General features: G+C 39.6%; 1 protein-coding gene across 1 annotated transcript; it reads right to left on the reverse strand.

The window, feature by feature from the left end:
• Nucleotides 1–13,708: 13,708 nt before the first annotated feature.
• On the reverse strand, nucleotides 13,709–36,471 carry BPNT2 (3'(2'), 5'-bisphosphate nucleotidase 2). The gene is made up of 5 exons (XM_063169058.1): nucleotides 36,070–36,471; nucleotides 23,710–23,869; nucleotides 22,666–22,761; nucleotides 20,672–20,833; nucleotides 13,709–19,535 (listed from the first exon to the last, which is right to left on the reverse strand). Exons 1-5 carry the CDS (start codon nucleotides 36,454–36,456, stop codon nucleotides 19,264–19,266), a joined length of 1,077 nt encoding a protein of 358 aa, XP_063025128.1. The 5' UTR covers nucleotides 36,457–36,471; the 3' UTR covers nucleotides 13,709–19,263.
• Nucleotides 36,472–72,089: the final 35,618 nt, after the last annotated feature.

Genomic DNA, 72,089 nt, shown 5'->3' on the forward strand with positions numbered 1-72,089 from the left:
ACAGATACAGATAAAATAGAATTATTTTTTCCTGCCCCAGAGCTATTCTCTTGCTTTCTAACAATGGTGCAGTCACCTTTCTAGTGTCTCTAACTCGAAGAGAGGTAATTTATGGCAGGTAGATTAGATGTCAAGGATGTTTTCCAACAAAGATCCCACAGTCTGGCATGCCTCACAGAATGGCCTTTTCTGTTTCAAGGCACCCTTGTCACCCCTGACTATGAACAAATCCATTTGACATCTGGAAATTTTGTCACCTGCTCTGCTAAAAATGGGTGTCGAGCAAGAGTAACAAAAACTCAGCAACTGACACACAGGAATGAAAGTTTTCTCTACTTTGAATTAGAATCATAATGAAGCTAAGAAGATTCAAAATAAATACTGTCACCTGTATTTTAACACTTTTATAATATACTTAATGAACATGGATATATGTTATCTTTTGGAATCACAGTTATTTGAAACTCTTGCCTTTGTAGTAATTTTACTTTAGGAAGTGCACAAAATTTCCAATACTGTAAAGAGAGTTGATTTTATATTCTATTTTTGCACCAATGTTCTTCTATCAGCTTGCCTGCATTAAGAAAAAATAAAGAAAATTTACTGAACTAGTGAAGTTAAAGAATTTAGTGCCACTGAATAAAAGCCCTCCTTTTTAAACAAAGATCACTGCCATGCAAAAAAACCCCCCACAAAATAAAAACTTTGCCATGCTATAACTGAATTATTCCATTAAATAATTTATTCCATTAAAAATAATCTTCACTCTTTTCTGAAAAAAATGAACTCCAAATTTCTATTCATGAAGACTTGGGGGATTTTGTAATCCTTTTTCAAATTCTTGCTAAGTTCTGCATTAGAGTTTGGGCAAGCAGCAATCAATGAAAGCAGTAGAGGGAGCTAAAGAGAACTAAAAAGGTTAACTTAATATCCCTGAGGCCTACAGGTCAGCAACCTAGATGGTTTTCACTGAATGCTACAGTGGCAATTCACTCTTCAGATCCTCTGGGCATTGCAGGGGCAGACTCTAATTCTTGCCTCTGAAATGAAGAACCTCAGTCCCGACTGGATCTGGGCACTCAGATCTGCCACCAGCCCCTGTCCTGTGTCCCTCCTGGGAAAAAGATGCAGCTCAAATCAAGCACCTGGGTTCTGCAGGTGGCAGACTCAAGGCTTGGAGTGCAGTGCATCTCCTGTCTCACCATTGCAGGTGCTGTGCTCTAACTCCTGCCTTTCTGCTAGTATAAGTACCTTTCTGTTAGGATGAGTATCTTTCTCCTTGGACTCTCAAAGCACTCCACAATTTGGTATCAGACAGGAAGAAGAAACAAAGGAATCAGTGCCTTACCCAGATTAACATTTGGGTTTTTCTCCTTAACCTTCACCAGACTGCATATTATGAAAAAGACGTTTCAGAGCATGCTTTTCAGGCTTATTAGCACCTGCCTCAGCAGCCTGTCTGCATCAGAGGATGTGTCCTGCCATGTTAACATTTTTGCAAAACCAATCCTTTCCATTCTCTTCAGAGGGGACAGTTTTACACACGAGATTTTCTTTGGGCTGTAGCACTGATTTTGTCGTACTTATCTGAGAGCATACAATGCTTCCTAAAAATGCAACAGGGCTATGATTAGTTTTCCTTGTCAATTCACATGCAATTCTAAAAGAAAAATAACATTAATCTGATGACGTCAGTAAATCTGGTGGCATTAGTAGGACCTAATTTCCAAATTCAGCTTCCTCCTAGCAGATATCACCTAAAATAACTTACACAGTTTTTGTCTTTTCTATTAATTCCTCTTACCATGTATGTATTTTTAGTCTCCTCTTCTTTGGAAAAGACAAATTAACTCCCTGACCTCACTTTGTAACTTTCCAGGCTGTTGACATCCCTGATGGTTTTCAATGTTTCTGAAACATGCACACTCAAATATTAGGAAAAGCAACAAGCTCTCACATACCTAGGACACAATAGTGTTAGAACCCTTTTACTCATCACCCAAAGTAAAGGAATTTTTAGGTTCATCTACTACCTCAAAGATTTATTTAAAAGAAGGTCTGCATGGAGATAGCTTGGTCTAGGTCATGTTCACATCTGTAGATGACAGATGTTCTAGCAAGCACTCACCCAAAGGTCTGACCATAAAAAACACCATCCAGTAATCCAGTCACACATTTCAGCCTGTTTGTGACATTAAACCCACTTCTATTCCACTGACATTAAACTTCTGTGTTCCTCATCAGCCATTTCAGAAAGGAAACCTGTTTAACAGTTAATCAGTACCTTCTAAAAGAACTGTTTTCATTTTAAGCAACAATCCTGACATCCTAGCACAAGGCTAAGGAAGTTTTTCCTGCAGCCAAACAATACATTACAGTCCAAAAGGGGAGCCAACCTGTGAGCATCCTGTTTCCAGGTACTTTGTCGTCATTCATAATGAATACTAATGAGAGGGAAACGCTGCAAAAAAGTTGGTGCAGGAAAAAGTTTGAAGTTCTGTCTTTTACTGACACAGCTTTTACTCCATCAGAAAGCTGGAGCTGCTGCTTACACGAACATGAATTTACAATGATACTCTGCCTCCACGCTGTGGCAGAGTTTGGTAGCTCACCAGTTGTGCAGCAACATAAATGGAATGGAGGAGGTTTGTACTTATTGAAGAACTTGAATTAGAAAGAATAAGAAAAAGGAAATTAGGAATGATTATCAGAAACAGTTTCAATGGCGTTCATCCTTTCACTACAGTAATTAATTTTTAACTTTTCATTTTTTAAATTTCATTATTTTCATTATCTTTTCATTCATTTTTATAATTTAATTTTCATTTTTATTCATTTCCATCTTCCACCTGTTTCAAGACTACTTTTGTCACCATAGATGGCAATGCAAGGTATTCTTCTTGAGACCTCCCTGTTACTGTACTTACCTCCAGACCTGAGGCTGGCAGCTGTGTGCCAGGGGAAAGGTGAGGCGGAGGGTTTGCACTGAGGATGGGGGAGTTCAGCATCCCCACCCTGCCCCAGGCACGTGTGGGGCTGAAGGGACAGCCACGGTGTGGGACAGCTCCGTGCCCTGGTGCAGCCTCTGCCAAAGCCATGAGCAGACCAAAAGGAGGCAGCCCCGAGGGTGCTTTCAGTGTCTGTGCTGAAGTGTTTAACAGAGGGTCCATCCAGGTGTGCAGTGCCCTTTTTGCACAAGGAAACCCAGCCCCAGGAATATGAGTCAATGTGTTCCAGGGGTACAGGTAAGTCTTTCACACAACCAGCTCTTCTTTGTAAGGAAATCCCCAGCAACCCACAGGCAGAAGGCAGAGTAAAACCTGATGAAAAAAAAATTCTGTGATTGAGTAGGACTCCAAACAAACACATAGGCAACAACTGTCTGCTTATTTTATGTTGTTTCTGGAAGGCAGTGTTATTACTTTAGGTAAATAAATGATGCATTTGTGTAATCTCTACTTACTTTTAAATGTGGAAAATGGTATTTTAATTTCTTTGCTGTCTTCTAGCTCTGACTCTTCAAATTTGGGGGGGGGGGGGGCATGTTGTCTATAATTTATTAAATCAAATTTCTCTTATTAATCTGAAAGCATTCCATGTCTCTAGACAATTCATATGACCATATCTTAAAAGCTAATTGTTACACTATCTCAAAAAAGATAATATATTGGTGTTTTTAATAATGCAAGTACAGAATTAAAAATTAGGCTTTCAAACTGTTGACCAGTGAATCTCTGAAATTTTATTTTCATTATTACAGTGATTGATAGAATGGTTTTGGTTACTCTACAGACTATTTCTTGATTTCCTAATCTTCTGCATTGGCCATTTAGGCTATTTATTGTCCATTTTCACCTTTTCCTACTTCTTTTTTTTTTTTTTTTTTTTAGTCTTATCAGCACTAGACTCAATATTTACAAAATAAGATGTGTTGTTTCATCTGTTATTTCTCACAACTTTCATTTCTTGCTTAAATCCCAGTGTGGACACGCATCTGAACAGGTGGAATGATAACCTGAGAACCTGAGAACCCAGAATAGACCAGTCAGGCCATGGATCAGTCAGACCAGAGGGGACCACATTTGCATTGCCATTGCAGCAGGAGAGGCAGCTGTCATCCTTGGCTAAAGAAATCACTAACTGATGTGAAAGGAGAGGAGAGGCTGTTTTTCTATCACTATGTGCTGGGAAATGAGACTGAGAAGGCACAGTGGACATGTTTGTACAGCTTAGGCAGAAATTAGCAATTCTGGGACACCAGAAATACTCTGGTTTAATGAGTATATTAGTATTAGTCTCTTAACTAAAAAGTGATCTTTTCGGAGATTCCTGGCCACTCTCCTGTGACGCAGTTCCTGTTTGGACAGACCTGAGTCCAAGGAGTTGGTAAGGTTGGTATTCTGCACAGTCGGTATACGGATGGATTTAAAACTAGCACTCAATATTGGCTGTCACAGGGCAGAGGAGTAAAGATCTGAACTCATCAGCAATAGTAAAATGTAGAAAATATTCTGACTAAACTGGGCACCCTCAATGTTGCAGAGTTGGGAGAGGTGAACAGGAAACTATTACTGGTTGTATTGGGTAGCAAACTTGCACAAAATCACAAAGTGAATTTGAATCTCTATAATTGCAACTCACCACATTCATGTTTTGATATCTCTATGAAAATCAGAATTTTGGTCAGTACCCAGGATCATATCAGTTCGACTGTTGAAGCTGAGAGAGGTGGGACAGTCCAAGCTTCTTTCTCTGATCCTTCTGACACCGATGCAACCGGATCACAAAATTTGGAACAGAACACGTTCAAGCAGCAGACAGCCAGCCTGGGATTTTTCCAAAGCACCACTGTGTGCAGGTTGCAGAAGCCTCCTCACACAAACATCTTCCATAAGTCTTTTCATGAGACCGGTTATGAAGCTATAAAAATGATCTATGGTCCTTTCCTAATTTTAGTGTATTGGACTCTGCTGTCAGGACAAATGAAGGTGAAATATTTTCCAAGACTGACACAACATAAGTGACAGAATATACACTGCTTCTTCACTTCACTAGAAATAGAAAAACAATACAATTTTGTACAGTTGCATTTCAAGAGCACAAGATGACAGTGGGTCAGTGTCATGAAGGCAGTTTTGTGTCAAGCAAGTGCAATTCAGCTGCTGCCTCCTTCATTCTCCTCCTGAGTGGCCACCTAGCTCAGATCTGAAATGTTTTCCTTTTATTTTTTTTTTTTTTTTTTTTTTGCCAGGTGAGTTGCTGTGTTGCCTTGGAGAGATTAAAGGAGCTCTGCACAGGGTCAGGAGAGTGCTTGAGGCAGCAAGAAGCCAGGGGGGGAAGCAGCAGCAAATGGGTTTGTTCTGCTGTGACAATAACAGTGGAATCCACGGCAGGGCAATGCCTGATACCAAGATTAGAGTGAGGAATGTAGGGGAGGGGAGGTAACAAGTGAGAAATAAAAGAGGGGGTCTTCTGAAACCAACTTTTCCTCCATGTGGCTAGAAGCTGACCTGAAGCATTTGGAGATATGTCTGAAGACACTTTCCTGAAGGTTCTCTCTGTTACCTCTGCCTGATAGAAATGGAATAAGAAAAAACGGAGCAAATATTCCCATGAATGTCAGACTTGCAGTCTCTCAGCTGCAGGGAGGTTTTCCTTCTTAAGCCTGTGCCTGAACAACTGGAGCTATTCTGCCCAGGACATGTTTTCTACACAACCCAAAAAAGTCTGCTGAGTGTTATTCTTTACCATGAAGAAACAGCTGAATTTGGAAATAGTCCCAGTTTTGCCTGTTCTCCTTTCTCACTGATATTTTTGCCCTGCTTGACTTGGCTTAGTTATCGTTTATGGAAGTAACTCAGTGCTGCAGAGATTCTCACCAGAGGGTTTACCTCTGAAAGAGGCTGAAGTCCATGTACACTGATCCTAGTTTTTATGAACAGCTTAAATAACAGATGAGAAATTTGCGATAAAAAATGTCAGCAAACATGGCAAATAATAACCCAATAAAAAAATCACTAACAAATCCTGGAAGACAGTTTTGTTTCAGAACGCTTTCTGACTTGCATTAAATGAGAGCTACCAACTTCCACAGCCATCGTCTGATGATCTGACCAGGATTTGCAGAAATGCCGAGTGCTCACACCTTGAGGAGCTTAAAGGGGGCAATGAAACCCATGTGTTAACCACGTAAAACTTTCTGCAATCCTAGGGGACCCAAAAGCCCTGCCAGAGGGCTTTCCCCATAACTATTCAGAACAAAATTAACCTAATCTCACATGCTCAAGAAATGTTGAGAGGAAGGGATTTCTAAAGGTCGGTAGTCCAAGCATCCCAGAGGTTGCTCAAACACAATTGTCACCAGACTTAGATCTGGCTGTTTAAATTTTTATCCAGTCTGATGCTGAAAACTTCCAAGCCTGTAAATTCCACAATCACATCCTACTCTCACAGAGAAGAAGTTTTTGCAAAAGTATTTTGTTAAGCCATCTTCAATTGCCAAGAATTGTGCATTCATCCCTGATATCTCTGTATCTATGCCTCAAGCTGCTATAAAATTGTCTCTTAGCTTTCCCTTCTCCCTGCTATAAGCCCAAGTAACAGTAATAATTATAAGTACAGTCATAAGTTTTAATAGTCATGATTTCTTTGTATCTATTTGCCATGATACACCTTGCATATATTCTGCTTTTTTTGCAATGAGACACTGATCCTGGCTCATCTTATGGTGTCCACCAGAGGCTTCTTTTTCCATAAAAAGATTCATTCTTTCACCTCCCAAGAAATGAAAAAAAAGACGTTGGAACATCAATTTTTTGACACCTCTCTTAGCACTTATAGAGCAACTGTGTGATACCTTAGCACTCTTAAAAAGAGTAAATCTCATCAGGAAAAATGTAGATAAACCTTAACTTCATTGCTAGGCCAAGACAATGAGCTTAGTAAGATTAACATAAATATAAATTCATGCTCATGTTTACAGTTGCCATTATTCTGCATTCTAAAAGAAATTTTCTAAATTTAATTCAGTATTTTCTAAATCAAAATGGAGGCAGAGGAGAACAAATTGCTATATGAGCTCACAAGCCAAGTCTGTCCCAGACTCCAGATAGAGAGCCCAAAGAAGAAAAATTTCTCATTCCCTACAATTTAGCCCTTTCAGTGCAAAGTGAAAGGTACACTCTGTACCTCTAGATAAATGCACTCCTGCCTCTGCTTCTACTGTCTATAGCACAGAGGAGCTGAAAGTTCCTTGAACTGCTCACCTAACATTATTCACCTAAATTCACCTAACATTACCCCAGTCCTTTCCCAGTTAATCTCCCAGCACAAGTTTCTGCTTCCCAGGACACAGTCATGCGCCAGGAACTGAGAAGGAAAGAAAGGAAGTGGCAATTTGGAAAGGTTTTGATTTTTAATCAGATATAAATCATTTAATGCCCTATAACAAATGAGAAATTGAAAACAGATTTTGTCTTCAAATCTGCTTCCACCATCATAGAAATTGTTCTGTAGATTTGTTCCTTTTCTCTTTTACACACAAAGTATTTGAAGCCAACCTAGGGCTCTTAAGGGAAATAGAGAAACAGAATAGTCTCTGATGTTTCAGATGTCTAACAGCTTTTTTGATAAAAACTGCTCAGAAATATACCTATTTTAACATCCACACAAAGAAGAGAAACTCAAAAGTTACTCGTGCCAAAAACCATCGTACATCTCAGACAAAAATTAGAACTTTGTGATGTTTTACTTTTAATTCCCATCCTGAGTTTTCTTATGAGAGAGTTATGCGGGAATTATCCCTGGGAGGATTCTCAAAGCACTCAAGTATTTGCAGTTCTGATTAAGGACTCACAAACTCTTCCACAGTAGCAATCAGCTGAATACAGCAGTTTAGATTTGAGTCAAATCCCATCATAAAATGCTTTGGAGAGTCTTCAAGACATTAAACACTCCTGAGACAAAACTCCTGTCTCTGCATAAAAATCAAGGGTTTCTACTTAGGGCTACAAGAAGGAAACAGAGCATGAATCCACCTCATATCCTTACAGAGGATGATCTGAATTTCTACCTAAAGTAATACAGTTTTGCCCTTTGGCTAATGCTCACAATTTTTAGGGAGAAATGGCTGTACTGAAGCAGCAGGAAATTGATGTAATTCATCATCTGAAGAGCCTCAGATGTTCTGTCCACTCTATAACTAGGGGCGCCATAATGATGACACAGGAGAAGGATTACTACAATGAACCACTTAAAACAAGAAGCATATGATCATACTGATCTGAGAAAACCCCTTTTTATAGACATTTTTATTTCACACTTGTGAACTTAGAAGAGTTAACAAAAGGCTTAGAATATGATATTTGTAATATTGCTCAGATCTGTGCCTTTGAAAATGTAAAGAAACCCCCAAATCCCTTGATGGCTCAAAAAGGGAGGACAATTCTTAACAGTCTGTTACTGTCAGGAATTTTAATACTCAGTATAGCAAAATAAAAGGTTCTTCCATCAAGAGAAAAATATTTCAAGAGATGTTGAAAAGCCTGCAGTGTTGAACCTGGAAATATATTTTTTTTTACATTATTTGTCCCATTTTCAAATGGTGTCATCCACAAACTAGGGCATGGCAGACAAATACAGATGAGTGGGTTCTCCAACATGGAAAACATATTTGAATCATTAATTATTCGTTACCATTTCAAGCAAAATCCCTGTTCTTTGTCTGTTAGGCACTTACAATAGAATACTGAAATATTGAAGCATAAAAGAGTGAACTTTGTATTTTTAATAAATTTTGGTTTTAATGCATGTTAGGTCAAGTAAGAAACACCTACAAACAAAAGAACAAAGAACCACAAATCAAACCAAAACCTAAGTAATTAATCTATGCATTTTTTCTGCTTTGGCTTAAAAGCAAGTTTTATTAAATACCATGGATGGATATTTTCTTCTTGGCTGTCAATATGTAATCATCATGATTTTTCATCTCATTTTGACATGAAATTTTCAGACTAAATATTTGGTTTGAGTGATCATTGACATAGTCCGTACATCATGCCTCTCTCCAAGTTGTGGATCTGTGGATCAGAAGTGTGGAGCTGATAGTTGAAGTGTTCAGTGCATGAGGAATTGGCTGGAAGGTCCCATCCAGAGGGCAGAGGGCAGATGGAGCTCAGTGATGAGCGATGCCCCACGGGGCCCACACCGAGACCAGTGCTGTTTTATACCTCCATCAGTGGCACAGTGGGCTTGAGTGCACCCTCAGCAAGTTTGCAGACGGCCTTGCCTCTGATGAGCCCAGTGAATGTGTAGGACAATGAACCAGCACCCCCACAGACACACAGAGAAGCTCAGCCAAGTCCTGATGCAGAGAGACTGCACTGCAGAAAGTGCCTGTGATGAACACAGACCAAGAAAGACTCAGTGATTCAAAGCATTTCAATTTATAGTGTGGACAGCTGCTCAAACAAACAGACAAAGCTTTCTCTTTTTTTTTTCTCTTTTTTTTTTTTTTTTATTTTTTATTTTTTTGTTAACACTGTCTTTCTTTTCTTAATTCTCTTTCATCTCCCAAAGTAGCTAAGCATTTTCACATTTTAAGTATTGCATTTAAATATGCAGTTCTATATAATTAACAGAAAGAATTACTTGCACACATAAATAACAACTCCCAAATAAGCTCTCTATTTAAAGTTAGGATGCCTAGCTTTCCCCAGCTCTTCTTTTTGATGTTGTTAGATTTTCTGGCATCTGTACCATCCCTCTGGCAGACAAGATCACATTTACATTGTTTTTACTAGAAGAGCAACCATCCCTGCAGGAGAATGAAGTTTGGGATGTAGCAAATGGATGTTCTCCAGAACTGCTCCTCTCTCTCATCTTGCCTCAGGTTTGGCTGACTGAGAGTCTGTGGAGAGCAATGCACTCCTGCTTCAGCTGGGCAGCTGGAGCAAGGGCCACATGGGCTTTTCTTTTTTTCTCTGTCCCACAGGCCTGGAGGTGACAGTCGCTAGATGTCCATGCGGTACAAAATAAAGGCAATGCAAAGAAAGAAGTAATATCACATTTATAATACAGTACTGGAAGGCAGTTGTGGATGAAATCACAACTAGCTTCCTGCAAAAGGCTGAAAGAGAAAATTACTTCTGTTTTCTCCCTGAATGTGAGAAGTGAACACAAAGGACAAGAAACACAAGTGGCAAGAGATAAGAAAAATAAAGTCCAAACAACTTCAGTAGCTAGAAGCTGATAAAATATTAGTGTGGTCACTGTTCTTGCAAGCACAGTGGCCTGAAAGAGCCTGGAAATGTGTGATGGAATTGCTTCAAGATGTAACAATTCCAGATAAGGATGGGTACAATTGCTCTCATGTTTAAGAAAGGTCAAAAAGAAACCTGTTCTTTGCTATCTTGAAGGAAGATGTAATTGTATCAGTTGTGCCCACTTAACTGAAGACATGACACAAGCGACGAAAAGAAAAGGTGACTTTTCTTTGTAAAAATGAAACAGGAGTGTAAGTTCATAGGCATCAAGATCATTTTGGCTCTGCAGGGGATTAATGAAAAGACAGAGCCCTCTACTGGCCTCTGCTCCCCTCTGTTCTCCTCTGTTCTAAGCCTTTTAGAGATCCCAGTGTCAACACTAAAACTTTTCTGCTATAGTGTTCTTGGTCGAAATCTGTCAGGATGGAGTGCAATTCAGGTTCCAAAAACCATTGTTCCACCTGCAAAAAACTATTTTTGTAAGAGAAGATTGGTATCTTATCAGAATAGCAAAGAGAGATCTGGGTTACTTCAGTTCAGTTCCAGTAGAAAATGCTGCATACAAGAAATACTTTACTTTTGCTTAGATAAACTAAAATCTTTACTGCTGATACAAATATTTCCAACAGGTTCAAGTATTAAGATTCCAGAATATTATCAAAAGCAGGTTAAAGCCCTTACCTTTCCCCTAGTACTGATCTCATATCTATTTTATCCCCTTTATTTGTTTCAGTTGAACACTATCCCCTTGCAGAAATAGAATGTGCACCATGTTGGCCCTCTGCAAATACAAGCAGAACATACCCACCCAGCCCAGGTGGATTTCAGATGAGAACACTGCAAACTTGACACATCCTTAATTCTATAAAAAACACATTCATTTGGAAGAAAAATGAGCAATTTTCAAATATAACAGCCAAATCTGTCAAGTTTCATTTCTGTCCATACCATAACAGAATTATTACCTATTAGCACAATGTTTGTTGTGCTTTTTATTTAGAACACAGCAGTTAATTTGGAAGAATTCCTGTCATTTTACTTAAAATGTATGACAATTAAAGGGCCACCAGGATTATGCCCTCAGCAGAGATGATGTGCAGCCACTCCATTTTGTCTGCCCTGATTGCAAAGCATTCCCACAGCCCTTTCCCAGCCACCTGACTGAACAGTCTCTGCTTCTGTACCCACTGCTGGTGCCAGGCCAAACTTCCATCCTCTCCAGCAGGACTTCAACCCCTTGCTGGGGATCAGAAATTCTCTTCGACTGACAGACTCCTAGAATACCTTTAAGCAACTGAGTTAGGGCCCAGGCCAAGTTAAAACAGTGCTGTGCAGCCTTATCCTGGAAAACAGTTTAGTTATGGTAGCAGTGTGGATGAAGCAACATTTGTAGGAGGGCTTTTAGTGACAGAGGAGCCTTCAGCTCAGTTGGTTAGAGCACAGTTTTGCAAATGATGCCAAGCTTGTGGATTTGGTCCCTGTATGGGCTGTTCACTTAAGAGCTGGACTCCTTGTGGGTTGCTTCCAGCTCAAAATAGTCTGTGTGCAGGTTGTACTTAGTGTGCAGGATGCCTGTGTGCCAAGAGGTGACAAGCCTACTCAGGACAGTCTTGCTACCGTGCACAGCATAAACTAAACTTACTGCATTTTTTAACAAGCTTAGCTTACATTTATAAATCAAATATGGGCAGCATGATTGTCTGAAGAGAATAAACAAAACCAAGAAGTTGTGGAACACAAGATATGCAAGAAGCTGACCCAACAGACAAACAGGAGACAAAAATTTGGTTTATGTTGTTGAGAAGCAGGATCCCACCATGGGCTGTATAGTTTTTGTAGAGTGTTACATTCTACCTTTCACGCTACTGTAAATAGTGAAACTTGCAAAATGCTGGCCCTGAGGCAGGATATGATAGATCAGGTGTGAGAAAGGCTCTCATGAGAGCCTCATGGAAAGGGCTGACAGCATAGAGCACACATAGAGCCTCTATATGGACCCTTCAGGCTTCCCAAAAGATACAGCTGTTTACAACAAGCCATGTACCACATGCACACAGACATTCACTGACTCACTGTGCAAGGTGGGAAGAATCCCCCCTCCTCTGGACTGCTCTTGGGATCTCTAGCTGGTCAGAGTGACCCCGGGATGTGTTAGAAATCTCTTTTCCCAGCCTGGCAATCTAAGGAAGAGTCAGAATTCTTCATTTCTTGGTCTCAAGGTTGTTTATTGTTCCTTATCTATAAAATTCTTTCTCCCAACCTGCTGAGGTCCATCAGCAAGACAGTCAGAGGCACTCTGCCTGCCCCCAGGGCGGTGTTATATTTTTATACTAAAAACTACGTGTACAATATTTACAATTACTTTCCAATACCTATAATGCATGTTAGACAGTGAGCTTCTACTCTAAACCAATCTAAAAGTGCCAACACCACAGCAGAAGACGGAGGCCAAGAAGAAGAAGGAGAAAGGCTGGACATGCCCAGATTCCTCCATCTTGCCCCCTGAACCTCCATTCTAAAAGCCGCAAAAAATCTCTTTTTCACCCTGTGATAAATTCACTATCATTCTACTTAAACTTTTGTGGCTTGTAATTCTTCATATAAGGTGGCAATTGCTTTTTCCAAGGGCTAAATCAAAGGCACAGGGGTCTTGGGCTCTGTGCCAAGGTCTCTGAGCCCCCTGGGCAGGGGCTTGAGTCCTCCAGGGCAGCCAGAGGAATTCTGTGGGTTCCAACAGGTTGCATCTTCTCTGAAGCGGTTTGAAGCATCACAACAGACTCCAAATTCCTGATCTTGATAGATCACACATGACCTAGGGTTTTCAAAACATCTGTGTACAACTCTGAGGCATATGTTGCCCAAGTCCAGGAAGACAATTGCATTGTACATCCAGTCTTGCACATATTGGTAAGGGTGAAAAGAAACATATTTGAAGTTGCATCCAAGAACTGCCCAAAATGCCATATTGATGTGAGACATTAAAGGATCTTTCAACTTGCTCCATGGTTTCACATATGAAGAGTGGTACACTAATAGAATAAGCGCTAATAATGGTGCAGTTACTACCCTGCTACTCCTCATGGAAACAGATTTGAGCAGAATGGTGTAACATAATTAGGAAGAGATGTGGAAATGATGCTGAAAAGAAAACTTTAGATCCAAAGAGCAATACTATCTGGGGGATTTCTAAGAACTCACTTTCACAAACTGACCAGCTTTCACAGCAACACAGATACGAAAACCAAACCAGTGGAGATCTTGAATTATATTTACCATAAACTTGGCTGGACTTATCAGTAACTCCTCAGGCTGGAAGTCTCACACACATGATGGATCCAGTCCAACTGAAGCAACATGACGTGCATTACTGGAAAAAAAAATCTGGAGCATAAAGAATAAATACCCCCTAGAAATAAAAAATATAGACAAACATCTTCACAAACCAGTATTTTCAGAGAATTTATTTATAGAATTGTTACTTCCATTTGGCACACAATTGGAAAATGCTAATACAATTTGGTGGGACAAGAGTAGAAATGCTGGAGTGTTGCTGATTCTTTGGAGAGAATAAATGAAATATGTATTGCAAATAAGGAACAATTGGTGTAGAAAACAATGTTACCTGAAAGTGGGCTCTATCAGCTGTAGAACACAAAAAAACCTGAAAGACTTCAGACACTGGGATGACATTTCCAAATGTAGACTGAAGCTGTTAAGAGGTAACTTTAGCACAACCCAGGTTATTTGCTCTATTGACAGAGGTTGAGCTTTTCAGAATTTAGCTTTATTTACTGTTCCTGTTTTATCTGACTTGGTGCTGCTCACATTGAGTTCTGTGGAATACTGCTATTGCGTTCAACAAAATCGACAAATTCTTTCACAGAGGACCAATGCAGTCTCTTTCATAAGCAATGAAGCTCTGCACCTGGGGGGGCACAAATGACAAATGCTTGGAACATTATAATAACATTATAGTTAAAAACCACTTTCTCCTTCTTTTTGGGTGTTTAACTACTGAACCGTATGCTCAGGACCCCTAATTGCATGAACCTCTCCATGTTCCCATTATTTCGTTGGCAACTTCTTGTTGAATCAGTCACTGCTTTAGACCTTAGTCTCAAACATTACCAGCTTCAGGATAAGTTGGATAGTTGACTGCTGGAGTCCTCTCATCTGGGACTGTCTTCATCTCTGGTCTCTCATTTTCCTTGTGCACATTGACTAAAAAAGGATCAAGGATCAGAATGGAAGAGAGAGAAAGAGCAAAGAGGGAAAAGTGGCCACTAATTAATGGCTCCAGAGAGAGGAAACTGGATGAGCACTTCTTACAGAAGAGCTGAAAGAGCTGCTGTGGCACCTGAAAACCAAAATATGTAAGGCTTCAACAGCTTCTCAATAGGGATGCATGGCCTGTTTGTGGGGTGGGAAGACACTTGCAGCAAGTACTAGGTCATCACTGCAAGAGCTGCCACGAGGAAGGTGTGGCTCACAGGTCACAATTGGGTCCTCAGAGTTACCACATTCTTGCCTCAAGGAGTTACATTACAGTGAAGCAGATATAGTCCAGTTTTATCACTGAGGACAGCAGATTAGAAGACAAGACTATCAGTGATATTTTGGCCAAGTCAAATTTGTTACTGTTTGTGTGAAAGGGCCTAAACCGCTAAAGCAGAGATGAAGGACTCAGCGTGATTGGCCTGACTGAAAATCATGCATTGAGGTTTGCCTTGGTTAGAGGCAGTCCTTCCTGCCCTCCTCCTGCTTGGGCTTAAAATCCCACAGGCATTTATTTGTGGTCCATTGAATCTTACCTGTACCATTAACTAACTCCTGAAAGACAAGAGACATGAAACAATTACTGCAATTTAAAAACAAAGAAACAAAAATATTTGTCCTCTGTTGCACATCCATCTGCTTCTTTCAACTGCTTGTTTACTTCAGAAAACAGATCTACAAAGAAGTTGGGCATAACTGGGGAGACAGTAGCCTGGAAAAACAGTTTTCTGTGAGAGAAAGCGCTACTGGAATGACATCCAGGAGACCACAAAGCAGCCATTCTCTGCTGGCATAACACAGCAGAAGCCCAGAATGACACCTGGTCACTTCTCACTGCACAATTCTTGGGAGATGTGGACTCCTTGTTTTAGACATTAAATCAGAAGTATCCAACACTGCACTACTGTTGTGTAACCCAAATAGGTAACAGGATGCTAGAAAGACATTGGAATACACTTACTTATAAACAAAAAAGCAGAGATTAACCCCGTACTGACTCCCCTCCCCACCTCTGGTCTCCAGCCATTGGCCATTAAAAAAAAAAAAATCAAAACTTTTCTCACACCTGAAGCCATTTAGAAAATCTGTCCCTTGTAACAACAATGAAGTAAATATATGGAACAATATCACTAGATGACTTTGCAGCTTCACCTGTATGGTTAACTCACTCACCAAGTATGCCATATCTGCTATATATTTTCATTATCATTACATGCTCTGTAGATCAGAACAAACAGTTCTTAAACCCATTTGTAAAAGTCTGGCAAACAGGTTAATCTCAAAACCACTTAAATACAATATTCAACCCATTAATTTCTGTCTCCATTTATTTAAAAATATTCATTCAAGGAATGAAAGCTAGGGCTCTTGGTACAATACCAGGTATTATCTATGCTATCATACACTCTTTTTAGAAGAATGAAAAAGAGAAAATACATACAGCTTTAGAATAATTTCACTTGCAACCACCTTAATCATAATAGCCACTCAAAATATCCACCATTGGAAAACCAATGCTAAAATAATACATAATCTTACTTCCCTTATTTGGAGCTAGAATGCTACTATGATTATTTTTAATTAAGATTTTTAAAAATATATACTTTTGTAGGACCTACCTACAACATGCAATTGTTTGAAGTAGCATCCCTAAAAATGGTGTGTGACAGCTTCATGTGGAAAAGGCTAAGATGTAAAGAACACTGATGTAGCCCACCATCAGATTTGGGTATGGATGATTTCCTACCCTCTGGGCATAAGGTTAAGTCACATCCACACTGATGAGACCAAACAAATATTCAAGCCAGAATTTAAGCAGAATGTTTCAGAATGGAGTGTAAACAGTCAAAGAAATGACAAGCTGAGTGTTAACACCATACAAACAAAGTGCACCAGGATGTGTGCACTAAGCAAGCACTTGTGAATACTTGCTGGTCTGCATAAGAGTGACATTTATTGCAAAATGACATCTGAAACTGATACTCACCAGCTGCTCACCTATTCTCACACCAAAGCTCTTTAAATTACACTGGGAGACCACAAGCACTACCTTAGCCCTCAACTGTGGGAAATGAGCTCAGGCTCTACTACAAGTAATTAACTGGGCACCACACTCCCACCTCTTCCTCAATTTCACCAGGAGTGAGATTAGGCCAATAATGGTCCCCTGTGAAAGGTACTGAACACTGTGATCCATTGCAACAAAGCAATTTAGGATATTAATGTGTCTAAACAAGCACAAGTCTTCCTAATGGAAGGCTAGGCATTTTAGCCAGCATGTGGGAGGGAGGAAGGAAAGGAGGGCCTCTCCTAAGGTACTTTGTTTTCCTAAGGAAAAATAATGTAGGCAAATAATTTTGTTCACTGGTCTATGCCTTCAACTGATACAAGTAAGCCCTTGTACATTACATAACATTTTTAATTTCCCATACAGGAAGTCTGATCACAGCTTATGCAAGGATGTGATAGAAGCATTCCCCAGAATAAAAGCAGTCCCATTTTTAGGAAGCATGTTTACATAGGATTTCAAGTTGATTCTAAAACCCCAACTTGCCACAGATTTTATCTTAATTGCCTACTTAAATATTGTGCATTCCTTCTCTGTGACACAATCAGGTTTTTATAGTAGGCTAACTATGGCTATCTGTCATATTTAAATTTTAATCCATGTTCTTTAACAAATAAACATACAAACAGCTGTTTTTATTAAATTAGGCTTTAAGACATTTAAATCCGCCTTAAAAAGTTGCAATCTTCTTGTAAAATCTTAAAACCTTGATAAATATGTTTCTTTTAGTCTTCACTGAAGTTTGGAAGCTCAACAACTTTTTGAAATAGATCAAATCCTTTTTAAAAAGGGTATGATCACTTATAGCATATAGAAGTTTCTTAAATTTAAGAACTGAAAGTAAAATTGCTTTGTGTATTATCTACATGTGTAAAAGTTATTTTCAAAGAGCAGCAATAGTGTGTCTGTGTTGGAAAAGAAGTTCTCCATAAACTACCTGTAAAGGCTCATAGGACTAAGCTTCAGTCTCCTTTGCCAGTTAGTTTAAGAAATAAAAGTCTGAATCTGTAGTTATGCAACACCTGGGAAGTCTTTTGGAAATGTGAACTTAAGCTAGAAGTTGAAAGTAGTATCTAAACATACTCCATTACTGACATAAGGAGAAAAACCTCTTTTTAATCAGAACAGTAGTTCTCATTAACAATATGAAAGAAGTCAAAATTAAAGAATTAAGGGTTTGGATCAAGCAGCCTAAGCCTTTACTGAACAAACTTTGAACAGAAACCATCTATATTAACTCAGAATTTTAGCATTCTGGAGGAGAGATGGGCAGCTTATTTTCTGATAATTCAAATAACACATATATTTTAACCTTTTGAAACCTTTCAGGGAGGTGCAGAGAACAACAATGCAGATGGTTACATGTTTGGAGATAGAAGTCCACAACTTCTAGAGGTACAACAAATTGTCATTTAATATCAAAGGACCTGCATTCTGTTCTGTATGTACTGGATTGCAAAGAACATTTTTCAGTAAAATTTTGCACACCCTGCTGTACTTCACGTGCCACACATTCTTCAAACTTGCTTAAGCAGATTCAAGTTCAAACGGTTTCTTCTCCCTCTGTAAATTACCACAAACCAAATAAGCACAAGCTGTTTGGAATGGCTGAAGAGCTTTCTGCAGGAGAGAGTGTGCTGCAAGCTAAAAAGAAAAAGCTGTTCTTGGAGTTGTAGAAAAAGTGCTGGTTTATATCTTGTGTTGGAAATGGAACTAGCCAGTCAACCTACTATTTCTGTAAAACTCATTCCCTGTGACTCTGTCCAATGGAAAGAAAATCCAAACAAACAAAATAAGAGGTACTGAAGGAAGCTGCTTCTATAGGCACAAACATCACATGATGAACAAGCCCTACTTTAGAGAAAAATCTAGCATGCATCTTCAACACTGCTTGCAGAAATCAAGGACAAGAAGTAACTGCTAAAAACTATACAAGGAAATGCTGCCTTCTTTTAAAAAGGTATAAGGAAATAATTACACTGATTAATTAAACACCGATATTCACAACCCACCTGAACTAAAACTGGTTTACATCTTCAGGAAAGAAGTCAAAAAACATTTCCTTTTTTCTCTTAAAAAGCAGAGAGTGCCACACTGTCAAAGATAAACTGTTGCTGCATATAGATTTGAATTAACCTTCTTGTGCTTTCCATTCAGGGGATACAAAATATGAGGTCATGATTTCTGATAAACCATTTACAGTTATCAGATGCCTATAAAAATCAAGCTTTTTTTCTACCTAATTTATTATGGAATCACTAAAACTACAATAAGATGTATAAGGTTTCAAGAAATTCCTGTGAGAAATACTTAGGTTATTTTACCAAAAAAATTGGATTTTTCTTTAGTTCACCTATGTTCACCAATATATATGGTAAATGCACCTTGAGTATAAGAATTGCATGAAAACAGTCTGAAAAAAATAAAACATGGAAACTGATGTGCGAGACCATTGTCCCCTTCCTACTTCCAATTCTTATTATTATTTTATTCTTTTTAAATACCACCACTGACAAAACCCAATGCAAGATATAGTCCCCAAACCCACACCAAACTGCTTTGTTGTGCATCTTTTCCAGCAGGTTTTCACACCTGCTTCTTCAGACAGAGCATCTGGAGGCTACAAAAGCACAACTTGTACTTCTCCACCAGTCATGCTTATTTGTGTGATGTTTTTTCCAGATCTGGAAGTTTTTCAATTAGTGCTTTATGGTTCATGTTGATACTGGCTATAAGTCCTCCTTCATTGCCATCTGAGCCAGTGTAACTAATTTCTTCACCAGTCAGGGTAGTCATATGGCCACCCAAAGCTCTCAACACTGCATTTCCAGCACATATGTCCCACTTCTTAATGTAGGTGACATGGATATATACATCAGCTTCTTCTTGATTCTTTTCAGGCACATCAAGGAGGGCCAACACTTTATAACCTAGAAGAAATGGGCAGGGGTTAAAAAAAAAATTAAACCAAGCTTTCCTGTCAAAACACATTAAAAGAAGACGACCAGACACTCAAATATAGTTCTGCTCTTATGTTTACTCATTCATTTCTCAATCTCTACATCATGCTCAAGTCTATCTTTTTCTCCCTGGCTTTTTACTGCAATAGAAGGAAGATGTATATACCACTCTAATAAAGTAAATCAGCCCAGGACATTCCCCTTTATTATTCATTATGCACTACAAAGTAATTACTCAAACTAGTATCCATTCTTTTATGGAATTTCTTTCAAATTTTCAACTCTTTGAGCAATATTCTTGATTCATTAATCTGTTCATTTCTTTATCTTCTTAAACAGAGTCAAGCCCTGGACAAGACAAGCCATGCTATAGTCAGTTACACTTTCACTTTGACATTTACAGTCATTATCAAGAAGCACTACAAGACATTCTTGACTAAACAATCTGTAAGGGAATTCTGGCTTTTCACATTAAAGACACAAAGATAACATTTCTGCGAAAATAAGGAAAAAAAGCCTAGTGTCTCCCATGTATGTTCTGTCAATAACATGCACAAGGACATTGCATAAATAAAAAGTATTTGAAAATTCCTTTAAATTGAGTATGAGGCAGATAAAAATGGACTTTAGTGATACTAATTTTCCTCTTTTGACATAAATGCAATAAACAATACCAAACTTTAATGGCCCTTTTCTTAACTTTTTTTTTTAAATCAACCATACTAACAGCTAACTAACAACCAACAGATTTTCTTCCATGATTGTGCCTGTGGTCACACAACACTTTTTCTCCCACTGAGGCATCAGTGCCTTCCATGAACACACATCAGTGTGTTTCAGTGAAAGGACCACAACAGCACTGCTGGCCTAGGCTTAGACTCAGTAACACACTGACTTGTGAACAGCCTGAATCAAGTTTGCATGTAGGCTCCTAAATACAGAAAAAACTTTGTCTCTATTGTCAAGTGTTTGCTTTCAGTGATGTGAAGATCAAAAGACAAAAGGAAAAAGATAAGACACTACAGTATACCCTTTTGTCTAGTAAGAGCTACACCATTAAAATATCCAGAAGCAACAAAATGGATAAGATGCTTAAAGAACCAAACCTGCTCCACCAGCGGGGATTATCACAGTTTTATTTCCAAATGTCTGCCGTGCAACCTGCTCAACCTTTCCTGCATGGGAGCGGGACACAATAATCTTCGGAGTTTTCTCGTTGTAGGAGGAACGAGCTTTTACATTTGACCCACCATCCACCATTGCCCAAGCTACAAGAGAAACAAAAGTTCTACTAAGATTTACAAGACAATCTAAGTGTAAGGATAAAAGGGTACTTATTAACAATATGGAATTGATACTTCTGACTGAATATGTCTCACTCCTGTAAAAGAGAAAGGGCTGACAGAGGATGGGGTGAGTACAAGGGAAGTGACACAGGCCACACACACATTGGTGCATATGGCATTATCCCAAACCTGACTGTTCTTGTGTGATAATTCCAAAACACAGAATAAGAAGGAAAAATCCCAAGCAGTTAATATTCAGAATTTGCAATTAGAAACCCACCAAAGTTAAAAGGATGGCTCCTAGACAGAAATACATCCAGTATTTCCTCAGACAATGTTTTCATGCAAGAACAAAAAGCCCCACTACCCTTTAAAGCAGATACTAAAAATGCTGTGGAGTCATTTAGTTCAGAAGGATAGTAATGCTAAAGAAGGAAATAGCTCAGGAGGATAGTGCTACAAAGAAAAATATTTGATGTTGTGTTTCAGAGCATAGAATTTAGAATCCACAACTTCCCACTTACTTCATCACGAAGTTCAAAGCCAAGCTTGGTAGGTGGTATCCCCTAACCATTAATCTGACATTTACTTAGTAAACTACCCAGCAATTTCATCTCAGCAGAGAACCAGATTGTTTGGCAACAGACTGAGCTCTGTGTAATAACAATGCTGACTGCCCTTTATTGCTTTGTATTTGTGTGGTAGTATTAGGAACAATCTGACTCAAAACATACTGGTATTTCCAGCTTGGAAAATGAATACCTGTCACGCAGAATGACAGAATTCATCGCATCTCCTCTGATTCCATGTCTGAACATTGCACACTTCACTCTTATCAAAGGAGATAAATTCTCAACATTACAATGCTAAAAACCCATTTCTTTAGATAGATATTGACACCTAAAAACATATGTTCCAAAATCTCCAAGATTCTTGAAGCATATTGGAATATAGTACATACTTAAGTGACTGGTAATTAAATTCATATTTATAGACAGCAAAACATTTAGCACAAAATGTTGAGTGTTTAGTGTTTTAGGGCCAAAAAAGGACAACAAATACAAAATGCATTTATTCAGACTTAGTTTTTGTTCCAGAGCTACTGCAAAATTTCAGAACTCTAGAGGTCAGTATCGCCTAAGGGAAAATGTAAACAGCAATTCCTGTTTTAAATACACATGAATACTGAAACTACTTTGAAGCTTTGAGAAGTGCAGGAAAATTGTCAAACTTGCAGCAATGCTTGCTGATACATCATTAATACTGAAAAATTAATTACTTCATAGCTGTGGCATTAAAAACATGTCAGATAATCAATAAGGCTATGTTAGACAGTCTTGCCTGCTACACACAAACAGTTGCCATTAAGATCTTTATTCAATCTTCTTTTAATTCACACTGAATACACAGCAGCTGCTGGGTATATTATCACAGATCCAAGCTATTCTGCTAAATGAGCAAAGTGCTCTTTTTGCTAAAAACTAAAAGCTCACATCAAACCGGTCAGTATTTGTAGTTTAACTTTTTTTGTTTTGTTTGCAATAAGCACTCTAATTGAAGGGATCTTAGCTCTTTAAAATATTTTCAGTTTGTTTGTTCTAAATGCATCATTTTTATTTTAAACAAGGGCAGCATTTTCCTTTGTGGTTTTATACCACAGAACACACCTACAGCTCTAATTGTGTGGTCTGCTGCAGTGCCCTTTTGCTGCTGGTATATTTTCTCATTTATACCTAGAGATGTTCTCTCAAACATCAAATTTCAATTAATCCTATGACTGGCTATCATAGAAATAGGTGAAGGCATGAAGATACCTGTGTATGATGAGAAGGGCTTGTGTATCACACCTATTACTGGTTTACCATTCACAGCCACACAAACCATGGTCGTGACATACTGTCGAAGATCCTCTGTGGGCAAAACAAGAAAGTGAGCAAGTTAACAATCAGATGCCAAGAACACAAAAGGAAAATAGACAGGAGATTATTCAGATTATTCTCTGAAGACTAGTTTATATTCTGCCTCTTGCAGTTATATAACTTTAATGTATCTTCAAATAACCTTTCAGTTTTCAAAAGACTTTGAAGACTTTTCAGGTTTCCAGCAATTTTTCCTGTTCAGTAGATGTAACCTATACTCCTACAGGTCTAATGCTAACAGCTGTGTCTTATGCAACATATCTTTTCATGGCAATCTGTGCCCCTCCATTCTCCTTTCTCTGCCTCACCTCCTATCCTCTATTGGCTCAAAAATGCGAATTCAAAAACCAAAGAACATCCACTTGAAAGGATAATTGTATCAATTACATGGTAACCAAAAAAAAAAATCCCACTTTTCCAGTTGTTCCTTAGTACTTTTCAGGAAGAATTTTAGTTGGATTGCCTTGAACTGCTTATGTGACATCCTAAAACATTTGAAAAGGGGGAAGACTGAATTATGCATGGTGTTTTTAAAAATGACAACAAAAAATTTCTTATATCAAGTTAAATAGGATACTTACTTAGTATTCCCTTTAAAGAAACAAAACCAAAAATCTAAGATACTTAGAGTCACCACAGTAATGACTAAAATAAAGAAATGTGTAATTCCAGTACAATCCATAATTGACAGTTACCATTCATTATAGCAACTAGATAGCTGTAAAGGTACCAAAGTAATTTCAGAGTTGGAATGCATAAAAGCAAACGTTGTAAAATGAGAACTACAGAGATTTCATGATGCAATCTGTTCAGTTAAATCACGCTAGCTTTGACATAAGACATTTTAACAAGAGATGTCCTTTTACTTACTATCTTGTCTCCAGTGTAAAAGGCAAACATCAGAATTACACACATGATTTCTCAACAAGAATCACTTACCTGTGTATTCTTGTGTAGCATCTAATGGATCGATCCAGACAGTGACACTTTCTGCTGGCACCTCTTTAGGCTGTATTTTTTGCTTTATGTCCTCAGGAATACTGCGATCCCAGGAGACTGTCTCCTGATCAGCTGTATCAACACGCTCTTCAGAATTTATCTGTGGTAAGAAAACAAAAGTAGTTGCACTAACATAAAGTATGTTGTAACTACAGAAGTAGTTGCATTAACTGCAAATACAGTAACTGAAAATTACAGGTTTGCTCACATTTTCATTTCCTTCCTTCACCTCAATTACAGGAATTTTTTTCATTTTCTCATTATTACATTCATGTGATAAGCAATGCAAAACCACAATCCAGAATTTTACTGGGAACCACACCACAGCTTGACACTGTTGCTTTGGCTGCAGGTCTCCCTACTGAACATTCCCACAGCATGAATCACATTTTTTTTAAATCAATATTTAAATGCAGTTGCTTCAAGTACTACAGGCAGAACATTTGACTCTGGAGAAATCATACAGTACACAGACAGTAGAGGGTCTCAAATTCAATTTATATAAACCAGTAGAAGCACATGGAAATGTAGAGATATACTATCACCAGATATTGTGCAGACTCTGCATGACTTGGACAAGAAGAAATCTTAGTATACATATTCCTGCTGCAAGCATTGAGTTACAAGTAGAAGATTAAGCAGCTCAGTTGAATTTAACTACTACACAACTGTTAGGCAAATTTATTTCACAAACAAGTAATAACATCCCATACCGATTTTTAGGGTAGGTTGGGGTAAGGTCCTAAGATGGTCCATGAAGAACATTTATTAACAGCAGTCAAAAGTCATCTTTAAGCCTGTTGTCAACTGCTACCCAGCTTAATGAACTTTACTTCACACCAGAAGGCATTTCAGTACATCAAGCAGAGTTTGGCCAGGCAGTGGAGCACACAGCACCAATCTGTTGAATGGAGTAAAACTCCAAAACTGTAAAACCCAGCACAACATCCTTGTGACTGCAGTGTCACAATAGTTTTGGATGACCAGAGACACAGTTATCCCAAAAGTTGTAGCAAGTGACATGGAAAGACAATGAAAATGAAAGAGCTATCAGACTACATTTGACTGTGACAGACCTTATGTGAGCAGGATTTTTACATAACTCACATCATGACAAGAAAAGACATCACACACACCTCAACTGTAACAGGGTATTGGCCAAGGGTTAGGGGCCATTTTCTCCAAGAGAACTCCAAATGAAGAAGGAAGCAGAACTGCAGCAACTCCAGCCATACATCATAGCTGTCTTCTCACGTAAAACCAGTATTTGAAGCATTATATGCCAAACACGGAGCTCTTGAAGTTGCCGTGACATTTACAAATTAAACATCTGTCACTATACAATAAACCTGATGATTGCATTTCCCCCTGGGGAAAACAGTCCTGCAAAGTCAAGATGAGTAGTTCCACAGACTTGGCAGTCTCAACATAGCCCCTAGGCAGTCTAAGTTCCACTACATCACATGACATACCATCATAAAAAAAACATTTCCTCAACAGAAGAAAGGGGCCTCCACAAAGTTAAGGGGTTGGAACCAATGCTCAAAAGGAAGAATATCTTGTTAAACCTGTTGTTACAGTACACTAGAGCGTAAAGTCTGAAACTATCTGAAAGGTACTGTTTTCAGAGAAACATCACCTGCTAGCTCAGATTTTGTAGCAGTGGCCGCGACACTGCAGCATTTATAATGCTTGTGAGGAGTCCCTCTCAGCAGATATAATTATTTCACTAGAAAAAAAAAATAGAGAAAGAGTGATAAGGTTGCAAAGACATCTGGAGAAAGTAAAAAAACCCCACAAAAACAAAACTCCAAAGTGGTTCACTTGTTCTTCTATTCACATGATCATTTACTCTGTAGCTTTGCCTGAATACTTGCCTGAGAGGGGCTCACCAATCCTTAAAACTTCTTTTATTCCTCCTGTATTCTTTTTTTTTTTTTTTTTTTTAATATGCCTGGAAAACATTCCTCTGTGTTAACTCCATGTTCCTATTTGTCATTCTCATTTGCTGGCAGCCTCCAGAAGCCATGACCTTACACTTTAAACTTTCCTCAAGCAATATGGATATACAGTCCACTGCAATCCCAAATCCTCACTCAGAAATTAGGAGTAGATATGGTACAAAGACTATCACAAGGCCAGATATTTCAGGCACTAGACCTTATTTGAGCAAGACTCTCTGGGGTAAATTGCCTAACAGCTGTAAGGTGTAAAAGCCCATCTGGGGAAGTTCTGGAAGCTGAGCACTGACATGAAGGTTAACTACATTTTGGAAATCTTCCCCACTTATGCTTGAAGCAAAAGCCCTCCTCACAAAGAACTGCATCAAACACAAAGGTTTAATATTATATATGTAAATCAGTGCATGGAATACTGCTGAAAAGTTAAAAAGAAAAAAAAAACACAACAACAACAAGAAAAACCCCATTATTTCCTAAACAAGGCAGTCTGGCTGCATCTCGCCAGTACAGAGCTTCCCCAAAAGCAGCCCATAAGGTGCAGGAATTCCATAACAAATGAGGGATGCTGCTCATGGAAGCCAGCAGCAGAGGTCCAACATCAATACCAGGATCAGTGCATGCTGTGCCTTCCAATATGGTCAGGTGTTTCCAGCCTTTGGAAACCTCTGCACAGAGATCACTCCTGTCCAGCACGCTGGTGATTGGAACACAGATCTGCTCAGAAGCACAGGAAGCAAATCCAGTGTACCACAAGCTTGTCTGGATAAATGCAGTGCTCTCAACATCCAACAGTCCTGGCCACTCAAAGACTTCAGGGAATCTCACAGCAGCTCTCTGTCCTGTGCTGGTTCAGTCCCTAACAGCGCTTCATGCTGTCTTTGTGGCAGCTTATCTCCCAAAAAGCCTGCTTGAATACTTGAATACTAGCTAGCTGTCCCTGGCATGGTGCACCACTTCAGGCTTTTTCCTGGTCTGAAAGAGTGGAACTGTAGTTTTGCCTTTGAATTCACTCATCAAAGGTAAGCTAAAGTGAAAAAATATATGCAAACAGATGTCCTCTGAAATCCAAATCTTAGTGCTGTTTCATTAGAAAATAAAACAAGCACAACACAAATATTACCACACCTGTATTATAAAAATACCAATTAAGCTGCTTAAACTGAAAAAAAAAAAAAAAACCAAACAAAACAAAAAAAAACCCAAACCAACATCCTGACACAGAGTTCAGGTAACAAGAAAAGTAAACATTTACCAGTCAGAATATGAAAGTAGGAGTATTCCAGGTATTACCTTTCAAAACCAGAGATTGGAACAGGTTGCCCAGAGAGGTAGTAGATGCCCTATCCCTCAAGTGTTCCAGGTCAGGTTGGATGGGGCTCTGAGCAATCTGACTGAGCTGAAGATGTCTCAGCTCACTGAAGGAGGTTGGGCTAGATGGCCTTTAAGGTCTCTTCCAACCCACATTATTCTGATTTTATGACTCAATAGATAAGTCTATTGATTTGAATAGGACTAAGGAAATTAAAAACCTGAAGCCTGCAAGCCTGGAGTGTGCACAGGGGAACATTAGTAAAACATTATTAGGTGATTGTTTTTGTTTTGTTGGTGCACAACCAATTTGTTGCTGCATGACCTATGCAGCCACTTCACCAGTGATTATCATGCCCAAGATCATGATCATGCATGCCCAAGGTTCAGCTTTGCCACCTGTATCCACCTGACATGAGATGGAAGAAAGAAGTGGAGAGGCAAACATTTGCAAACAACAAACCAACAGTGATTTCAGCACCATCTTTCTGAGAGACTGAGAGATGTCCTCTGTGGATGGTAGAAGATACTTTATAATTATTTATATATTATACTTTATAACACCTTCTGTACTAATGTCTAGAGCAGCCACTAAGAGTTCATGTTCATGTCTGTCCAACCTGGTGGCCTTCTAGATGGAGTGACTGCAACAGCTGACAAGGGTGCCAAGACCAGCTGGTGTCACCTGCCCAGACTTCTGTAAGGCCTTTGATAGGGTCCCACAGGACATCATTATCTCCAAATTGGAGAGACATGGATTTAAAGATTACTCAGTGGATAAGGAACTGGATAGATGGACACAGTCAGAAAGTTTGGGTCAACAACTTGTACGTCCATATGGAGGTCAGTGATGGTCTCCATCAAGGCTCCATTTTGGGACTGGTGCTCTCTTATATCTTCATCAGATATGGTAAGATCAAGTGGACCCTCAGCAAGTTTGCAGAGGACATGAAGCCAAGCAGTGCACTTGACCCAGCAGAAGGAAGGGATACTGTCCTGAGCGACCTGGACAAACTTGAGAAGCTGGCTCATGAGAACCTCTCTAAGTTCAACAAGTCCCAGTGCAAGATGCTGCACCTGATTTGGGGTAATCCCAGGCATGAGTACAGACTGAAGGAACTCACTGAGAGCAGCATAACAGAGACACACTTGTGGTTTATTATGGATGTGTGCTTACAGCCTAGACAGCCTCCTGGGACATCTCCTGGGATGCATCCAAAAAGCAGCATGGCCAGCAGATGGAGGAAAGTGGTTCTCCCCCTCTCCTCTGCCCTGGTGAGACCCCACCTGGAGTGCTGCAACCAGGTATGGAGTCCTCAGCACAATAATGATGTGGACCTGTTAGAGTGGGTCCAGAGAAGGGCCACAAAGATAATGAGAAGGATGAACATCTCTCTTATGAAGACATGCTGAGAGCTGGGTTTATTCAGCCTGGAAGGGAGAGAAGGGTCCTGGGAGACCTTAAGGCATCCTTCCAGTGCTTAAATGGTGCTTATAAAAAAGAGGGAGAATAACTCTTTACATGGGTGGATAGGGATAGGACAAGGGGAAATAGTTTCAAACTAAAAGAGGAGAGATTTGGCTTAGATTTTAGGAAGAAATTCTTTAGTGTAAGGGTGGTGAGCCCCACTGGAGCATATTGCCTAGAGAAGTTGTGGATGCCTCATCCCTCAAAGTGTTCAAGACCAGACTGGATGGGGCTTTGAGCAGCTTTGGTCTAGTGGAAGGCATTCCTGCCTACGACAGGGTAGCTGGAACAAGATGATCTCTAAGGTCCCTCCCAACACAAGTTGCTTTTATGACTCCACAATACCCACAACTACACATCTTGAAAGATATACTGACCTACAGGGTAGTTTCATGGGACTGTAATTGATTTGCTCTTATGTGACTGTGCTTCAGAGATGTCCCAACTCTGAGGAGAGGGGTTCAAGCTGCAGTCTTTGGGATTTCCCCCACTTAAAGACCCCTTCAACCACTGCTGCTGCACTGCGCCGAACAGCAACCCTATACTCACTGTGCTACACTGACTGTTCTGCCTCCATTGGCTCTGCTTCTCTGTTTTTCTCCTCAAATGTATCAGAGGTGAAAGCTGTCTCAGCTTCTCACAGCATCTGTACATACACAAAGTCTGTGAAGGAATCAGATGCCAAAACCTCTGAATGTAAACACCCACTAGACAAGTCAGGACATATCAATATGCTCAAGAGGAGAGCACTCTCCAGGAGAGCAAAAAGCACTCAAAGCACCATTATTCCCAGTATCTGAGGAAAATATCTAACCTCCCCTGGTTACAAAACAAGGCTTCAGAATCTGTTACAGAGGGAGGGGCGTGCTTTCACACAAGATCATGCCAGGACTTAGCTCACCTGCATCCAGGACCATTTATGATCCCTTCTGTCCAACTTGCAAATTCAGGGGTGGTGAATGAAAACTGTTTCTTGGGTTAATTAACTCTGAAAATAATGCAAACTGGGAAATCAAAGTACCACTTCTCTTTGTAAATGTAAAATGCCTTTAAGCTTTAAAAAATTTGAATAGTAGCCTTACCAGCATAGTAAAAAAAAAGCCAACCCGGATTTTATTCAATACATTGACATTTTTAAAGCCAGCTGCTTGCTTTTGAAAAGGTTCTTTTCCTCCTTGGATTACCACAATATATTAGAAAGGAAAAACAAGCGGTGGTCATCATGCCTCTCAAAAATATTCCTCTTGACAAGGGTCAATTTACATAGTTTTAGCAAGGCAGATTTTATTATGAATGGAAAGAAGACCTTGTAGAATCATATGGTTTTCTAAAAAAGAAAACACCAAAAAACAACTTATTAAAAGGTAATTAAGTTCAGAAACGATAAGTTTAAAGTACTAACTTTTAATTAAGTTTAAAACTACAAAGCATATTTGTATATAAATGTGTAAGGTATAAAATCATACAAATGTATAAAATAATCAGAGGCATAAAACCCACTGGTCTCATGTTGCCATTGATTTGATCAGAAAACAACAAGTATTTCTATAATTATGCCACAACACTGAAAAAGGACACATGCCTTTTTCAAGGCACCTAAGTCAAAGCAGACAGAGGTTTTCCTCTATCATCAACTACATCTTTGTTTATTTTAGCAACAAGAAGTTCCTTAATGCAGGAACAAGATGACTGAATATGCAAAGAAGAATCTGGACAATTCTAAATGTCAAGAAGTTCAATCAGTGCTTATCAACACTCATTAGGTGACTTTGGCCATTAAGCCAGTAGGAAGCTGACTGAAACAAACAGGATTTAATAAATGATAAAGACATCCAATGACAACTCTGCTTCTATGGACTTACAATGAATAGTTCGGTGAAAACAACAAAGTGGAATTGAGGGAATCAGCACAGGTCACAGGATTCACTGTTTCCACCAGTAATCTGCAGAAATATCTAGAATTTTAGACCAGGAAAATAAAACCACTTGCTTATTAGCGCACACAAGTGGTTTCAGTAGATGGCAAAATTCTCTCTTACAGTTCTATACAGACCCAAGTCTAGCAAAGAGAAAGAGATGACTTGCTTTGTCACAAGAGTTGTAGAACTTCATTTTAAGAAAACATCCAAATAAGGACAGATTAGAAATTTACCAATAAAATAGATAATACCCAAAAAAGTCCGCTCTTTGTGAGTGGCTACACTAAGAAATGCAGCTCTCCAGACGCTCAGATGATAGATTAAACACCCGCAGTGTACAAACAAGCCAAATAAACTATTTGTAATTGCATCTGAAAAGATAATCACAGAGCTTATTAGCATACAGTTACAGTCTAACTTTATTTTCATGCAGAGAGAGTGGGCATAAGTCATCTGGCATCATTTGGAACCCATGTTAGGAGATGTATCACCTCCAGACAACACCTATTACTGAGATTTCAGATCAACATGCACACTTCTTGTTTAACTTAGAAACCCACTGGCAGTGGATTCTGCAAAGATCATCTGGGTCAGAAGAACACAAACTTTATTAAAAGTTCTCCTCCCTAAGACCTGAGGAGGCCATTCTCACAACATGAAAAGACAAATTACTGAACCTACTCATTAAAGTGCAATACCTCTGAAGTTTAAGTAATATTTCCTTTTTTAAACCCACTTCTTTAATACACCTGCCTTTCACAGAGACTCAGTATCACTTACAGAGCTTGCCATCTCAGATGAAATTCCAGTTTTTTACGTTGGGGAGTTGGCACTGTGATCAGAAGCCTGTAAACAGTGAGTTGAAACCTAGACAGTACTTCAGATAGCCTGATAAAAAGGAATGCTTGCAGTCATTAATCTTCAAAAGTCAGATTAATTTAGAAGAAAATCAAAGTAAAAGTGACATGTTCTTAAAAGTTTCATTTCAAGCGCTGATTGCAGCATTATCAGGCATAAGCTTGAAACGTGGTATTTATCATCAGTCATAACTGGGAAAGAGACATAAGAACATTTGGATTTAGAATAGTGACAAGACTCAAAAAAAGACGCTCAAAGAAAAAGACTGGGACGGAGGAAGACTTCATTTCCACCACAGTCACAATATAAAAAAAAGGGAGTGGACAAGATGAAACTCTATTCAGTATTTACACTAGAAAACAACAGATATAGCTCGTGCAACTTTAGAACAAAAAGAAGCCAAAACAGCTCAAAATGAAAATGTAGGGCAGAATACAATCTGACCAGTAAGACTGAAATCTGCATCCTGTGAAAATAACTCTAGCAGAATTGTGTGGGTCACTTTAAAATTGGCTTTTTCAGTCAGAGGATAAGAGGTAATCTGGTCAAAGTGCAAGTTTAAGGAACAGTCTGTCAGTCATTCCTCCCTTTGTGATCAAGCAGGGCTGCTCCCTCAGATGTGCTGGAGATGGGCTGTAGTGGGAACTGAAACCAGGGTATTCCTAAAAAACATTTCTTTTAAATAACTTTTATTTCAAATTTTTACTTGGGATACAATCAGTTATCAAGATCCTGACATTGATCCCTGGACAGGCCACATTAAAAGAGTAAGACCCTAAGGCAGGATCTGAGAGGGATCTTTTAGCAGGTAATGCTGCTGAAACCCTGCTATCATGAGATCATTTCTTCACAGAACCTCTTCTAAGCAGAACATACCAGCATTGAATTTGGAAAGAATGCTTCCCCAGTCCAGTCCCATCCCAGCAGCAGGGCTGGGTCAAGCATCTCCTTAATCTCCTCATCTAATTCCCACCCCAGTCCTTATCACACCACCACTGTGCCAGCACAAGAATTAATAAGGCTGCATGGAGAACCAACCAGGAAAGAAGTAACCCAGAAATTATAAACAAAATAAATAAAAAATGAAAGCAGCAGAGGGGATGATTACAGCTGGATGAGACCTTTAACTCTTTCTTAGCATGACAAATGAATGAGGACAATATGCTGGTAATGCAGGAGCAGTAAAACCTCAAGCCTGTAACTGCAGTTGAGAACTTCACCAAGGGAAAGCAATGCATCTCTTTTAGCACCAAGTATATTTAAAATCAACTGTACAAAGATGCTTCATGGAATACACATGTAAATATTTACTGCTGGATGTTGAGTGCAATCACACAACACTGGGTAATACCCAAGGTAGCAGTAAGTGAGTTGCCTCTTATTTTTCTCTTTATATCCCTGTTTCTGAGGGATATAAAAATACCACCTCTAAATCTAAACTAAATCTACACAGTCTTAAAACTGTGTTGAGCCACTCCTACCTAGATCTTACCTAACACAGCCTTGAGAAGTCTCAACTGATGCAAATGCATCTATTTATATCAAACAGAGCAGTTGATGACAGCAGTGGAGTTCCTCTTCCTCTGTAGAGACCAATACCTTTACTCAAGAGAACAAAGGCAAACATTTTCTGTGGGATTTTTTTCCCCTCAGATTTTGAAAAGGCTTTTTTTATAAATCCCACCTCTTAGTATGATAAGGCTTCTTCCAGATTTATTTCAGCTTCTGCATGTGAGAAGCCTAACTCTTCTATCTTCTCTTAATAACCACACTTTATGAGATTCAGGTCTGCTTCACAAAAACTGTTTGCATGTTTTGCCTTTTTATGTCCAGCAGCACAAAACAAGGAATGTAACACAGTTCACTGACTTAAGTTTATTTCAGTTGAATGACTACTCCCCTTGGTTATTCTGAAATATTGGAAGGCCACAGTTATTCTTAGAGAATCACAGAGTAATAGAATGGTTTGGGCTGGAAGGCACCTTCCAGATCCCACTCCAACCCCCTGCCATGGGTTGGGACACCTTCCACTAAACCAGGTTGCTCAAGGCTTTATCCTGCTTGACCTTGAACACTTCCAGGGAGCAGCCATCCACAACTTCTCTGGGCAACCTGGTCCACTGCCTCACCACTCCCACAGTAAAGAATTTTGTCCTAATGTCCAATCTAAACCTGCTCTCTTCCAATTGAAAGTCATTCTTCCTTGTCCTGTCAACACATGCCCTTGTACAAAACTCCTCTCCAGGTCTCCTACAGCCCCCTGCAGGCACTGAAAGGCTCTGTAATATCCCACAGGAGCCTTCTCTCCTCCAGACTGAACAACTCCATTTCCTTTGCTTTACAGGCATATTTTAGCACCTAGTTTTTGTGCTTGTTCATCTTCTTCCTGGATGCGGCATTTGGCAACAATTTAAACACTGAAGTTCTCCTGTTAAACTCAAGAACTTCAGGAAGTGGGAAAATTGTCGTTTTGCATAAGCTTACTCTTGGAATTATTGCCGTTTTTGTTTGACAGCTTTTATTAGCAACATCTTCTCTAGCAAGGAGAGAAGAGGAGGTTTACTTGACTTCAGCAGCATCTTTTATGCTGGAGTGTCACTCTGTACAAGGGGGATAAGATTACAGATATAAAGAAGATATTTCTTACATGATGCAATTTATACTGCCTCAGAAAATCCTCTATAATCCTTATATTCACACCAAGACTCAGCAGCTCTGTTCCATGAAAGAGCTGCAGTTTTAGATGGGTTGCTCTGAAGTTGCACTTGAAGGATTAGTAGATTGAGATGATACCTTGTCTTCACACCTGAGAGGCACACATAGTATGTACACAGTGGTAAAATAAAGCTTTGATTTTAGTTTGGGCAAATGTTTATGAATACATTTTCATCACGGGCTTATCAGTGTATACACAGCTTGGTGAGTATTTTTTAAACACCACATGAGGTAAGCTGTTATTATCCCCATCATGTTCTTAGAATACTTAATGTCCCACAGCTGATCTGTCAGACTGAATAACTCCAAATCACCTGAAAAATTTGTCAAGTACACTCATCCTAGATAACCTCAGTGCTCAAGCTCAGTCTAAGGAAGAGTTAGGAAAAAGAAAAGACATATGACTGGTATTTTAGTTCCACGGACCTATGCACACATTTTCAGTTTTATACTGCCTTTGAGAACACATCTGCACTTTCGAAAGTACCATCTATTCTTAAAGACGAGCAGCACACATCACCTGTGAGAAAAATAAAAGGAAGTACCCAAGTTTTTAAAAAGTAGATTATCAAAGTTAACACCCTCTGCCAGAAAGACACAAGTCAGACAGTCACTGCTAGGAATACCAGGCTCCAGAGCAAGTTTACATGTGACCACAGAGCAGGCAATACACAGTCCACTGTGTTCTTCAAGCCCAGACAGAACCCACAGCTTTCTCTAGAAGCACAGACAACTCTTAATCTAGATTAATTAAGTCCCTCCATCTGTGAAACGGGAGAAAGCATAGAGGTTTCAAGCCAGCTAAGCTGTAAAGCCAAGATCTCTAAGGGCACTGAATAATGCAAGAGAACAGGGATCAATATTTTTTCTTCCTTTAACACTGGGCCTGTGAAGGTGCCTTGTCACCAACAGACAAAATCCAGGAAATCTTCAAAACAAAACCAGCATAATCTTTCTGTAGAGGAAGATTAGTCACATCTCAAGCTTATTTCAAACGTTGAAGAATTTATTGTTTCCTCCAGATTTCATATTCAATAAGTTCTTTACAACACTTTTAAAACCCCACCAAAATAAACAAAAAAAACCCCAAAAAGCCAACAAACAAAAAACTACACATCTATCTGTGAAACTTTCAAAACAGCTACTGAAAATTGAATAGTAACTCAATAACCAAAAACTGGACTTTACTTTTTCTCCCAACCCCTCCAGAAATCACCACTTCTGAGATCCAAATTTAGGGCTTTCTACCCACGTCAAATGGCCATGAAAAGCTAAGGAATTTAACACCAAAAGACAGAAGTTCTCATTGACTGAAGTGAAAGCAGAAACAATGCCAACAAACCCCAAAAATCCTCGAAATATAGTTCAAAGCTTAGGGTGCGACCTTAAGAGACAGACCCAGACTTCAGGAGCGCAGGAAGGGGTGTGCGCCTCTGAAAGCAAAGCAAACTCATTTTGCTCAGGTAGGCAGTGATCCACAGTATTGACACAGCTCCGCTTATCAGCTGTCCCCCAGCCGCGAGCGCTAATCACTCGGTTATTGCAGCGCTATGCTCCTAAGCCTCGAATTCTCCGTCGCTGCTCCCGCCCCTGGCTCTCCCCACAACTGACGGCAGCAAGGACAACTGGCAGGACGGATAACTACCAAAGCAACGGCGTTCCTAATCTCCGCATCTTAACCGCAGCCGGAATTTGCGCTGCACAATTACCTGCATCCCTAACCACAGAGCTCAGGATCCGCAACAGCGAGACCCGGTGTTCCCCGCGCCCCTCCACGCCCGCAGTGTTTGATACTGTTTCACCAGCGTGGCTTCGCTTGCAACACGCTGCAACTCTTTCCCCTGCAACCCAACACCCACGGCGAGGAGCGTGAGGTGGCACTGCCACAAATTCAGCGGGAGGGGAAGGAAAAGCGCAAACGAGGGCAGCGCTTCCCGCCGGCTGTTACAGACCGGAGAGCCGCCGGCGCGGAGCAGCCCCACACCGGGACTCCACAGCGGGCTCCCAGCGCCGGGGGCTCCACAGCGGGCCCACAGCAGCCCCCGCCCCACGGAGGGCGCCTGGCACCCACCTGCACGGCGGGGAAGGCGCCCTTCAGCAGGTAGAACATCCTGCGGTTGGAGAGGAGGTCGCCGGTGGTCAGCTGCTCCTCGGCCCCCTCCCGCGTCTTCCCCTTCGCCTTGGCGTTGAGGACGTTCCCCTCGCGGACCCGCTTCACCTCCTCCCCGCCCCTGACGGCGGCCAGCACGGACACGGCCAGCAGCTCCCGCAGGTCCACGGCGCCGCCGGGCGCAGAGCCGTGGGGCGCCTCGGGCCCGCCGGCCGCCGGCTCGCTCAGCATGAAGAAGGCGAAGCGGCCGGCCAGGAAGCCGGAGTAGAGGTGGTAGAGGACGCCCAGCCCCAGCAGGCAGAACACGGCCATGCCGAGCGGCGAGAGGCGGATGCCCATGGGGGCCATGGCCGCGGGGCGGGCGGGCGGCGGGGCCGGGCGGTCACCACAGTCCCATGGCACGGCCGGGGCGCTCCGCTCCGCGGCTGCTGCTGCGGCGGCGCCGGGCCGGCTCCACGCTCGCGGCCGGGAGCAGCGCCGTCTGTATCCGGGTCAGGCGGAGGCGGAGCCCGCCCCGCGCACTGGGCATGTCCCGCTGCCCCCGGGCTCTGTGCCGCCAGCGGGAGCACGGCGGGCCCCGTCGCTACCTGCCGAGCTCATCCATGATAGAACACACGGCCACCGCCCGCTGGTTCTCCTGAGCTCTGTGGGTTGGGCTGGTTTTTCTCCCTCTAGGCAGCCGATGCGCCAGGAGCCCGCAGCGGCGGGGCCGAGGGAGGTGCTCCTTCCGCGGGGCAGGACCCCGAGCCCGCCCGGAACGCTGGGAGGGAGTTTTCTGATGGAAATTGCTGTTGGCATAAACTGCTGCTAAATTTCTGAAGGTGCACTGTTAGCGGTGCTGAGCATCATTGTTGAGAAATTCTTGTTTTTGTCATAGTGACATTCTGACTGTCTACCCCTCTGTTCCTCGAAGAATTCCTCTCATTCAGTAAAATGAAACGAATCCAACTATCTCCTCAGCCAATTGATGTGATAAAAGCCTACCTGGCTTAATTTATACTTTTTCTTTGCACCTCAGTTGCTTTGGGGGAGTGTGAAACTTCATAGCTAGGATGGACATCTGGGGTGGTGTAGGGGGCTGAGTGAATGTGTATCTGGGGGCCTGAGTTAACTTATGTATTGTATGTATGGCAGTTGAAGATCTCTCTATTGTATTAGTGACCCCGCCCTGGTTCTAGTCATTGTAGATGGGCTGCAGCTGTGATGTCCTTGATTGGGCAGCAGCTGTAGCCCATGGAAAGAGCTGAGATAAAAGGGGGCGGGGTGGTCAGGGAGAGCCGGGGAGAGGAGCCCTGACCGAGAAGCAGCAACACCACTGCTGGGAAGATCTGCCATGGGAAAACCATCGAGAGAAGGTACGAGGCTCAGGAAATATAATTATACAACAATATAAATGCAACATTCTGGTGACCCCGACGTGATTCGAACATGCAGCCAAGGAAAGAAGGTATGGAATCCCCCGGACAGCTGCAAGCTGTGGCAGCCAGAGAGCTGGGACAGAAGATAGGACAGCTGCGAGCTGGGACAGAAGATAGGACAGCTGCGAGCTGTGGCAGCCAGAGAGCTGGGACAGAAGAAAGGACAGCTGAGAGCTGGGACAGAAGATAGGACAGCTGCGAGCTGTGGCAGCCAGAGAGCTGGGACAGAAGAAAGGACAGCTGAGAGCTGGGACTTGAACATTGAAAGAAGGTATGGAATCCCCCGGACAGCTGCAAGCTGTGGCAGCCAGAGAGCTGGGACAGAAGATAGGACAGCTGCGAGCTGTGGCAGCCAGAGAGCTGGGACAGAAGATAGGACAGCTGCGAGCTGTGGCAGCCAGAGAGCTGGGACAGAAGAAAGGACAGCTGAGAGCTGGGACAGAAGATAGGACAGCTGCGAGCTGTGGCAGCCAGAGAGCTGGGACAGAAGATAGGACAGCTGCGAGCTGTGGCAGCCAGAGAGCTGGGACAGAAGAAAGGACAGCTGAGAGCTGGGACAGAAGATAGGACAGCTGCGAGCTGTGGCAGCCAGAGAGCTGGGACAGAAGAAAGGACAGCTGAGAGCTGGGACTTGAACATTGAAAGAAGGTATGGAATCCCCCGGACAGCCGCGAGCTGTGGCAGCCAGAGAGCTGGGACAGAAGACTAGACAGCAGAGAGCTGGGACTCGAGAAGTAAAGACAGCTGCGAGCTGTGGCAGCCTGAGAGCTGGGACAGAAGAAAGGACAGCAGAGAGCTGGGACTCGAGAAGTAAAGACAGCTGCGAGCTGTGGCAGCCAGAGAGCTGGGACAGAAGTAAGGACAGCCGAGAGCTGAGACTCCAGAAGAAAGGACAGCCGAGAGCTGGGACTGCAAAGTATGTATTCAGGACAGCTGAGAGCTGGGACTCTAAAATATAGAACATCTAGGGATTTGTGTGTGTGTTTAAAGACAGCTGCGAGCTGTAGCAGCTTGAGAGCTAAAATAAATATGTGTATTGTAGTTATAAAGTTGCTAGAAGTAAAAAGAAAAAAAAAAAAAAGAAAAAAAAAAAAAAAGTAAAAAAAAGAAAAAAAAAAAAAAAAAGAAAAAAAAGAAAAAAAGGGAAAAAAAAAAGGGAATATGTATATATTCTATGTATGAGCTGTAGCAGCCAGAGAGCTGGGACTAGACAGCTGCGAGCTGTGGCAGCCTGAGAGCTGGAACAGAAGATAGGACAGCTGAGAGCTGGCAGCCTGAGAGCTGGAACAGAAGAAAAGACAGCTGCGAGCTGTGGCAGCCTGGGAGCTGGGACAGATATACATAAGTAAGTAAAAGTAAAGGGGGAAATGTAGGGGGCTGAGTGAATGTGTATCTGGGGGCCTGAGTTAACTTATGTATTGTATGTATGGCAGTTGAAGATCTCTCTATTGTATTAGTGACCCCGCCCTGGTTCTAGTCATTGTAGATGGGCTGCAGCTGTGATGTCCTTGATTGGGCAGCAGCTGTAGCCCATGGAAAGAGCTGAGATAAAAGGGGGCGGGGTGGTCAGGGAGAGCCGGGGAGAGGAGCCCTGACCGAGAAGCAGCAACACCACTGCTGGGAAGATCTGCCATGGGAAAACCATCGAGAGAAGGTACGAGGCTCAGGAAATATAATTATACAACAATATAAATGCAACAGGGTGGGAACTAGGAAGAGTCTGATTTCTTTCTGGTCTCATTTCTGATTTCTTTTATTAGTTTTTCAGTAAATTAAAAACAAAAGAACCATGTTAATTCAGCATTGTTTGAATGCTTTTTATTAGAGCAGCTTTCTTGTCTGTTGATACACAGGTTGTAGAAGCAGATCTTGGCAGTGACTGTGGGAAGAAGTGATTATTAGGGATCATGCAGTATAACAGGTTTCTTGGGTATTTTTTTTTTTAAGTGTTAAAGTTACATAACCAAGAATGTGAAAACTATAAAGACCAAAATTGAGACCAGCCTTGCAAACTGAAGTTGCCCTATAGTCTCCTCTGCATTTCCATTTCAATGGCATCTACATGTACATGGTTACATATCCAGTGTCCTGCAGGATTGCACGCTCCCTGAAGTGCAAGTGCATGTGCAGGGAGTGAAAGTTAAAGGATCATAGAATGGGAAAGCATTTAATTTGTATTCAGGAGTTGGGGTTTACACCAACCATGCTGAGGTTAAACTTTATGTGCTATTAGGCAAAAAGTAGAACATCCATGCTTTCCAGCTTTCCATTCCTTTTAAGGTGCAAATTGTTGATTTTATTGTTTGTTTTGGTTTGTTTTTCTTTTCTCTGCAGTTGCTTCTCTGGCCGAATGGGAGCTTGAAAGGATACACTCATCATTTTCCTTAACATTGCTTTTACAGTTCAACATTTCATATAATAATGACTGATAAGAAGCTGTGCAGCAATACAGGGTTCATCTTAGACAGGGTAGACTTGTGTCAGTAATGAGCAAATAGCTAGGCAGCAAATGCTGCCTGATGCTATCAGTAACAGTTTTTGTATGTGTTCAGTAAACAGGAACTTTAAACTCCACTATGAAGGAGGAAACTCAGAAGAAGGAAGAAAACCTGCTACTTTATGAACTGGTTTCTTAATGGAAAGAAAGTGAAACACTAGGCTTTTTGTCCCACTGAAGTTTGCAAAGATCTTACAGAGGTGTAGAAAATTAATGGATTTATTACTTGCTATTTACATTTTTATGCCTGCAGTAAACATAGAAAATATTAACAGTAATGTAAACTGAAGAAGATGGTGGAGAGAGGGCTCCTTATTTCTGTGATACTGTATGTACCATCTGTGCCAGGTTTTACAAGAGACTGTTCATTACTGAATGCAATCACACAACCAACAGACAATATGCTGCCAGCCTCTTTCTCTGTAGCAACCTTACTCTGTAATTACCAATATCATTATAAAGGTTGCAGTCTGGCATTTTCCATGTTGTTTTCCCAAGATCCATAAGTCAGGTTCTTCATATTTATCCAGGGTGCTATGTTATCCAGGGTGCTGTTGGCTTCACCTAGGCTCCAGAGCACCCCAGAGATCTTTGCAAAGTGCTCTTGGTAGATGGTATAAAGATAGTTCAGGCAAGGTTTCTTTATTGCTTCAACCTGTAAGATGAGTTTCCAGAGACCATGCTGTAGGCATAAAATAAAATCAGCTTGTGAAAAAAAAATATACATCTGTGTTATTAGCAAAAGCAGATTTATCCCTTTACATGAGAGCTAAGGACAAATTTTAATGGAAATGTTCCTTTTGAAAATGGGGAGTGTGCCAGAGCAGAGGGAGTTTGGTGTCTGACTTTTAGAGCCTATGGCAAGAACGTGTGAAGTAGTGAGCTCCCATCCTTGTCCAGGCTAGCAGTGTTTTGTCAGCAGTACTTTACAGTGCAGTGTATTGTCATGCCTGCTTTGCCAGCATCGTTGCTGACTCGTGGAAAACAGGAAATGCCCACATCTTGCACAGCTCCAGCCATGCAAGCAGGTTAACAGGGTGTGTCAGCAGCCACAGAAGGGCTGTGCTGCTGCGCTTGTTGTTTCTCTGTGACTCTGGCACTTTATGAAACCATTCATGGGCAACCTTCCCGAGTGCTCAGTTTTTGTGCCTGCAGTTGCAGTGTGTCTGTGGAAAAGACAAGGAGTCCCTCAGGTTCAGAGCTGAGTTTGCTCTGCAGCACATGAAGATCTGCTGTGTCTGTGCTTCTGAAAACCCCACAGACAGCGGATGGATGTCGGGTGGTACCAAAGGACCTGAGGGGAACCTGCTGTGGAAGTGCCAGCACCAGCTGCAGCCACTACATTTCCCAGTCAGTGCTGGGAGGCAGTCCATGACAGAGTCCCATCCAAGGTGTTTCACAGCAAGGGATAGCTCTCCTTTGCACAGGGCATTTGGTTGGAGCGGTGTGTGTGTATGGGCAGCTGTGCATAGTTGTCATTTGGCTTGCGCAATCAGGTTCTTCCTTATTTCTCTCCCTTTTTTCATATTTTCTGTTCTTTTCTGGTTATTTTGTTTGTGATACCACCTCATCCAATCCTGTTTGCAGCAGCAGTGGCAGTTATAGATAACTCATTCTTATATCCTGTCTGACCATGCAGGGCTGAGAGCCTTGGGAGGATTGTGCAAAGATATACTGAACCTAAGAGTATTATTAAAGCCTTTATTTAATGTAAAATAAAATGTTATTTTATGTAAAATAAAAGCTGAATGTTACAAAATGTGTGCAGCATGAAGGTGGACTAAACAAGGCAAAAAAAAAGGAATGTCTCGGTTTTAGAGTGCATCCCAGTGAAGAGTTCCTAGATACCTATAGTCCAGGTTTTCTCCCCATAGTGTGCTCCTTTTTCATGGATGCTTCCTTTTCCTTTGTGGAGAAAGGATGGCTCCAAATACACCTGAAGGCTAGGCTGCCATTCAGCAGAATTTTGATTGGCAGGGAAGTTGGACAGAGAGAAACTAGTGAAATTCAACAAGGGCAGGTATAGGGTCCTCCACCTGGGGAGGAATAACCCTGGGACAGGCTGGAGCTGACCTACTGGAGAGCAGCTCTGCAGAGAACTGGGACTCTTAGTAGATGGCAAGCTGACCATGAGCCAGCAGTGCTCTTGTGGCCAGGAGGACAAATAATATCCTGGGTGCATTGGGATGAGTGTGGCCAGCAGGTCAACAGAGGTGATCCTCCCCCTCTACTGGGCCCTAGTGAGGCCACACCTGGAGTATTGTGTTCAGTTCTGGTCTCCAAAGTTCAGGAAAGACAAGGGGCTACTGGACACACTACACTGGAGGTCCACAAAGATGATTATGGGTTTGGAGCATCTCTCAGATGAGGAAAGACTTCTGGAGCTGGGCCTGTTTAGTCTAGAAAGGAGAAGACTGAGAAAGGATCTTATTAACATTTATAAGGATCCCAAAAGTGGATGAAAATAGGATGGTGCCAGACTCTTTCTAGTGTGCCCAGTGACAGGACAAGGACAAATGGCCATAAATTTAAATACACAAAATTACACCTTGACTTTTTTATACTGGGGATGGCAGAGCAGTGGAACAAGCTGCCCAGGAAGGTTGTGGAATATCCCTTTCTGGAGAATTTGCTCACTTGGACTTGTGCCTATGTTAACTGCTCTAGGTGACTCTGCTTTTGCAGAAGGAGATGGAATAGATGTTCTCCAGAGGTCCTTTTTAACCCTAATAAGTGTGTGATTCTGTAAAATATAAATATAGGAAGGGGCTATAATATTCAGTCCAGGGGTATAATCTTCAGTCCAGGGAATTACATCTGTGTTCCTCACTAGGAGAGAATCCAGGTCCTGGAGCTTCCAAGAGGTCACACCATCAGAACTAGAGCTGTCATGGGTGTGCATGGTCCCCAAGTATGAGCTGTGCAGAGCCTGTTCCCTGCATTCCTGCAGGTCAGCTTAGCATGGACACTGAGGTATTCTACCAGCAGCAATACAGCAATGCTGCTTGCTGTCTGATTGTCAGGAGACACTGCTTTGCCCTCCTGCCTGCTCGCTCTCACAATTCCTCAGTGCTCTAAGCTGTTTCCAGGGAATGCTGCTTGCAGCAAGTCAGGCTCTGTGCCAAGCTTGGTTCTGGCTTTGTGGCAATGCCAAGATTACAGAATGCAGTACCTCTGTTACAGTAGAAGGCCTAAGGGAAAACGGAAGAGCCTGATCCAGGAGAGCATCCAAGGTGAAAACAGATGCAAAGTGTAATAATGGGAAGAGAGCTGTCTATGGTGAGGCTCTGGAAAGGAGCGTGCTGTGAGCTCAGGAGTCAAGGAGTGGGAAGATACCTAAAAGGATCTGTGGAGGGGGTCTGGGAAATTTTGATACAGGCACCTATTGCTTGATCTGATAGAAAGGCATTTAGCCGAAATGTTTGGAACAAATTTTAATGGACACATGGTTTATAAATCAGATTGGCACTTAGCTAACTGATGTGCTCCTTCAAGACCTTACGCCATCTTGTGAGTACAGTCAAGCCTGGTTCAGGAAAATGGGAAAGAGTGGAATTTAGCTTTTTTTGATAGATTTGTTAATAGGCCAGTTAGGTACAAGGCTTAACAGCTATTCTGAAAAAAAAAACTCTTTAAGGACTCAAGTGTAGAAATATCTTCTGAATAAGTAAGAAATTAAGAAGTTTAGAAGGGAAAAAAACTGAATTTGTATGGAACCCTTAGAGGATTAGAAGAGCGAGCTTATCAGTAAAAGCTTATGGGATACATAAAAAGAGGCTCTGTAGATACAAGCTAAGCTATATGGTGTGCAGAAGACTGCAACCAAAGGAAATATGAGGAGGGAGATTTTTTTATATTTGATCTTTGTGCAAAAAGCTTAAATGCTTGTAACTTTGTCGGGTTTGGATGCTGTACAGAGAAATCCTTTTGTTTGAATTGTAAACAGCTTGGGAGTTAAATGTAATTTCACTGGTAACTGAACACCAAGGCTGTGGAGACTCTAAACCACAGCTTACGAAATGCCCAGCACTTGTGAACTGCACTGAAGCTGTACAGAGCAGTCTGGGAGAGTGCCATAAAAATCAAGGAAAGCAGAAAAAGCTGCTGGTGACAGCAAGGAAACTGCTGTGCTGACAATAAAGCAGTGGAGAAGCCATCAAACTGCAGGAATATTAAGGGATTTTATGACAGCTGTCAAGTACAGCCTACACTTTGATCAAGTAAATTACTTAGCTTAGCACGGAGTAAAGATTAAGCGTCCAAGAAAAAGAGTAATAGTAAATGACGTGATACTAATTTCTGGTCTTGTACGCAAAAGTTAAAAGTACATAAAGTAAGTAAAAATGGTATCAAATTAGAACAGCATTTGCATGTGAGTTAGAAATATTTATCAGTGTGAGATATGCATTCCATTTATAAAGGAATTGATGACATGTAAGTTCAAGGCAGTGAAAAACTGTATTTCAAAGCTTTGTGGAGAGTCTTCTTTAAAAGTCTGATATATTGCCTGAGGGGCTTAATGGCTGATGGACTCTAACAGAGCCTTTCAGAAAGGGTTGTGATTGCAAGACCATCTCAGCTAGGCAGAAGTTCATTTTAACACCATGCTGGTTAACAGAGGCACCTCCCAGAGCGGTCACAGATTTTCTGTCCACCCAAAACAAGCCAGTATATTCTCTTGCTTCCAGCACTGCAGAAAGCTACAGAATTGACACTGGATGCTGCCAGCTACTCAGCAGTTGGGTGGCAATCACAGCTGAAGGGAGGTTTTGCTTCTCTGTTGCCACACACGACTGCTCATTTCTGGCCTTGCACACCTCTACCGCTATTTGTTCCAGGGCAGCTAATGATGGAGCTCTTCTGCAAACCAAGCCAGTTAAAGCAGGTTTATATCCCTGTGTGGTGCTGCCCACAGGGATACAGGGATACAAGCCAAAATCTGCCTGATCTCTCTGCAACGTGTCCCCAGCTGTGTTTCCATCTCCTCCATGCAGACTGGGGAGCTCATCCGTCTGAAAACTAACCCCGCAAAGCAAACAGAGTGTATTGGGCATAGCCTGCAGGTTCAGTGTTGAACTGCCCTTTTGGATGGCAAATTTGATTTTTTTCATGTTTGAAGTTGTGTCCTAAGGAACTGGATGTCATGTTGTGTCATGGGCTCAAAGTGAGGGTTAAGAACACTTGAAAGCTCCTAAATATTGTCCATAAAGTCCTGTGTTGTGAAGCTGCCTCCTGTACTTCTTACTGCAGCTCCAGTATAGCTTCACAAAAGAGTGTGAATGCCCTCAAGAAAAGAGATTGTGCTCTTTGAATGTCTGAGGATGGTTACCTAGAAAGGAAGTAATAAACCCCATGCCTTCCCATAGACAATGTACATGAAGAGGGCAATCTAAAAATCTAGGGTAGTTCAGCACTCCTGGCAAAAGCCCTCAAAATTTGCATTGGTGCAATGCCACCCCCCCCCTTGGCATGCCTTTTGCAGCCTCAATGTCCATGGAACTGTAGGCTTTATGATTTTCCAAACCCTAGCCTTTCTTGAAACCAATGGTAATTAGTTGCTTTTGACTTTTCCCTTTCTGCCACACCCATATCTTGTTTCTTTATCTTCTATACTCCCTTAATTAAATTGTCAGTGGTTCACCTTGTTGTTAATAAAAATAATGCTAGTTTTTGTCTTGTGTGTAATATTTATAGAATTATAGAATCATAAAATCACAGACTGGTCCAGTTTGAAAAAGACCTCTAAGATCATTGAGTCTGACCATTAACCCAGCACTGCCATGTTTAGCAAACCATGTCCCCAAGTGCCTCATCCACATTTTCTTTAAAGGCTTCAGGGGTGATAGTTCCATCTGTTCCCTAGGTAGCTTGTTTCAGTGCTTGAAACCTTTTAGGAAATAACTTTTTCCTAATATCGAGTTTAAAACTCCCTGTTGCAACTGGAGACCATTCTCTCTTGTCTGATTGCTTGTACCTGGTAGAATAGGCTACAACCTCCTTTCAGGGAGTTGTAGAGAGCAAGAAAGTATCCACTGAGCCTCCTTTTCTCCAGGCTAAACAATCCCAGTTCTGTCAGCCGCTCCTGACAGGATTTCTGCTAGAGATTCTTCCTCAGCTCTGCTCCCCTTCTCAGTGTCTTCCTTTTAGAGAGGGGCTCAAAAGTGAGCACAGAATTCAAGGCGTGGCCTCATCGGTGCCGAGTACAGGGGGACAATCATTGCCCTGGTCCTGTTGGCCACACTATTGCTGATACAGGCCAGGATGCCTTTGGCCACCTGAGCACACAATGGCTCGTCTTCAGCCAGCTGTTCACCAACACCCCCAGGTCCTTTTCTGCCGGGTTGCTTTCCAGATACTCTGCCCCAGCCCGCAGTGCTGCATAGTTCCCCTCATCCAATTTATCAATAAAGACATTAAACGGGACTGGCCCGGCTGCTGAACCCTGGGGAACACCAGTAGAGACCAGCCACCAGCTGGATTTAACTCCATTCACCACCACTCTCTGGGCCTGGCCAGAGAGTTTTTCATCAGTTTTATCCAGCCAGATCTTATTCAGTGAAGAGTGCACTTTTGTGTGTCTAAGTAGTGTAGCAGGTTATTGGCCATTTCCCCTTGGATTATGGAGGCTTCATTCTGCTCCCCATCTCTGTCTTCGAGTTTAGAGGGCTGAATATCCTGAGGATAACTAGTTTTTACTACTAAAGACTGAGGCAAAGAAGGCATTAAGAATCTCAGTCTGTTTCTCATCCTTTGCTGCTATGTTTCCCCTTGCATAGAATAAAGATGGAGATACTCCCTAGCCCTCCTTTTGTTGATGATGTATTTTTAAAAACATTTTTTAAGCTTTTTTTTTTTTGTCATTTTACTGGCTTAATAGATTTCATTCTAGTTAGGCTTTGGCCTTTCCAATTTTCTCCTTGCATAACTTGACAATATCCTTGTAGTCTTCCTGAGTGGTCTGCCCTTTCTTCCAATAGCCATAAGAAATGTTTATGTCTCACTGTTTTTTGGTATAGTCCTGATTAGAATACTGAATTTTCAAAGATGGACTATTAATAATAATTTTGCATTACTTTATTTAGAAAAATTAGGATATTAAAAGTGAGATTTAAGGGCTACCCAGGAAGACATAACTGAAATAATAATAATAATTGGTGTTTTGTCCTTTTAGTACTTTTTCTAACTGTCAGACTAGGCAGATGAAAAGGAGCAGTGGGAAGAAAGGAGAATGCTAGCTGAAGAATTATGCGTTTAAATTAGCAGTGTGTTCTGTTCTCAAGTATTTATGGGAAACTTTTTGTCTGTAGTTATGATGAGCATTGTCAAGAAATGTTTTATTGAGACATTCCAAAGTAACATCCATTGTTAAAAATGGCATCCTTCTGCTTGCATAAAATTTTTACACAAGTGTACTAGAATGCTGTTCTTTTGGTTTTTACTAGTATTGTGAACGCAGTTGATCCCCAGTTCTGAAAGAAAACCGTGCACTACCTACATGTATCTTCATGTCAGTTAAATATATCTAAACAATGGGGTTCTTGTTTGCCTTTTCTTTGCTTCAGAAAGCTCTTATTTGCCTTTTCTTTGCTTCAAACTGTGGGCTGCCTCCTTTGTCATTTTTTGATTATGAACATGTTCCATGATAATTTTGAAAATAGTAGGTTAAGGATAGGAGCAGCACAAAATCAGGATCTCATTCCCTGCAGAAGCAAAAGATGTGCTCTCAGACAGGAGGCAATGTTCTCATGATCATAAAAAAGCATATTTTTGTATTCAAATAAATAGTTCTGTTAAGCAGAGTAGAACTGCATGCAGCAATTTTATCAGTCAAGTGGATGTTTTTCCCAAGTACCTTTAGATGTTAATCATAAAATAGTTCCAAAAGTAACTATATTTTGTTTGAACACTGCAGACTGGCATTTTATCTTTACATGTAATTATGACTCTCACAAAATGTTCTATACCAGTAATACGGATTTCTATTATTACTATTCTCCTGAGCAGTAAGAGTAACAGTAATTTTTAAAGAGGGTAAAATTTGATGCCTTAAACAAATTTTCCTGGTTGGCCAAAGAAAATACTGTTGATTGATACATGTATTTTAATATTAAAGAGCTTGAAAAGTCTACTTAAAATTAAAATTATTTTTGTCCTCATAAAAATGTATCCCTTATTTTAGTATATTGTCCTAGTTATTTTCTGCAATTGGCCCATGTTAATCTGACTTCTACTCCTAAGAATAATTGTGAACAAAATTTTGCCAGTTTTCTCCTAATGACAGTGTTTCTCTGGAATAAAATGAATGTCTTCCAAGATACTTAGTCTGAAGCACATTGAATCCAATAAAATAAGGATTTTCCTTCCAAATCCCATTTTTTTCTTCCTGTTTTTCTGCAAGTGAATGAGCAAGACACTTCTTTGAGAGTAAAAATCTTTATGTGAACACCTCTGTTAAAATTCTTTGCACCTTACGCTAAACCATTCTTCAGTCTGTAGTCTCAGGATGACCATGAACATATTTAGTTCAGAATTCCAATTTTAAAATGTTGCCAGTTCACTATGAAGGCCTCTTGTTATCGTTCCTCAATCACAGTGTGGAAATGTCGAGTTTTGAAGCAAATTAACAGCCAGGGAAGCATAAAATATGTGTTGTAGTTTCAGAAAGAGAGAGAAACTAGTTTTCATGAAGCTGATGTGGCTCACATTCCCATACAAGTTTGCTGTGGTCTGTTAGCACATACTGGGCAGGTCTCCAACCAGCCAGATTCCTGCATTAACATCAGAGACAAGGAGTGTTGTTGAAAGTCGCACAGAAGTGTTGGGGTGTGCTAGAGCTGAGTTCAACCAAATATGTGGGTCCAGGCTCTAGATGTAGCTGGAAAATCTGAACAAGAAGAGAGGGAGACAGATGAGCACTGCTGTTCAGAGCATTGTGCACCATATTCATGTTTGAAAAAAACCCCATCAGCCTGGAATCAGTACAGGCAGCAGAATGGACTCTAAATACATACCTTGCAACATAACCTTGAACATTTGGATACTAATGACAAAGAGATAGGGAAAAGCTATTTTTAAAGCAGGACCCTAAAGGAATAATTAGTTAGAATAGGTCATGTTATTATTTCATTCAACTTTATCAGTGCCTTTCCACATCGTAAGACATAACCTTAAAGGATGAGCCAGAAGTTTCAGAAGGAAATGCTTTCTAATCTTTGGTTAAGCACAAAATATTTGGAGATATATGGTTATGAATGCTGTCTTCCAAACAATTCAAGTAATACCTTGCTGAACGTGACTGCAGTCCTACTGCTGTACAGATACAGTTTCCCGTAGAGTTTGTCTATTCCTCTGTAGTCTAGGTAATATATTTCCAGAAACTTTTAATTTCTTTCTGATGCATTTTAAGACATTTCATGAAGTTGTAGGTTACCTTCTTATTGTTGGTCCCCAATTTCAGGACATTAAAACTCTTAGGTCTCAAACGTAAGACTCTGCCAGTGTACTTGTGTATCTGGTGCTGTATTTCTGGTATGATTGCTGTCCCCATCACAGCAACAGTGTTCAGAGCCTTTATTGGCTGATTGCTCCCTGGGCTGTTGCTTTGTAGTGCACAGCACTAAATAAACTGACATTCCATATCCCAAAAGGCAAATAGAAGGTTGAACTGGGGGATGTCATTATTGTATTAATTTCCCAGGGACGAAACAGCGAACTTGGTAGAATCAGATTGTCTGCTGTTGCTAAGATACTGGCATATGAACAAAACTCCATGGTCAAAAAAATAAGGCTAACACATGTGAAAGAGTCAGCCCTAGGCGCTCAGTCTCTTCCTGCAGTAGAAAGATGTCATCCATCAACACAATTACCAGAGGGCTACATGCAGCCTTAACAAGCACTTTAACATACTGGTGATGGATCTCAACAGGGCTGAATTTGTCCAGAAAGTGTTTGAAGCAAATGTCCATGTGTAAATTTGTCACACTACATTGCCTGTACCAAAATTGGTTTAGCTGGTGCTCCAGGGATCTCTCTCTCTATGTATGTATGTATATATGTATGTATTACACACACAATCATTGATGCTTCCTTGTGTTGTGTATTTTAGATTTGTTCCACAGGGCAGGCAAGAGATGCTGGGGCAAGTCAGAGTCAAAAGTGCTGACTGAAAAGCCATTGTCTTGTAGCATTCAGAATTCTCTGAGATTCTTAATAATTAAAACAAACAGCACAGTTCATCAAAGAAAAATTCAATAATTTGTAAAGTGAAAAACCCGACTAAGCTATCTCTGTAATACAAGCAAAGACAATAATGGATCTTGTTCAAGCAAACACATGATTAAATCTGACAGTGCACATTAAACATTTGATGTGGGCAACAGTCAATACTAATGGAAGCCTTTAGTGGAAATATCCACTGAAGCATCTCATAGGTGAGGTGGGTTGGAAACAGTGAAAAGATGGGTACATTAACAATCGGGTACTGTGGTGAATTCTAAAACCTTCCACAAACAGCAGAAGGCTTAGAAAAAAAAAATAATCACAGTGTGTGAGTTAGTAGTACTTCAGCTAAAGATGAAATTGCTAAAATGACTGAAGAAGTAAACTGTTTTGAGTTTTTTGATACTATAGTTCAATAAATTTACTTCTTTCCTCATGCAACATATCTGTTGCATGTTGTTGCTAACTCTGTGTGTAAGAGCTCTATTTAATGGGCAATTGAATTCCCAGAGAAATACACTTATAGAAATAAGTCTGTGTTGTATAACTGGAGGTCACACCAGAAAATAAACTTAAGGGAAAGAAGATAAAACATTCCAACATTCTTTGAAATATAACCTGAGCATTCTAACATTCTGTGAAAGAAGGTTTGAACATTCTAATATTCTGTAAATGAACATTTTGTGATACATTTGACACACCTGAAAGACTACTGATAGGACAAGAGGAGATGGACACAAACTAGAACACACAATATTCGAACTGCACACAAGAAAACATTTTTTTACTCTAAGGGTGATCAAATTCTGGCAGAGTTTGCCAAAAGGACTGATTGATTCTCCATACTTGCATATGGAGTCTACATTCAGTTTATTATCAGTGACAGATATTGTAAGTTATGTCCATGAGGGGATTTTTTTTTCTATTTTGTTATTGCTGATAATTCTAACTATTGGTGAAGTATCATTGAAACACAGATGTCTCTCTGCATATCCCTTGCTGTGGGCACCTTGTAAATTTAGCATCACTCTAGAATGTTACTTAGGTAATGTTGCCATCTGGACATTTTAAAGAGTCTTACTTCTGGGAAAAGAGTTACTTCACTCCTGAGAAAACAATTGTTACTTGTGGAGGCTCAGCTCAGCAGCTCTGCTGAGATGAAGGAGGCTCCTTGCTTAGCAGCTGATGTCTCAAAGCTGTAAATGCAGGCTGCAGAATCAGGCATATCTCAAAGCACTCACTATGCTCAGTCCTTGGGCCTTTTTCTACAAAATGTTATTATTTAAACGTTTTGTTTTTTTTAAGATGGTAATGAAATATGTGATCCCAGGGTTTATTGTTGTTCAACCACATTAAAATAATCTATTTAGACCTGCATTTTAGTAGTGTTTAAATCATGCTTTGAATGCTGTTCCGCTCCCTGGAGTCACTAGGTTTTTCCTATGTTCAGAATAAATAAAAGGAGGTGGGAATAACATTTGTATTATGCACTTTTTAATGATTATTTAAAATTAGATAATGCTTATGTTCCACATTATCCTGGAAAATATCTGTAATAATTTATTTAGAACAAATGAAACTAAAGTAATGGAAATCTAACACAGAAAATATTTAGAAATATTGGAATAATTAATCAAAATTAAAAGGAATCAAATGTTAGTTTTCTTTCACTGATACTAAAATGGTATTTAAATTAACATGAGCTAAAGTTAGAAAAATAACCCCATTCTGGATGAGTGATTGCATTGCTTGCAAGCTGCTTCAAAGGAAGTCATTATAAATAAATTCATTTGAAAGTGACTTGTTTCCATGTTCTAGTTCCATCTTCTTTCAACTGTGTTAGTGAAAATTCTCCATGAAATTAAAATGTGATGTTAAAGTGAGGACTAGCAGTGCTTGCTAGAATATATTTTATTCCCTATTACACTGCCTTAAACCTAGAATAATTATAGAAGTGAAATTACTTGAGATTTATGCCACCTTCAGTCAGAGCACACTCTGAGTTTAGAAAGGTGTTATTTTGATGTCATGTAAAACTTTCTCATTTGTATTAGGAGATGCTGATGTGTCTCATGCAGACAAAACCCAACTGTGGCAGGACTATGCTGTTACAGAAACACATTTCTGTTTAATGGGTTTTTGAGACTTAGCACAGTCTTGTTGACTGTGCTACTTATTTTCTACTTAGAGACTCTCAAACTGCTGTAATTCTTGGTGTGTGTGGTTCAGAGAAGTCTCCAATTTGTGTCTTCCCAAAGCAATCAGAAAGCAGATCATAAGGGAGGGGGCTCCATGAGCCAAGGGAAAGTTGTTTGGGACAGGGCTCTGCCAGCACTGCCCCTAAGAGCAGATGAAAATTGTGGTGGGAGAGCTGAGGGACGAGAAAAGCACACACCAGAGAATAGTGGCATCTGGGTAGATATTATAAAGGGAAGGGGAAGAACTGGAATGAAAGCTGCTATTTGGTTATATTGCTTGAAAGCATCATGACTGATTGCAGCTGTAAGGAGTGCTTTCCTTTGGTAATTTTCCCACATCTCCCCAGTTGCCTAGCATTAATCCATGGGCCATCACTGCTTTGTGGGAATGGAAGACAGTTTCAGGGACAAATGGCACATATTTTCTTCATCCTAATGCCAAGCATTTTGGGCATAGCAGGAGACAGGACTGAGAGCTTCATATATTACCAGGGAAATTAAGCATACACATTTTACACTCAGTAAAGAATCTTGCACTCAGTTTTCTAGGAAGTAAGGCTGTGGATTTTTAAAAACATGCAGGAACATGCCTATATTCACCCTGTTGCCTGATTTCAAGCACCTCCTGATGCTTCTTGGATTTTGAGGGGCTGTGCAAGACCCACATACATTTTTCAAGGTGAGACAGCTTGTGTGGGATTCATCTCATCTACCTTTGTAAATCTCAGTAATTAGGCTCTATCATAATCTGTGGAAGCAGAGTAAAACCACTGGATTGCATTTATCTGCTCATGAACTGAAGTGAATTGTTCTCTCAAGCAAATTGGTTTTCTCTATTGAGTAGACAGGCAACAGAGGACAAGCTAGCTCTTTTATAGCTAACATCAGTTGAAAAGTGCTCTGATCACATTATACCATATCCCTAAGGAAAAATGCACCCACCCACTGCCTCAGTAGCTTTCCTTCACAATACTAATAATAAAGTATTTAAACTGTGAGGAATCCTGCATCAGCCAGAACTTTGAGGTAAAGCTGTCCCACCTCTTTTATGAAGGAGCTGGCCAAAGGGTTCCTAGTCTCCACAGGTCTAATTTTAGGACACAAAGTCTAAACTAGAGCTAACACCCTCCCATCTGCTTGATGAAGCATTCTATATGTGAAGATATAAAAATAAATTTTCCCTTTCTCAGTAGATTTTTGCATATGGGGTCCATTTACTTCAGTTTTGCTTTCTCTTTTGTACACCTGAAACCCCCAAAGAAAGAGCAAAACTGCACTAAACTCAGGCTAATTCTGGCTAGCATGACTGGAAACCCTGGAGGCCCTTTCTCCCATGAAGCACACTGAAGTCACTGCTGAAGTGCCAGCCCCTGTGCATGCCCCTGACCCCAGCCTCCCCTCTGGCTGCCCCACAGCCCGAGGCAGAGACAGCACAGCAACAAAAAAGCATAATTTGCATCCCAGATGAGAATAAAAGAGTAAGATTTCCTGAGACAGCTAGCACACATACCCGAGAATATTTTCCTATTAATGTGTTCACTTACATGCTGTCTAGAAAATGTTTCTGACTTGTGAACTTGCATGTTTGGTAGCTGTGGAAAATGACAACACTATTACTGGCTTCAGTATAATATCTTAGTTCCTGAGTTCAGCAGAGAAGCCAAGGCCACAAGGATTTTCCTCAAACATCTGTCAAGATTCAAAACAGAATACTCAGTCTAAATGATGTAGCAAACTTGTTTTTTAGATGCTTGGTGTCTGATTAAAGAGCATATGTGAATCCTTTTTATCTGTGGCCATTGAAATGTGATCATTCTCAGCTCAATATTTTCCTTGCTTGAATACAGAGAGAATCTGCATAGATAAAGTTCATGCAAAGAGAATTTAAGAAACTGAGTTTGAGATTGCTGTAAACTCATGTTTTCCTCATTATTCACTGTTTACATTTTCTGTCCTATTTTATGTGAAACCTCTATCTCCCCGCAGAGTGAGTTCATAGTGTGAAATCAATGAGCACATGTTTTTAGTGACTGAAAGAAGAATTGTCAGTAAACAGAACTCAGAGAATCATAAACAGATATTTGAGCATTTAGCTGTTAGTAGAATTCCTTTCTGTGTAGAAGTATGTGAATAAACATATACTTCTGTCTGTACGACCTTGTGCCTGTGGACACAAATAACCTCCCACAGCACGCAGTTATTAAATAACTCTTCAATTATTGAATAAATCATGGAATCAGTCATAGAATCAATCATAGAATCATAGAATGGCTTGGCTTGGAATGGACTTTCAAGATCATCCAGTTCCACCTCCCTTTCCACAGGCAAAGACACCTTCCATTAGACCAGATTGCTCAGAGCCCCATCCAACCTGGTCTTGAACAGTCCCAGGTTTGGGGCATCCACAACTTCTCTGGGCAAACTTTTCAGTGTCTCACCACTCTCACAGTAAAGAATTTTGTCCTAATATCTTGTCTAAACCTCCACTCTTTCAGTTTAAAGTTGTTGGTTTTTTAATTTAGTAAAAAAAAAAAATCTGAAATTCAAGTGCACCTTGCTCTATTCCAACAATGAAACTACTAGAGAGTGTAATGGGTGAATAAAGGCATTTCATGTGCTCAAATACCTGTACAGAAAGTAACTTGACGCTTAGAAACAAATGCAGTAGAAAACTCTAGGACAGTTTCCTTCCAGAACTTCCACTTGCCACCATGGCAGACATTTTGATCTTTTTGTGAAACCTGATGGAGTTTCCTGAATGGTTCCCAGAGTGCTTCCTAAGGAAGGTCACAGAGTTGGAGCTGTTTTGTGCCACATGATGGTGTCCTTAACATATTTCTGAACTGGTTTGTTCTTGGAGGATGTGGTCACCACCAGCTTGAAGAGGTTGCACTGCCACACATGGCATACAGCTGGTTACAGATGAAGTTTCTAAATTCACTCAGTGCCTTATCCATGCAGCTGGAACTCATGCTGACAGTCCATGATGGAGTCCTGGTAGTAATAATCAAGTAAGTTTAAGGCAGGCATTTTTCTATGAATTTTTAAAAATATTTCTTTGCTACCCTTACAACACCCAAAACTATTAAAAAAACATCATTAAGTGTTTTAATCATGTGACTCAATAAAAAAATTTTCTCAACTACTATCTATACGAACAAATTTTTGTCTCAGCTCAGTTCTTTTCTGTTCTGACTGAAGGGAAAGGTTACCTCTTTGTGGCCATCTTTTTTCTTGTAGCATTTTCTCATCCTGTGTGTGTCTCAGCTTCCTTTTTTCCAGACAAACCCACATATTCCAAGCTTTTCATTGAAATATGGACAAGTATAATAAAGCATGGCCCTCACAGTGTTCATGCTGAACTCCCTAGCCTTTAGCTGCAGTGAAAGCTGTTTCAGAGAGAACAGTCACAGTCTTTCACTTAATGCTGACCCACTAGCACATCTTACCTTCACACTCAGGGCATAAAAGGGATAAGGACAATTTCCTCTTCAGGGTACAAATGATGTCTAGCAAAAGTTATTCCATAATACTAATCTTTTCTTCTTCATCAAGTCAAAATGTTATGTGATGTAGATACTGACCCAGGTTGCTCAGATGAGAATTTATAAACTTCCTGGTCCCTGACATGGAGTGTGGGAGCTAACAGGAGTCAGATACCCCAAACAACATGGCATGTAGTGTAAGACTTACACATGCCATGGTGAAAGACTTAGTCTGGAGTCTTATGAATGTGATAACACAGGTGAGGCCAGTCACCTGTTATGAATTTAACCTAACCAGGGTTAAATTTATAAGTAAATAAATAAATAAATAAATAGGGAGTCTTAGAGAGGTCAGCTTTTTTAGATCCTGCAGTATTTGAAATTGGGACTGGCAAAAGTCTGAGTATGTTGTCAGGGCACACAGATTTGGGTCTGAAGGGAGGTTTAATTGCTGTGGGTTGTCACACAGCTCTGCCAGGGGACACGGAGCAAAGGCAGGAAGAACAAACTGGGAATGCGATGTGATAGGGGCGCTTGGTGTTGGAAAGTAAAATGATTGTGTCAGGTTGTTCATTTAGGTTGTCTTCTGGAGTTTGGAAGAGCAGATGAGCTCACTGGGCTTGGACAAGGAATCAGCCCTGGGCTGGAGGGAGCACTTGGGGCATGGGGAGTGCTAGTGGAGCAGGAAGGGCAGACCCTGACAGAAGGGCCTCTCCCAGTTACACTGTCAGCTGCCAGACAGCCAGGGGCAGTGGGACAGCTCCAGGCACTGGGCATATCCCCCAGGAGAGTGACAGGTTGAGGCTGCACCAGGGTATAAGGGTGGGCCTGGCTCACCAGGGGCGTGGCTGGACAGGGCAGTGGGAGCTGGAGAACAATTCTGCTGCAGCACCCATGGGGCAGGTGACAGTGGCACTGGGAGGTGCCATGGGATCCTGGGCTGTGGGCAGGGGTAGCCCTGATAAGGCTGGATAGGGACAGTCAGGACCCTGTCACCTATGTATAACTTCCACACAGCTGTTCATTTTTATAACATATTGTAGCTGATTCTCTAGTACACCATCTAAAAATTTTTCACTACTTTTTACTTTCATTACACAGACCAGATTTCAGAGTAATATGTGAATTTCTAACCTCTGTATTTGTGGTGGTGACACACTGTTAATCTTTTATTGATAATCCTGAGCACCCAGTCTCAAAAATGTTTCTTAGCTCTAGTACAAATGCTGAGTCCTTGTAGGAAAGAGAATGAGCAGAAATTCATCAGGAAGCAAGTGGTTGCTGTGATAAAAGGAATGTCATCATGACAGAGAAAAATAGGAATAGACAACTGACACTGCAGATTAATTCATAACATCACAGAATCAATCACTGAGGTGTGAAAAGTACCTTAGACAGAGGCAGCCATCACTACCAGATTAACACTTCTCTTAGCTACTCCTGATTTTCTCTCAAAAAAATAATACATGTGCTAGTGGAAAAAAAAAACAAATCCTTACTTATTCAGTATCTCAGCTCTTAAATATTCAGATTTCACTTCTGTTTTATAGGCAGTATGTATGCCTTCATTTAAATTATGTATTCTATTTTTTTCCATTTCCTTTAAAATTGATATATGGTTTATTAAAGATTTTTAGGTATTCTATGCTTTTATTTAGAGTTTTTAGGTGTTCATTTTTGGCACCTTATTGTTTCTGCTGGAAAAATAAGCAGTAACAGTGCAGTTTCACACCTCAGCAAATAATCTGCAATTAAATCATCTGGACAAATGAAATGAGCTTATGCTCTTCATGAAAAAGGTAGCTGAACTTCTCTCTAATTTGCAGGTCATTTATCATTTCCCTTTTTATTTTCAGGATTTGACAAGAATTTTCTACTTTCTGCTTCACAAAAATTGTATAATTGCGTTAGATATGCTCAAGATCACATATACTTTGAGAAACAATATGAGAGCAACTACAAACTACAGCCAATTCTTTTCACTTTAAAAATTGGATTTTCCCCATTTTCCCTCTTTTTGTAGGCATGTGGAAGTGATGGGTAATTAAACAAGAAAATCATGAAAGTCTTTGAGGTTTTATTTCAGCAGTTCTTGTCTTATTGTTTGAAACCTCTCACCTGCTTGACATCTGTGTAGAATTCACTTAGTGTATTGTCACAGTCCAGAAAAACTCTTGTTATTGTGCGTACCTTGGGAAATGATATCATGGTTAGTTAGTAGCAATTTATGAACACCATTCTAAGCTTCCTGAAGTGGACCCAAATCTTATACATAGAACATGGAAGATGCAGCACTTGAACATATTTTTTTTCCTTAATGTAAACAGCCTTAAGGGTCATTTTTAGGATGACAATGATTTTCAGTTAACTGGCTTTCATTAATCCAGTGCAAACACAATGGGACAGTTCCACAAATTACAGCAATATTGTGTGAACACTTCAAACACTAAAAACTATATCTTGCCCTTCCCTATATTTTTACCCCTTTGCTATTATCTCCTGTTCTGTCATTTTAGAAGAGTATCAGTCTAAAAATCTGATCCTGAGTTTTCCTGTGACTTCATGTGATTAGTTTTTACGTGCTTCTTTTCAGACTGTGGCTACATCAGAAATTTTAAGGTCTTCGATTTTTTTTTTTTTGTGAAGATATGTGAACACTGTTTAAATTCATACCTACACTTTCTGCCAATGAACTGAAAATGGCACATATAAAGTGTTTAATTGACAGGAGCAGGTCTTTCTTCTTGCCTGTTATAAAATAACGCATAAAAGCCATCCAGCCATCCATCAGGACATTTTTCTTTATTTGCTCAGGCAGAGACCATAGCTATTATTACAGATGACCGTTGGTTATTGTAACCAAAGGTACTGTTCAAATTACTCCAAGACAGCTTTACATTACACAGGGTAATGATCTGCAAAGTCATGATACTGAAATCCAAAGTAATCTCTAGTTTTATTTCCGCAAAGCTAATCTCTTGATTGGCAAAATGAAGTATTTTGAGTTATTATATTAAAATACTGTAATTATATTCTAACATTCAAGGTTAAAACTAAAAAAACCCCAAACTTTCATAGACATTTCATAGACGCTAATGTGCTTTACTTGCAATTTCACGGAGTAATACAATGGTAATAGCAGTGAAGATTAAAAATAATGAAAGTTTCTTTTGATTGCTCATTGCAAATTCTTTTCCTTTAAAGTCTTACATGTGAGTTCAAACAGGCCATATGCAGAAAAAAAACCTGAAGACTTATAGTTTTTTAAAATAAATTATAGGGTAACAGTACCTTTTACTTTGTCTCACTGAGTAACTGGAATTATTGTGGATTTCTTATTGCTATTTTGTCTAAATCTTCACTGTGGTGTATGTTCATTAAATTAGGAACCTGTGGAAAATATTTTAGTTGTTAACTCTGAAAAAAGGAAACTTTTCTCACTCAGGAATCCAAAAAATGTAAATAGCATTCACCTTGATTTAATTAGGCATTTTACTGACTTATAAAAAAATGTAGGTAGTGCTTCAGATTTGCCATGTCTACACTCACTTTCTCAATTTTTAGTAACAGTCCTTTAAGACCAGGAAGATTATTAGATGTTTTGACATAGTCTCCAAGTCCACTATTATTTCAGCCAGACCCTTTTGAATTCTCATAATCACATTCCCAAAAACTTTGTCCTGATAGAGGACAAATATTCAACAAAACAGCTCAGTGAAGTACTATGTAGATTTTATTATAATGCATTTTTTTCCCCAATCTACATGTTCACCCTGGTTGTCTAGTGCAGGTAAAAAAGCAAAATAATTCAGTTTATTTATTATTCCAACCCATTAGACTGTAGAGACACTTCGACCTGAAGGAGCGATCATCACAGAGAGACAATACCTATTTGGCTTGGTTAGTGTTTTCATCACATCTCAAGACCAAGCTGTTGGGAGCACGTGGGAAATTCTGTCTCCCTGTAGGTCAGTGAGAAAGCTCCCACGGCTTTACAGAAGTTACAATTTCATGAGAGGATTCAGGCTAGCACTCACCAGACTTATAGCAGACTACAGCCCTAACCACTTCCCTCGCTACCATTCGTACCCCAGAAAACCTCACTGTCCCTTCTAGAGCAAGAAATGTGTGTAAAATCTTTTCAGTAGCAATATTAGATGATCCTATCCTTTATCCAAAATAGGACCACCACAGCTGTCTCAACCTTTCTACTTCTAACTTATTTCTTTCATGCAGAAAAAACCTGACCTCTGACCTCCACTTTCCAGAGGAACCTCCCCATCACCCTTATATTTGGCCTAGGCAAACATTCAGTGCAACAGGTTTTTCTGGAGACTAATCAAAACAAATCCATCTGCCCAAAGAACACAGGATATCTGTTTCAATTGCAGACTTTTTCTGGACTTCAATTTAATGTTTTGTTCCAAGACAGATGAAAGCCGTCTTCCCCATGGCTCCGGAAGCTTCCGAGGACCCCAAGAATTCCTTCAATGTAAGAACCCCAAAAATTCCCAAATTTTATTTAATTTATCCAAAATTTATTTTTATTTATTTTTATATCTTTCCCCAATTTATTCTGATTTTTTTCCCATTTTTTCTCCATTTTATTTCAATTTTTTCCCATTTTTTTCCATTTTATTTGAATTTTTTCCCAATTTTTCCCAATTTTATTCGGATTTTTTCACTAATTTTTCCCCTTTTAATTTCAATTTTCCCCAATTGATTTGCATAAAATTTGCATAAAATTTGCATTAAATTTGCATAATGGTCAGAATAGGGGAAAATTTGGAAAAGATTGGAAAAAAAATCTGATAAACACAGGATGAATTTAAAAAATCGAGTGGGGATCAAATTTAGATTACACATGCCTAAAATTTGCATAAAATTTGCATAAAATTGTTGCATAATGGGGAAAAAGTCGGGAAAGATTGCAATAAAAATTAGATAAAAACGGGATCAATTTAAATATCCGAATGGTGGTCAAATTTAGATGAAAATTGTTTCAAATTTGCATAAAATTTACATATAATTTGCATAAAATTGTTTAAAATTGAAAAAATTTGTGAAAAATTTGCAAAAAATCTGAATAAAAGTTAGATAAAAAACTGGATCAGTTTCAAAATCAAAATGGGAATAGAATTTAAATGAAAATGGCATGAAATTGGCATAAAATTTACATATAATTGGAATAAAATTTAGAAAAAATTGTGAAAAAATTGCAAAAGAATTGGCATAATTTGGATTAAAAAATAGATTAAAAAAAGATCAATTTAAGAATCAAAATGACAATCAAATTAAGATTAAATTTGCATGAAATTTGCATAAAATTTACATATAATTCGCATATTTTCCTCCAGGTTTACGAAGAAGACGAGCTGAGTGAACAAATGGCGAGCCTGGAGGGGCTGATGAAACAACTCAACACCATCACCGGATCTGCTTTTTAAAAAATTCCCCAAAAAATTCCCCCAAAAATCGCATTTTTCTCCCCAAAACTAGAAAGGAATAGTCTGCCGAATTCTCCTAATTTATGCTAATTTATGCTAATTTATTCACGGAAAATCACCGCTTTTGTAGCGATTTTTTCTTGGTTTTTTGTAGAAGTTGTTGAATAAAGTTTGGGTAGAAAAAATAATTTTTTTTTTTTTGTTGGTGGCGTTAATAATTAATTAATAATTAAAAATTAATTAAATATAATTCATTCTTAATTATTAAATATTAGTAATTAAATATTAGTTATTATTCATTTAATTAATTAATTATTAATTCATTTATTAGTAATTAATTCATTATTAAATGGCCGAAGTCAACCTAAAAATTCATATATGTTCTAGGCATGTTCTAGGTATGTCCTGGGTATGTTCCAGGTATGTGTTGCTTATTAATTGATTATTAATTATTTATTAATTATTAATTATTTATTATTAGTTATTATTATTAATTAATTAATAGGCCGAGATAAACTTAAAAATTCAGATATGTTCTAGGCATGTATGTTCTAGGTATGTGTCGCTTATTAATTAATTATTAATTATTAATAATTATTAATTATTAATTATTAAATAACTAATTGGCCGAGATCAACTTAAAAATTCAGATATATTCTAGGCATGTTCTAGGTATGTTCTAGGTATGTGTTCCTTATTAATGAATTATTATTTATTATTTATTAATTATTAATTAATTATAAATAATAATTAATTAAATAATAGGCAGAGGTCAACTTTAAAAATTCAGAAATGTTCTAGGCATGTATGTTCTAGGTATGTGTCACTTATTAATTAATTATTAATTAATAATTAACTATTAATTAATAGGCCGAGGTCAACCTAAAAATTCAGATATGTTCTAGGTATGTTCCAGGTAGGTGTTGCTTATTAATTAATTAATTATTAAATATTATTAATTAATTAATTATCAATTATTAAAGACGGCCGTAAAGCGCGACTGTCGTAAATACGGCCGTAAGGGCGACTGTCGTAAATACGGCCGTAAAGCGCGACTGTCGTAAAGACGGCCGTAAAGCGCGACTGTCGTAAATACGGCCGTAAAGCGCGACTGTCGTAAATACGGCCGTAAAGCGCGACTGTCGTAAATACGGCCGTAAAGCGCGACTGTCGTAAAAGGTGCCGTAAAGTGCGACTGTGGTAAATACGGCCGTAAAGCGCGACTGTCGTAAAGACGGCCGTAAATCGCGACTGTCGTAAATACGGCCGTAAAGCGCGACTGTCGTAAATACGGCCGTAAATCGCGACTGTCGTAAATACGGCCGTAAATCGCGACTGTCGTAAAATCGGCCGTAAAGTGCGACTGTCGTAGATACGGCCGTAAAGCGCGACTGTCGTAGATACGGCCGTAAAGCGCAACTGTCGTAAATACGGCCGTAAAGCGCGACTGTCGTAGATACGGCCGTAAAGCGCGACTGTCGTAAAGACGGCCGTAAAGCGCGACTGTCGTAAATACGGCCGTAAAGCGCGACTGTCGTAAAGACGGCCGTAAAGCGCGACTGTCGTAGATACGGCCGTAAAGCGCGACTGTCGTAGATACGGCCGTAAAGCACGACTGTCGTAAAAGGTGCCGTAAAGCGCGACTGTCGTAAAGACGGCTGTAAAGCGCGACTGTCGTAAAAGTTGCCGTAAAGCGCGACTGTCGTAAATACGGCCGTAAAGCGCGACTGTCGTAGATACGGCCGTAAAGCGCGACTGTCGTAAATACGGCCGTAAAGCGCGACTGTCGCAAATACGGCCGTAAAGCGCGACTGTCGTAAAAGGTGCCGTAAAGCGCGACTGTCGCAAATACGGCCGTAAAGCGCGACTGTCGTAAATACGGCCGTAAAGCGCGACTGTCGTAGATACGGCCGTAAAGCCGTATGAATGAAGAGGGAATGAATGAAGAGGGAGCTTTTCTTTGTCTATACATGTAATGGTGTATGCAAGGATAGAGGAAATAATTGACATGGCAAGTGACATACTGGGATAGTCTTAATAACAATTTTATCCACAGGGCAGTTCCAGTTTCCAGATAAGGGAAGGATTTAATTTTTCATCATTGACATTTGGATTAAATGATGGTAAGTTTATACACCAAAATTTTCTATACTGATGCAAAAATCTTTAGTGACTTGAATGCTATGTTTATTATAGATTCAATATTGACTGCTAGACATTCTCCTAAATAGCTGTTTATATATTTTAATCTGACTAGCTTTGTCCCATTTTTTGTGAACTTGCTTGTCCTCCAACAACAGTGCCAGGCTGTGAAAGAAAGGAAAAATATATTGTAAGTAATGATATGGAGTAAAAAAGTTAAATGAGAACTTTCAGATTGAAACAGTCAAAAAGATGTGAATTTCAGAGGAACTCCATCAGGAAAATGGTATTTGAAAAACAGGCTGATACCTTAATGTGAAGGGCTTCCTTGACCCTCATAGTAATATATTAGCTATTTTAAGCTCTCAGAATTTAATGACAAAGTTTCTTTGAAGGATAGAAGTTGTGCTCATCTTCTGTCAGATATCCTAAAAGAGTAGTGTGAGAGATAAGATACAAACATCAGCTGTGGTCATAGAATTAAAAAACTAAAGGTATTTATTGCTATGAATTTGTGTTCCAGTAAAGAAATGCTCTTATCACTTAATATAGCAAAGCCATTTTGGGTGATCCCATCACTGACAGGACGGAGAACTTTCCTTTAGAAAACTTCTGAAGCCATGGGTGTCTCTGGAAATACAGTATTACCTGTAGGTAAATTATGAAAGTGAGAAGGGAAAATCAGTACAACATCACACGTGAGACACATGCATCACAGCAAAACTCAAGGGCTTAAAAACTTGCTGATTATCATCTCTTTCTTCATTGCTTGCTAATTATCTGCTTTTTATTTCACTGAAAAACTGCTGCTTCTAAACACAAAGAAATTCTCATCCATGTCTTCTAATCCACTTACCACAGTACTCACTGAGGACTGAGGACAGGAGGAACTAAAGTCTGAAACAAGGTCAGGAAAGTGGCTTTCATGGATATGCCAAAGAGGAGATCTGCACATGTGGAGGTGAATGTAAAAAAATTAAATATGTCTGCTACTCTCTCATTCCTAACTTAGATATTCTTAACAGAATAGTTCAGACTAATTTTTACATTAATTTTTAAAAATGGATTTCCAAAGAATTATTTGTTGTAAATATTTTTTGGTCATGTCCCTTAGCCCCCACCACTGCAGTTTTAGCATTTAGAAGGGAGATTTTTTTTTTTTGGTAGATAGTTTATATTTGAGTTAAGAGACCTACAAGATTGCCTGAAGACTCAATATCAAAATAGAGGGCTAAGCCTAGAACATTGGCAAGGAAATATTTTAACTCTGTAACCAATACTGAGAATTGCTAAAACATTAGAAAAATGTAATAGGCCTTGAAAAGTAAATGATTGCATGCTATAGTCAACTATGCAAGTAATAATTTTGACGTTCCGGTTACTATTATTATTATTATTTGTTTGTTTGTTTGTTTGTTTGAACTCTGATAGCAGTAATTTACCTTTTCCCCCTTGATGATCCATGTCTCAATCCATTCCAATCTACATCTCAGGAGGCCAGAAACATGTAAAGGCACTGCAAAGACATCTCCAGCAGAGTGGTTTAAGAGAAGCATCCTGAAGTCAGCTCATGTGCCCAGAATTAAAGGCCAGTGACTGCTGTGCCAGTACATGGACTTGAGGGTAGGATGGAGACAAAGCCATCACAGCAGCATATGAAAAAGAATCTAAGGAAAACAAGAACAGGATAGGTGAGGTGTCCCCCAGGTAGTGTTCAGTTTAGGCAACAAACACATCACCTCAGAAAGTGACTAATTCTGCATAAAAGATGAAGACACTAAGTGAGAGTTAAATAATGTAACAAAATTCTTCTGACCTGAAATCATGATGTTAAATGATGTTGCTGCCAGGCTCATGCAGAGAATAACCTTTGAATTTCTGTTTCATTCAAGCAGGTGTTGGTGAAGGTGTAGGTAAACACCTTATTAAATTCATGCCTGAAGTGTTAGGACATTTGTGCCCAGTCATAAGTCAGCACTGAACATTGGCTGGCCCAAGTAACTGAAGATGCTTTTTTGCATAAATGCAGATGATCACTACTGTATTTGGATTAAAATGAACAAAACAAGGCACGTGCTCTCACACATCCACACCCATGAGTAATCAAGTGTATTAATGCAGGTCTGAAAACAATTCCCCAAAAAACAGTGAGGGAAGCAATGGGAGCTCCTTTTAGGGTCAGAGCTGACCAAAAACCAGACTTGGATTTATGAATAAAGAGGTAGTCTCCTCTTGTTTATTCTCTTTGAAGAAAGGAGAATTTGCAATCTTCCCTTAAAAATAAGCAGAGTTATAGTAAAGAGAAAGCTGAAATAACTTGGTTTGGTTTGGTTTGGTTTGGTTTGGTTTGGTTTGGTTTGGTTTGGTTTGGTTTGGTTTGGTTTGGTTTGGTTTGGTTTGGTTTGGTTTGGTTTGTTGTTGTTGCTGTTGTGAACAGCCTGACACTGGCTGTTTCCCAGCAGCAGCAGCAGCTCATCTGGGAAGTTATCTTTGTAAATAGCTTTGCATATCTTGACATTATCTACTTACATTTGGTTTAAGATGCAAAGGATTGCTTTTCAAGAATATGACTTGAAAATAGTTTATATTAAAAAATACACACTTAATAATGGCACTTTGAACCAAAGCATGTTCTTGCATGTTATGAAAAGTGTCCAATTCCTCTGAATAAACAATCTTTTCTCTCTGTGCCTCTTTTTCTTCCACTCATTTACAGATCCCATCTGACGCTTCTTTATAGAGAGATGCATTGTTCTTTGGGGGGAAGTAAGCCTGTCAGCCCAGCTTTTGTGATGGTTTTATAAAGATTTACATGGAAAGATGTCACACAGTAAGAGACTACCACCTCTGCTGAGTCATGCAAGGGCTTGGGAGGAGGGATTGCTGATTCCTGTGTGCCTGCGGAAAATGAGAAGATCAGAGATACAGCTGTGTGCTAGAAAAAGGGACACGTACAAACATGTTAAATGAGTGTATTAACCTAAAAGTTCTGGTAAAAACGTGTTGTCTTGAAGGCATAGCTACTGGTAGGCGATGTAGTAGTTTGTCTCCTCTGCTTGTATGTCTAGAGGCAGATAGATATCACGCTAAACTGTTCTCCCTGGGATAAAATAAAAATGTCGAGTAAAACTTTCATATTGTTACCCATACGGGGGTTTGGTCTACTCCTAGTCATGCAGCTTAGCTGAAGAAAGTATTAGCACAAGGTGTATGAAAATTTTTGGGTAATGCCCTGTGTAACTGAGAGGAGAGTCCCCATGTGGATAGACCTCCTTGGCTGAGGCTGTAGGACAAAGCTTTTCTGCCTAAACAGACTCCTCTTCTACTGATAATGCCAAAAATTTCTGCTGTCAGTGGAGTTTAACATTTTTAAAATAGGGAACAGCAAACACCCATGCCATAAATCTTAGTACTTTTCCAAACTGAGAAATAAGCTATTTCTTAGGTAATTTTGCTTTTTTTTGCAGCATTCAGTGTAAATTAAAATGTTTAACATCACAGAAAAAAATTTGAGAAAAGACGGCAGAAATCACGTCAAGCAGAGAAACTGAGATCTACTTTACACATCACTAGTGCTTCTCTGTTTAAATTGTGCTTGCTATTAGCTTCCACAGTGCTAAGTGCTTTAGGTAATGTACTTTTCAAGGAAATTAAGAAAAACATCAAAAAATATCCAGAGAGTGTGTAGGTAGCTTCCATTAGCAGTAATGGGAGTTTGGGCACAGTTGCAACTTACAAAATCCTCAGTTTAAAACCTGTTTATCAGATACTTGTTGCAGGCTGGGAGTGGGAGCACAGGAGCACTGAATTAACACAACATTTTCCAGACACACAGTCTTTGCAGGAAGCAAATTTATTAATACTTTTTCTTTCTTTTCTTTATAAGTTCAGAATGTGTTTTCAAGAATTTTTATCCTGAATAAGATTTTAAAAATTGATATAGGAATAGGAAAAAAAAAAGGTTTTTTCTATTTGTTTTTTTCCAGCTAAGAGAGTAGCCCCAGTTTTTATTATTTCAGCATCATTTAAGGCCAGTCTGTTACACACGAGATTGAAGGCCCTTAATGAAGTGCTGAAAGTATATTTAGTTATTTAAGGGTAAGACTGACTATGTTGTGTGAGATGTAGTACAGACTGCGTCTTCAGCGCAGGATTTGTGAGGTGGACACATGCCAGAAATCCACCAGATGTAATAAATTGTCTTGGGAAGTTCCTCTGTTAAATAATTGACAGTAACCTGAGGCTGAGTATTCATGAATTTGTTCAGCTTAAGTGGATGTCTTAAAAAGTCGTTTACATCTGGGTATTCGAACAATATTTTATGTAACACTGAAACTTCCCTCTGAGCCTGGAAGGGCGATATTGCAAACCAGAGCCTCTTGAGGCTGCCACCTACCGGGACAGAGGGAAAACACACGGAGCCCAGCGGGGCAATGCAGGGCGTCACTGCTGCAACCGCAGGATTTCTGTCATTTAGACAGAGTTTAGGTGCATTTCCAACCCCCCTCCCCCGCCACTACATTTAGGAAAATATTCTGGATGAGGACTGGTGAAAAAACCCTATTTTTCAGACCAAGACTCTAGGTTATTTGAGAAGTATTTGCAAATACAATTTTTAAAGTGTTTGTGAATGCCAGTGCAAGACCACATTTTCTAGAATTGTTGTGTGTGCATGAAGGCACCTGTGTTCAGCACATCCAAAATCATCCTTGGCAGCTCCTCAACTACAATTCAGGCACTACCTGCACAGAGCCTCACCTGTGGGATCTCACGGTTAGGCTGAGACAGTAGCAGAGATATTAGATTTGATACATAACTGAGCAGCACTCAAAACTGAGTGGTTTACGGAGATCCCAACTTTCCATTTATCGTGTGGATAATAAATATGACTAATGTTTTTGGATAGATTTGATTATTTGCATGTGATAAAAAAAATCCAAGAACTGGAGTAGAGAAAACATCAAAAATTTGGTTAAAGAAAAAAAAAAAAGAGATATAGTGGTATGAGGATTCAGTTTAAATAGAATAGGGGAGAGGGGAGTTTCAGGTAAACCTTTTAGCAATTAAGAAGCTCCTAATTATCAGAATAAGAGAAAATAATTTCTTGGGTAGATGTTGAAACAGCTGCTTAGAATTTGTATCTCTTTCATTCTGTTTGTTATATTCTGCTGACTTTTTAGAGTTTTTCTAATTCACAATTTTTAACAGAGCATAATTTACATATTCTTTTAAATAGAAATATTATACCCTTAATATTTATTTAGAGTACAACTAAAAACCCCCAGAAATGAATTTTTGGTGTGTAGAGATTTAGCAGTGTACAAATCCTTTTTCATGAAAGCATCATTTTCATCATGCATCACACAGAAGATAATGGACCAAATAGTTACTTTAAAGTCCGAGCTGATGCTGGCAGAGTGACACAAAGTCTTTATTATCCTGCAGGTATCTATGCTGTGAATTTCTCCTGAAACTCAACATCACAGCGATAGAATTTGGTCTACATTCTTATTATCCCTGCATCAGGACTTTAAGAGATCAAAAGGGATACACAGTTTGACTTCTGTCACTTTGCTTCCACTGGGCTTCTTAATTGCAGTAGCTGTTACTTTTCTCCACTGTTGTGCAGGTCATAGAACAATTTCCATGATATCCTGGTGTTCTCACAACTTTCTGACACATCTCCCTTTGGAGCTGAAGTGTTCTGTGCTTGGTCTCCGCACCAAGAGCAAAGTCCCTGTGGCTGGTTTAAAGTCCTGAGAGAATTAAAAGAAACACATGTTCTTTTTAAGTTGTCCTTTTTCAGCTGCAGACCAGGGAAGTTACACTATTAAGAGTTGCTGAAACAATGGTTCAGGCTTCTATGGAGTAAATGACATGAGGCTATGAAGTTTTTACGGATTTGGCCATGTCTGCCCTAAGCTGGCACTTTGTGTTAACAGTGGTAAGATAACTGAATTGTATTTTGTTCCTAAATCTTCACTTCATAAAACTCCTAGTTAAAACAAAAAAATATATTTTTTCACTGGGGCCTAAAATATTAATTTTATCCATCTACTGATTCATTTTCATGTTTTATTTAAGAGGAATTTAAAATTAAAATTTAATGTGTGGAAGGCTGGTATAATAATTTAATTGTTAAATTGAAGAGTTGTAGTTGATTATGTTAAACATACTTTCTTGTTGTTCAAAGTTGTAAATAACTTAATAAAGCTGAGAAAAGCAAGTCTTTTTTTTCTTTTCCCAACCACATGCCAAATAGTCCAACCAAGTTGCTTCTAATCATGTAAACTCATAGCCCATATTTTTTGATCAGCCATTACTTGTATTTGTTCCTAGCTATAAAGATTTTAGGCAGGGTAACATGGATAAGAGAGGATATTAAAGAGGAATTTTCTTAGAATTTAGCTCAGATCTCCTGTGAAATATGACTGTAACTGACTGGCTTGTTCTTGAGAGTTTTTTTTTTCCTTTTCCTTTTCCTTTTCCTTTTCCTTTTCCTTTTCCTTTTCCTTTTCCTTTTCCTTTTCCTTTTCCTTTTCCTTTTCCTTTTCCTTTTCCTTTTCCTTTTCCTTTTCCTTGTCCCTCTTTTCCATTTGAGACAATTATGCAAAAGCAACAGAATAATGATGGAAGTTAGAGAAGACATTTCATTTTACAACAAATACAATTTTATTAATTAGCATAACAGACAAAAAGTAAAGTAGATGTGGGAAAACTTCCAGGATCCCAGATATTTTCAATAGCTTTAGTAGTCAGTTCAGAACACTGAAATGTGAGTTCCTAAGGGGTTTTTTTGTGTATGCAAAATCTTAAATAATTTATTCTTTAATAATTTCATTTCAGTATAAAAGCTGAGGGGTTTTCCCTAAATTTATTCTCATTAAACAGCAAATGGTGAAGAAAATGCTTGCACTTAGAATTTTTACAAGTTATTTTTCTTAAAAGTCTCAAAAAACCTATTGACCTTGTAGTTCAACAGGAAATCTGGAGAAATGTTCATGTAAATACATTTGGGTTGGTATCAGAAGCACAGTTGATCTTTCGGTTCTTTGGAACTCAGGAGCTGGTGATTTTAGGAAATTTTATAAGGGCATAGTCCTGTATGATGCATCCTGGTCTCTCACAAGTGTTCTTTTAAAAAACTCCACAGCATTCATCTCATGAAATGCAAGGAATAATATTGTTGGGTTAAAAAAAAAAAAAAAAGACATGAGGCCATTGTTAATCAGACAACTTAGGAGAGGATAATTAAATATTTTCATTTATGACTTTCATATATTAGATCAACTCCTCAACTGACATAAACAAGGACTTTATTACTGATCTCAGAGGAATTGCATGCCTGGATCACTTTGCTTATGGAGATACACTGCTGTGGAAGAGTTTCTCACAAGAACATGGGTTGTTTTGGTGGCTGAGCTCTTAGGTGCATTCTCACTGTAACAGAAAATCCTTTCCACAAATAATCAAAACATGGATGCTTACAATTTTTTTTTGTTTCAGATGTCATATTCTACTCAGATGTATGTAAAGCAGTATATCTTAATCTAGTTCATTTAATAATAGGCAATAAGATTTTTTGAAATTCAAGGACTATCATTTTAAGGAAAGCTGCCTTATGTATTAGGTTGTGGGATTTTATAAATTAAATGTATCACAGGTGACTTGGGGAGCCACTGTGTTCACAAGCCCATGACTTCTCTTTCTGAGCTTCACTGGACATTGCAAAAAATTAACTTAGGAAAATAAATTGCCTAAAGCCAATCCATATGCTACTCAAATTAAAAAATAAGGTGCCAGAAAATCTGGCTTTGCTGACCCCTGAAAAATTCTGAAACAGATAATGGAGATATATGCACTGAATCTATTTTATCCACAAGGATATGTAGTTGTATAGGCTGGTTTCACAGTGATGATTGTGATTATTTTGTTTTGTATCGAATTCAGAAAAAGAAACCAACAAAAAACGAGAGTCCCCGTGACCTAAATACTATATGCTATAAAAAAGAATGATTATTAGTTATACATAGTTCATAGAATATTAACTGTCTATACAATCCAGTGTCATTTTATTATTCATCTTAGAATCAATTAAGCAACTGTTAATAGCTGATTAAAGTTGTCACTTATATGCTTGTCTGTCACCCCACAGACTTAAGCATTGTTGTTTACATTCAGCTAACAAAAGGAAGTTAAAATAATTTGTAATCACAGTTGCAAATACAAAAAAATATTCATCCCTTTGCAATCTGTGTGCAAAAGAAGAAAAATATCAGACCCATAGTCTGTAGTAATGGACTTTCAAGGACAGAATGTTTCTATAAAGGAAGTTAATCGGGCAGTATTCATTCTTGCTCATCACTGTTTAGCAGCATTTTAGAGCTCTACACAGACAATGGTGAAGGCCATTGATTTTTCATGATACTTCAGGATGCCAAGTGCTAAATAAAAATTATGAAAGGCATAGTACAATCCCAAAGTGCATGCAGAGCTACATTCATTGCTTTGGATTTGCTGACTCACAGAAACTGATTCCAGTTGAATTCACATTATGATAACTTATGATAATAAAA

The sequence above is a fragment of the Melospiza melodia genome, chromosome 1 (assembly GCF_035770615.1).
Source record: "Melospiza melodia melodia isolate bMelMel2 chromosome 1, bMelMel2.pri, whole genome shotgun sequence".
Lineage (NCBI taxonomy): Eukaryota > Metazoa > Chordata > Aves > Passeriformes > Passerellidae > Melospiza > Melospiza melodia.

Coding starts and splice junctions, on each gene's coding strand:
- BPNT2 (XM_063169058.1), bottom strand. CDS start 36,456: ATGGCCCCCATGGGCATCCGCCTCTCGCCGCTCGGCATGGCCGTGTTC. Junction 23,870..36,069: donor GCGCCTTCCCCGCCGTGCAG/GTGGGTGCCAGG, acceptor TTCTTACCACAG/ATAAATTCTGAAGAGCGTGT. Junction 19,536..20,671: donor AATCCCCGCTGGTGGAGCAG/GTTTGGTTCTTT, acceptor CATTTCTTCTAG/GTTATAAAGTGTTGGCCCTC.